The following is a 62,309-nucleotide window of genomic DNA, read 5'->3' on the forward strand; positions in this document are numbered from 1 at the left end:
TGTGGCCTCTCAAATAGCGTTTGTCACCTATGGATGAATAACTGAATCATGTGCGCATTTTCTGAAAAGAGAGTTCTTGTGATACTTAAAACACTGAATCTCACAGCTGGAAAATACCAATCCTAACAGCAAATGAACCCGTAAGATTTTTTTTTTTAAGAAAAGTTATTCAATGCTTATTTTTTATTCTTTTAAACCAGTGCACTGAGCATATAAGGACTGCTTGATGATTTCTGAATATATATAATGCTGAGCAAATCGGAAAGGTGGGAAAGACACATAGTTGTATGCTGAAAATAAGCTGAAGGAAGTCTTGCTGGCAGAGGCAAGTTTTGATCAGATCAGCTATTCTGCATCTCATAACTAATAGAAAGACACAGCATTTCAGTTACTGCTTTTTTCCTTTAACACACTAGTTTTTGGTACACGTAAACAGCATACAGTAAAAAGACATAAATTTATGTCTATCTAATAAAATCTATAGGTAAAATGCTGGCAAAATGATTTACTCATGTGGTAAGAACAAGCAAGAGAAACTGTAAATGCAAAGTAAAATTCCATAATCTAATATCTGCTGTTTTCTCTCTGGAAGAGAAAAAGGTTTACTGACAGATAGTTTCACAGGGAGACTCAAGGTTAAAAAGAGAGGACTTCTTGAAGATAATGGAGTGCTACAATTTCTGATAGTATTTTGCTTTTGCAAAGAGGGAACTGTTGGATATGTAGTTTATCCTGAACTGGTTCATGGACAGCCTTGTTAATTTTAATTTATCCTAATATTTTAATTTGTTTAGTAGAGACAGTGAGTTTAGAGTTATATAAAACATGCACAAGTTTCTTGCTCAAAGCATCTTTATGCCCTGAGTACATAAATAACTGAAAGTAATTTCTCACTAAGTAAACTTAAGTAAACAAAAAATACTAACTGTGAAGAAACAGAAATGTGTATGTATTTATATTTAAAGAGTTATTCTATGAAAGTACTTTAATATGCAGCAAAGTGAATCTTTAAAAAGCAGGCACAGGCACTAAGCTAAGATGAAGTCTTATGGGGCACTTGAAATAATAGTACATTTATATGGGACTTATATCAGACAAATGAGAGATTTGTATGAATTCGTAGGGTTTGGTTGTCAGTGTACATTGGCAGGATTTTTCTTCCACAGTGTAAAACAACAGTTTCCTGTTACTGCTTTCTCATGTACTTGGGTAACCCTTGGGCTATGGTAACCTTGTAATGTCACAAAGGAATTACTACAATCCAGATCATGAGTTTGACCAAGCTTCATCATTCCACTCTCATGACGCAAAGTTACAGTGAATGTGTCCTAACAAATCACCTAATACATGTTTAAATCTGCTTCATGTGTCCAAAATGAAAGAATTGGAAAATATTATTAAATAAGCAAAATAACTGCAAACCATGATTGAGTTAGACCTCAAATTATTTCAGTCTGCTATTATATTGTGTTGTATTACACTACATCGTATAAAAAAAAAGCCTCAGCTATTCAGCACACATTCACCAGGTGCTTTTCAAAAATCCCAACAGGCGCTTGCCTGTATGCTTCTGGCACCTGAATTCCCATCGACATGTGAGTTCTACTATATTTAGAAGTGGAGGCTTCAGCAGTTTGACCAAGTTAATGATCAGTTCTTTAGATTTCTTTTCTGCAGTGTCTCAGATAGTGTCTGCAATTTTGAAAATTCACAGAATCACAGAACGTCAGGAGTTGGAAGGGACCTCAAAAGATCATCTAGTCCAAACCCTCTGCCAGAGCAGGATCACCTACAGTAGGTAAATCACCTAGAGTAGGTAATTCATGGCCAGTTAACTTCTTTATTGGCCACTGTCATGTGTTCAGCCCAAACTTCTGCAGCACACACATTTACGACCAATTTGAGGTATATTATACTTTTAACTTCAGTTTCATCTCTTTAAACCTGTTTTATTTGTATTTCTATATATAGATTCTCACAGTAACACAGGAATCTCATAAACAATTAATTCAGCAGTATCTGTTGCTTTAAAAAATTTGTTCATAAAAGGACTTTTTCTTCAAAAATGCATTGTATCAGTGAAAAAGAAACAGGCTGAAGTGTTTGGTGGGTTGGTTGGTTTGTTTTTAATTAAAAGAAGAATGCCATTTTAGTGAAAAAGCTGTTCTTTTTTTAAAAGCTGGTTCTTGGAAATAAAGAATCGGAACAGATACACTGCGAATCTTCTACATTATTTGTAGGATTAGTGCACCTTTCAGGTGCAAATTTGAAGCCTCTTTAAACAACCCTACTTTATGGCATGATGTGCCATGTGTCTCCGTAAGCCATAGAATTTGTTTGTGAACCCTTGGTGCTCTTTCGGTGAAGCCCGGATAAGGTAAGTGAAGCATTACTTGCTCCAATATATTATCATAAATGCTCCAGTATATTATCGTAAACACCAACATTTGAGGTAGCCAACTATGAAATAAAGAATCTATACTCGATGTATGCTATTTGTTTCCAGTGGTACACTGTGACAATTGCATCTCTAGGGTACACAGTAACAGAGGTATACGCATCATCTATAATCTGCAGCTGCAATTTTAATTTCTTGTGTACTGTGCATGTTACACTCAGCCTCTAATGTAATTTCAGCATATATATTCAAAGTGGTTGCAGCGGATAATAAGTGCACTTGGTAGCTGTTCAGTGATACTATTTCTCAGTACTTAATTATCTGTAATTATCTGGGATACTTAAAATACCAGCTTGATTTGTCAAAACATTTTTCGCTAAATAGCTGCATTAACGACAAGACTTCTAAAAGTTGAAAATACGTCTTAGGTAAAATAAAAAGGAAACCAGAAAAAATAGCTTCTATCCTGAGAAAGCTTTGCTTAGCCATGTTTTGAATCTGATACACTGAATGCAAATGTTTTTCCATCATTTCCCTGTCTGATTTTCAGCTTATATATATATAAATATTAATCGCAGTGCAAACTGGGGCCTTTCCCTAGTACTTCCCTAATATTCCTTTATAATAATATCATGTTTTGTTAAAATCTTACTGATATTGGTCTTTGATTACAGGCAGTTTGCACCGTGCATCCAGTGTTCCAGAGCGTGTCTATAACATGGGGATTACTGAAAATGATTTTACATCAAGAACTCCCTATGCTTTCTCATATTACCAGTCAAATCAGGTGAGGAAAAAAAGACAACCAACAGAAATAAATACACCCTAATAATAAATACCTAATTTATTAGTTTTGTTACCACAAATAACAGCGTATAGATGGAGTATCAACGTTTCCTTGCTTGATTGTTTGCTTTTTAAAGCGGGATTTGTAGAAAATGAGCTTTTTTCAACTGAGATCTGTTAACATTTTTCACCCTTCCCAGTGGCTAAATTCAGCTCAGTCATACAGACAGGCCTTTTGCAATCCTCTTGGTTTTGTGCGAGTTGACATCTGGGTAGAAAATGAAAAACCATATTAACCTTAACCGAGGCAAAGGCTCTGAGTAGTCAGATCTTTATCCATCCCACCAGGCAGCAGGTCAGTCAGCACACTGGTAGCTCAGAGCGGCCAGAGCCCATCCTGCCACTCACCCACCTGAAGAGCTGGAGGTTGCTAGAGAAAGTCCAGCCACCCCACAGGGTAACAAATAACATAGGCAGGAGCTGGGATGGTATTTCTAAACTGTGTAGTCTTAAATTCACTTGTTACTTTGACCAACATTTTGTGGGTTGGTGGCCAGAAGGCTAAGGTAATTAGTTTCCTGCAGAGTTTGTGACACGGCTCATAACTGCTATGAACTTATCTGACTTAGAAATCAGCATGTAACATTAGTAAATTGAAAGAACATAAATACTTATTTAAATTGAGAACATAAATACTTATTTAATAAGTAACTGCATATGGAGGGAACAATTCTTTCTTACCTTTAGATTGCTCAAAAATGGCCTATTGTCATTAAACGAAATAGCCCACCTTCTAGTCAGTTAGCGATGCTGCTCTGGTTCTGTATGAAGGAGAGTCAGAACCATTTACTTAAATACGCTTTCTTCTCTGTCCTTTTGTCCTCTGTTCTCATCTATCATCTAGTCCATAATATTTTATGTGAATCCTTTCTTTCTAGAAGAGAGCAACAAGAGGAAAACTGGAAATGGCATAGGAAACACAAGCAAATGCTAGTTTTCCTGGCAGGCCAGGGGAGGGAGAAAGAGAGAGACAGTTCTGTGTCACAAAGCCAGAAAAAGCCACAAGTCTAGTATTTCACAGAAGCATTAATTTCCTTATCCTCAAACAAAAGATAAAGATATCTTTGCATAGCTTCTCTAGAATAAACAGCTGTGCTTGCCTCAGCCTCCTAGTTTCAGCACCCTTTACTCTTCTGAGTCAATTACCACCCTCAGTAGCTCCTCAACAGTGAAATTAGGAGATTTCACTCTGGCAACTATCTGCTAAGTACTGTCTCTTCAATTAATAGGTTGTATAAGCTTCTCAGTTGGCCTTAAAAAATACCTATAATATTGCAAAACTTTAATACAACATGGAAATGGAATATATGGGGCTTTGATTTATGGCTGGATGCCACTACGCCTATTGATTTTAAAAACAATTGTATTGTGACTCCTGTTTCAAGGCCAGGTACTCTCCCAAGTTGATTTAGTTCTGGAAGGTCTTGAATAGAGTGTGATGTCCAATTTTTGAGCATAAGAAAGAGGTTGAAAATTTGAAAAGGCCCTAAATGGCACCTAAACAAGTGCCATTGAAGAACTTTGAAGACACATTGTAGAAAGAAAGGTTGAAGAAGTGGGTTTGTTGAGTTTAGAAAAGAGAAAATTGTAAAGCAATGTGATGATCCATTACTGTCTATGCCCATTAGGGACAGGAAAAGAAAAATCTTGAATTGCATCTGTAGAATTAGGTAAGCCGTTGAGATGGTGAAATGATTATTTTGGTTTCCTTGGAATATTATATAATCTCCTTCATTTTTAAAGGTTTAGACAACTAGGGAAGAGACTCTCTTTTTACTAGATTCTGCCACAAAGTGAACAGAAGGGCTAAATAACCTTATATTAATGAGGTTAATAGCAATATACAGACACTTGAGTATAATATTTTAATATCTGTCTGATTAATTTTCTTCTGTGTGTTGGACTGCCTTGAATTTAATTTTAGTAGTTAATCCCCAAGGAGTTTCAAACTGAAACTAAAATCTCCATTAATAAGGAGACTGTTCACTGCCAGGCATAAATGACTTACCTATTTTGAGTTAATGATGGAAGACTAGATGCTTAGACTTTTTCTCCTAATGGTTAGACCATGCTTCTTCCTGTCTTCATTAGGCACATACAAAGAAGCGTTGCAGAATCCCATTGGATGCACAATTTTCTCATTCTGGTAGCAGACCTTTGAATTTTTACCTTTACTTTTTTTGTTTGGTTTCTTTGCTATTATTTCTAAATGCTGTGATCTCACCATGACTCCTGTTCTTTTATGCACCCTCGAACAGGTGGCCTCACCATCCTCTTATACAAATGGCTGGGGGACAAGAATTGCTTACAGGACAATGGAGGAAAGAGCTCAAAGGCAGCCTCTGAGGAGACTAGAGGTTTCACCCCAGCAAAGTCCTGAGAGACTGGCATATGTGCCCAATGATTTTCACTATGACAGAGGGACTTCAGCTGGATTCCCCATGAGGCATGCAGATAGTAGGAGATCCAATGGGACCATCCCACCAAGATATGCTCGGTCTGAGATTGTTGGTTACACTCTTCGGGATTCAGTGAGCAGGGGACGCTCCTTTAAGAGACATTCCCACATGGGGGCAGTTAACGATACCGTCCCTGATGGTGTCTACCCCAGCCCCGCTGCACCTCAGTACCATCAAACAGGCAACAGCCGCAGCATGACCAACCTTTTGGAGAAGGAGAACTACCTGACCGCGGGCAGTGCAATGGGACAAGTCAGATCACCAATTGCTTCCCCTTTGGGGTCTCAGAACAGGCAATCTTTAAGGTCCACCTGGTACCAAACTACTTTCAGAAGCACACAGGCCAAGAGGGAAGCTTCCCAGCCAGCTTCAGTAACCAGTGTCACTGCAGAAACAGATGGGAAGAGGATGCCGTTGACAGCTGCTGTGGCAGCCGCAGGGAGAAATGGTTTCCTGCAGAGTGAACAAGTCACCATCAATGGATCTCAGCTAGGGTAAGCACAATGCAGGACCTGCTTTGGTTCTGGGATGTCACAGCTGAAGTTTAAAAAGAGAAAGTAAACTGAGAGCTTAGGGTTCAGAAGCCAACACACTGTACAAAATATGAGCGCAGAGAATGCAGAAATTAGTTTTGCTTTTAAAAATCCACTGCCAGTGCAACAGAGAAAAGGGAGAAAAAAGGTATGTGCATGTACATACTGCAGGATCCACACCTCCTGTTCTGGTTTGGGATCCCCTTTTGCCAAGAGTTAATCAATTTTATAAGGAGACATGAAGTTGCCACTGAGTAATTTCCAACCTAAGTTGCAATGCACAGTAATGTGTTGGCAAATTTTGTACTCCTAAGAGACCGGATGATTTCAGCACTGGTTCTCACAAGAATAGGTCAGAAATCTACCAGTGAAGCAGTTTTTGGCAGACTGACAGTTTCCAGTTTAAAATCTTTCACAGTTTCAAGGAAACCTTTTGATTTTTTTCATTTAAAACAGGCAGACATTTCTCTTAGCTCTGCTGCACCATCCATCTCTAGAACAAATATAAACTGTTGTGAATCTTAGGACTCCAGAGCTTCTCACTACCTCATGGTTCCTGTATGCTCTGAGGACGCTATCATAATTTGAAACACTGTTAGCTCCTAGGCAGAAGTTCCTAAAGCTGCCCCTAGAATTGTTTAAAATCTTAACAGCACTCTTTTTTTTTTTTCAAAATTACTCTTCCCCCTCCCCTCCCTTCCCCTCCTCGAAATTCTCTTCTGGAGAAAGTTTCCAAATGTCTAAAATCAGTTCCATTTTCAAAAGAGAAAATTTATCAGTTCTGAAATTCTCCTCAGGAATGATTATTATTTTCATTTTAGAATAATTTGGAATGTTTCCAGAGCACTTTAGGTTCAGTGAACAGAAAGAACCACTTGGTAAACAAGAGATGGTTACTTGCAGTTTACTGTCAGTTTTGTTGTTGTTTCATAATCCAAATAGGAGCCCAAGGTTTCTTATGTAAATTAATCATGGTGTAATTTAAACAGTGTTATTAAGAAATGTCTCTTTTTCCATAACTGTGTATCTGTTAAGTTCATTTTTCTGAAGGCCACTTTTTTTCTTTTTCTAAATTTGCTACTATGTGAACAGAGGCACCATCTGATATCACTGCTACATACAGGTCAGGTATTTTCTGTTGTCAACTACATGTTGTATGTTATGACTAGATTTATAAACATGTGTAATCTTGTGCCCACATTTGATCTCAGTTGAAATTTCCACCTCTGGGTGATGCAGGAGTTAACTGATATGGTATTAATAATGTGATCCTTAGGCATTCAGTCTTTACAGTAATTAAGTCCAGAAAAAACAGCTGAGAGCTCACAACAGCTAAAGATTTGGAAGTAATAATGTTGAAAACAGGTATCTGGGAGAACTTTTGTTTCTCAGTAAGGCAATTTACAAACAGGCATATATTCTATTGACTTAATAATTTATTTAACTTTAAGCACGTTCGTGAGTGCATTTCTGAGCCACAACCAGCAATTTTAATATTTAATTTAGTGTAGGAGCAATTTTGGTTCTTCTCTTGCAGGTGCAGACACTGAAGTCTAAAATTTCCTCTGAAATTACAGAGGAAAACAACTGAAAGTGCTGTGAAGTCCTCTGAAGTTCCTTTTGCAAATGTTTATGGATTTCACTTATCTCAGTACTTCTATTTAATTTGTTTGTGCAAATTTTGTTTAAGTTTTCAAATATCCTGGATTCTACTTTAGTTTCGTAGCTATGGCTTTGGGAGAGTGAGAGGCTCTTTGTTCTACCCAAAGTTTAAAAAACTCTCTAAAATGTAATAGCTCATATTAGGAAAGATGCTGGTAAAAAGCAGCATATAAGATACAATCCCACAAGGGATCTGCACCACTAGATTCTTAAATGATGAGGAAGAAACTGTAGCCATTTCTGTTGAGTGAAGTCACTATTCGTTACACTTGCTTATGTAATAATGTATGTATGATATTCGCGTACATTATTACCATTTTCAGACATCTAAGATACACATTTAATAACTCCCTTTGTAATTCTCGCCACTGGAAGAGCTTGATGCAGAAGTCCTCTTTTGGTTGTAGTATGTGCCAATTCTTCCATGTCTAGCTACTGCACAGTTTAATTTAGAATTAAGTATTTAAAACAATGTTTTGCTTTGGGATATACACTGCTGTCAAATCAGAAATCATTCACTTAAGTCCATCATTCCACCAGTACTTCAATAATTTCTTCTGACAAAACTTCTCAGTTGAAGAAGTTAGTAGAGACTTTCACATTTCTTGTAATTTCCCATCCTCTTTGATTTTAAGGTTGCATTATCTGATATATTGCTCCCTTAATAATGGAAAGGGGGAAAAGATAAGTCTGTTTTCGGAGTAATTTGATTTTTCTAGAAATTTATGCTTTTTTAATGCAAATCGCAATTTAGATCTTTCCATGCTTAATTAAGACAGTGTAAAATAGTTGTGTAAGTTTAACGAGAACTAGCTGTGCATAGTATTTGAAATGTGTGTAGTAGCATTTTCAAACTTTCCGTGAAAGAATTAGCTCATGCCATGAAATCAAAGTAGAAAAATCAGAGTATAGAGATGCTATCTCTGTATCATCTGGCAAAATGAAGCAGTTAAAAGCATTCTCATATCAAGGGCTTAGGAAAGAAAGATGTTCAACCTGAAGCCATCTGAGAAACAGCTGCTTACAGAATCTGACCCCTAAACCTCTAGATATGCTGACAGATGTCACAAAATGGTTAGGAAACACGGTGTGAATATCTCAAAAATGTTGCATTCCGGCAACTAAGGTGAAGTCAGAACATGTCAGATCATTGTTCTGTTTGACAACCATTGCCTCAATGTCCATTTGTTTGATGTCATAACACACGATAATCAGCCATGTGCCTATTAAGTTTGCCTGTAAATATTTTGGGAGGTAGGATAGAAATGTTGCATCAGATTCTGTTTTGACAACAGTTAGGGTGCTGCAACTTTATAAATACCACAGAGGGTCAAAGATTATACAACATCCTTTATTACTTTCAGATAAAATGTTAATGAATGTTATTTTTATCCAGTGAAGAGCAATCCTAGTATGGCAGTGCATGACAGGCTACTGCATGAAGGACTACCAGCCATGAAGTGATAATTCTGGTGAATGGTAAACTGATCTCAGTCTCAGTGCAGATCTACACACCCAGCACTTAGAAAGTTGGTCTCTGGCTGTACGTCTGTTTATCTCAGCCTGACAGTGACTGTTGATGGATGTTTGCTCCTCTGGGACATCCTTGGCATTCTGGGGCTGAGTTCCAGCGTAGGTTCTCTGACATCCTGTGAGAGATCAGCTCATGCAGCAATCTTGACCTTGGAAAGTGCATGGATGGAGTCCTTCTCTGCTCTTAGTCACTGAAATACTCACAATTTAATAGATCAGAGATATCTGCCGCTCTATAGAAGGTGGCTCAGTTTGGTCAAAGAGCTCCAAAGTTACTGCAGTGACTAACAGGCTGATAGGCATGCTCACATGTGCACATGTATAGCATAGTCACAAAACTCTTGTTGATTTAGGAAACCTGACTAAAATTCAAGCTTGAAAAGCCTGCTTTTGTGTTCCACTTAGAAGAGAGGAAGAGGAAGAAAAATGATCTGTTTTTTTTTCCATTACTCATTGTTCAAGATCTTTCAGTAGGTTTCTGATCAGTACATCTGACTTGCAACTTAGACAAACTTAAATCTGGAAGCTGTAAACATTGCTGGACCAGAGACCAGGGCACTAGAGATACTAACTGTTAATTCTATCTAATTTCACTTTGATTTAATCTCTCCATTGACCTCCTCAACATGCTCTCCCCTTCAATTCGTCTTTGGCTTGCGCGTGCCTCAGCACCTGTAGATGCAGCATATTTGCTCAAAGCGCTAACTCAGAGGAAGGGAGAAGACAAGAAACATGATTTATACCAAAGGGAAACATAAAGGCAGGTGGAAACCTCGAGATGTGGGAATATAATTTCATTTGCAACAGGTGCATCAAAATTTTTCTTCATTTTTTTTCTGTTCTTGCAGCCATACTGATTGTCATTGGCCTTAGCAAAAGCAAGCAGCAGATGATGATTTACAGTGTAGCTGGCAGGAAAAATTCCACCAAAATCCCTTTTTGTCTCACTCATGAGTTCATAAATATTTTGGAGAAAAGAGTTAAATTTCAGTGCATTTGTAGCAAGATTCCCTGTAAGAAATCTGCTTCATTTCTGCCTGATTTGTCTACCTTGCTCCTCTGCAGCCTATTCTGGACAAGCCTGGCCTTCCAGGCTCTTTCTTTCCTGCCAGTCCATTATTGACACAGTCTCAGAGCTGAAGGACTAAGTGACTTCTGGTGCAGTCCATAGACACTTGCTTTAGAAATGTTTCTTTTCTCAGTATCAAAACCTTTTGTATTTTACATCTCTGAACATTGTTTATTATTTAATATTTCTGCTTAGATACAAGAAAAAAAATAAAAATTTCCATTTAACCCAATTTATTTCCCAAGCACCTCTTTTAAGATGAAAGGTAGTTGTGTCAAAATTTCTCATTTTAGATGCACTTACTGAGATAATTTTCAAGTAAACCATTCTGATTCTAGTAGCTCTGAACTAGGGAGTTATTGCCAATGACTGCTTGTTTCACTGAGGTTCACAGACTACCCTCTTTTCCTTGTCTGGGCAACCTGGTTCTACAGAACCGGTTCTAGAAAACTGTTTAGTTTAAAAAAAAAAAGAAGGAAAGATTTTGTTCACTTCCTTCCCCTCCTCTTCTTCCCCCCTGACCCCCTGCATTTTTTTCTCTAGTTGCAGAGTATTTGAAACAAAAAGTAAATAAAAAGGCTGGGGAACATAACCACCTGTTCCAGAGTTAATGTGCCTGATTGTGCAATGAATTGTTTTATGTTCTGTTTACTGAGGGAAAAAATAAATCTGGTGACCTCTCTTTCCAATTTTTATATGGTTGTCTAGCACACTTATCATTCAAGCAAGCATGCTTCAAGTTGAAAGGAAAATATACATGCACATTTTTAATCCTGTCACAGACGATGTGCGTAGTCTATTTAATGAGTGATGTTTTTGTTTTGCCCCCCCTGAAAAAAAAGTCTTTGCCCATCTATTTCAAACTAGAGCAACTTCTGTCATCTTGAAGAAAGCAGGTGCTGAGCTCTGCGTGTATGTAGTCTGGGAACTGAGAAACTGAAGAAAGGCAAGGAAAGAAATATCAAAAACTAATCATCACATACTGAGAAAAACATCAAGGTTTCTTCATTATCAGTAACAGCCACTCTAATTTGGTGATGGCCTTGTTTGAATCTTAGTCCTTCATCCACTGATGTTTCCATTTGGTTTTTATAATGTGAAGCATGACTTGCTTTGTCTAGATTCTCTCATTATTTCAGAGCTTCCATTTATGATGATCTCTTTCCTCAGAATATCAGTATCTCTTAAAGCTTTTATAGTATTTTCTGCTACTGGAAAGGGAATAATTTTCAAAGAAAAGCTGAAGTTATTTGAAAAATGTTAAAATCCTGCTGTTACAAGAAATTTCATGAGCTAAATGAATTTTTCTTTCTGCGGTGTTAGTTTACTGTATTTCCTCTGTCTATACTTTTAAGGAGCCCAGAAGTAGAGATGACTCTGGAGCGTGCAGTAAGCATACTGAAGAGTGAAAACACACAGGCCACACCTAGGATTCTTGCTGCAGTGACATTCATACAGCATGAGTGCTTCCAGAAGGCAGAGGCCCGAAGAAAAGTAAGTAATTATTTTTATGCCAGTTACAAACAGGTAGAGCAAATAATTTTCTATACTGTATGGCACCATGTGCCAATATGAGAAAAAAAAAAAGCACTCCAGGAAACCTTGTAGGATACTCATGTTGAATGTTTTCCCTAAAATATGCTGATTCTATTTGCTGCAGATTCTTTTAAACTTGCAGTGATCTATCCTAGCAAAAACTTGGTCTTTAGCATTTTGTGATGAGAAACATAGAAAAGTAGGGTAAGAATTTACTCAAAGCAACTGTAATTACAGGTGTTTATGATCAACTTTTAAAAAATCCACTTGATTAGGATCCCACAAGTTCCTGCAGGCAGGCAAAGAGCTTTACTACCCTTACCAGTAATTCCTAAATTATAACTTAAACCTCCTTTGTGCGAACTGAGTTCATTAGTTTCTATTCTAACTTGACAGATGTGGAGAAAAATGTCTATTTTTCTGCCCACTTGATAGAGGTTTTTCATATATGTTAAAGCTGCTAAGTGTATACCCACTTTATTTGCTCTTTTTCAGATCAAATAAAAGTTCGTAGTTCAACCGTTATAGAGTCTGAACTTTTAATCAATATAATTATGCTTGTCTCTCATTTTTGACTGGCACGCTTACACTGCTGGTACAGAAATAACCCAGAAAAGGAAACTGGGAGTACAGTGCAAATTTTCCAAGGTTCAGGGTTTGCTAGGACTACTGAATGTATTACTATAGTGTATAGATTAGCCAAACTGTAAGGGCTTGCTGGGACTTACAAATGTATTAATACACTGTTTGGATTAACCAAATTTGTTAAATCTCTTACAAGTTTTTTGAAAGAGCATATGAAAAGTATTCTCGTCGTCCTTTCCTTTAAATTTCACTATTGAACACAATTATGGCTCTCTTGCTGAGCAGTTCTGTACATTACTGTGTAAACTGGATGTTTATTTCAATCATTTAAAGAAATTCCTTACACTTATTTTGTTTTGTAGTATGCTCAGTATTATTCATATGTCATCTCAGTCTTAACTCTATATTCATGTATATGCAGTCCAGTTCAGTGACAGCTAAATATCGCTCAGTCCTTTAGTAGTTTTAACTTACCTCACAGTAGACCAAAGTCTGTTTTGGAAAAAAATACCAGTACAGAAGCAGCCTTATCTTCAGGCTGAGAACAGAGCTTCAGAACTGATTGTTTGAAGGGGAATTATTATTCAAGCTTCCCTCAGGCAGCTTCCTGGAAAAACAAATAGATGAGTGTAATGGTTCAAATTGGAGCAGTCAGCCTGAAGCTGTCGTGTATTTTCCTGTCTATCCCACATATCCTAGCTGTTTATTCTGTCTAGTGCCCATCAGACTTGTTTACATTGACATTGACTTGTTTACACTTTTTAGCCTCTCAGCCTTTAGCACTCTTTAGCCTCTTTGTCTCCTGATGCTTTGTTCCCCGATACTTGATAGTCTGTGGGTCTAGGGGCTTTTCTTTTTCTCATGAATTTATGGTCTTACAGTATTTTGGTGAATTTTGTCTACCAATGAAAATTTAGAAAGACTGATCAATAGCTTTTCTAAGTTCTCCTCTGCACATTAGGTCAAAATAGCATCACTTCTTTGACAAGAGCTATAAATCCCTTAAAATTACCAGCAGAAAGTCTGCATAAATGTTTAAAAAATCAACCAGCTATGGTGTCAGTGTCAAAAGGGCATATCAGCTATAATAAAATAGGTCAATGTGCCTTCAGCATGCTCTGTGCTCCACTTCAGATATGTATTTCTGTATTTTGTTCTGCTAGCACCTAGGTGATTGCTGAATGAATGCAGGAAGAATCAGGTCAGTAGTGCAGTAGCAAGAAACTGTGCCTTTTGTACAACCAAATCAGAGGAAAGGCAGGCAGGCAGTGTAGTTTGCCAGGGCATGAAGGGCAAAAGACTTTCTTACATTTCATTTCTTCATGTTGCCAACACCTGTCAGTTGTATTGAATTCTTTTTATCATTAGACTCTCGACTACTCAAAACCAGTTGTATCAGATTTCTGTCTTTCATACGCTGTTGAAAGTACACAAGGATGAGTTTGTCCACAAAACCATATGACATTTGGAGATGCTGGAGGAAACTGTCCTCAATTGTCCATAAAAGTTAGGTATTTTCCATAGAAAACTCATTCCTAAATGAGCCAAGGCTTGCTTGCTCATGTGAGATTCATCATTTGCCACAACATATAGAACTTGGAAACTATTTGTTTCCGTACAGCTGCTGTGCAACAACATATTTTTAATTCTTCATTCATTTGAGGCTAAAACACCTTTTTCTAAAGAATTAGACCCTGAAGAGCAAGCAGTCTTTGTGAAGTGTGGCCTGTTCAATATTTAATTAGCTTACAATGTTTAATGGTCTACATTTTGAAGTTTACTGTTATTTTTTTCTCAGTATGGCACAGATAAGAAGTACTAACTATAATATATTCTTATTTAATGCACTTTCAATACATGCACAGAAGGTGAAAGAGAAAAATTTTGTCTTTCCATCAGGCTGGCTGCTGAGAAAAAAAACCACAAACTTGGCACGCCAGGAACACTTTACATCCAGAAATCTCGAACCAGTTTATATATGTTGCAGAGTTAAATCTCAAATATCCATTTCACATGGAAACTAAAATATAGAGCAATTAAATATCTTGTCATAGAGTACAAATCTGCAGCAAAACTGCAAGAGATTTAGTTTAATTCTTTTACATTAACTGTTAAAATATGATGACTGCCTTAGTTATGGATTTTAACTATGACTTATATCAAAACCCAGAACTTAACGGCCATGTCCCAGTGATTAATGATCTGTGCTTCAAGTCTTTCAAATAGTAGCAAATGAAAAAAGTCCCTATGATTATTTAAGGCCTTGCTGGGAAGGGGTAAGATGGACTGTGTCATTTACAGTATCTAACTACTCTCTGCTGTGTTTTGTTTTCCTCACAGGTTTTCTCACTTGGTGGTATCCCAAAACTTTTACAGCTTCTTGACATTCAGAATGAGGACATTCAGCGGGCAGCATGTGGTGCTCTGAGAAACTTGGTGTTTGAGGACAATGACAACAAACTGGAAGTGTCAGAGCAGAAAGGGATCCCACTCTTGCTCCACCTACTTCGACACACCAGGGATGTTGAGACTAAAAAGCAAATAACAGGTAGTGTTTGTTTTCTGTGCAGTCGAGCATGAAGTGTGTTAAGTACTGCACAAGCTTTCCTTGATTGTTTGCTTAGGCCAGTGTTTAGCAACTAAATATAAGAACACTGTCACGTATTCTAAGCTCTTCCCTTAGGGTGAAATTTCAAGATCTTTATGCAAGACCAGTCTTTAAGACAGTAAGAAGAGGCTAGGAACTGCAAATTTCCCTCTTAAAGCTTCTTCAGAAATGGCATGAGTCTATTTGTTTGCAGGAAGCTTAAACTCCTATATATTCCAGAAGAGCATATGAGCCTCCCAGTAGCAAATTCTGTAGAACTTTTGTGGTGAGCAGTGATCGGAGTAGTCCCAGAAGTTCCTGGGACCATAATTAATGCCCCAAATTTCTACTCTCAGCTCTGTCACTCTTGGCTGTCTACTACACCTGAGCCTATCTTCTCAGATCTGTTACAAGCAGCAAACTTTGCCATAACAACAGTGTACTTGCTTTCTGTGTGCAGGGGAACGAATTCCTGCAGCACATCTGTTTGGCTGTAAAGATCATATGTTGAGTGACCTGCATTCTGGATTTAGTCATTGTTCATTCTAGATATAGCCTTCGTTGTTCCAGCTTATGTTCCCATCCTTTTATTTCCACTATCCTTGAGGAAAAACTGTTAAAAATGAGTAGGGCCCATTGCAATTTTGAAGGAAGAGCCCTTTGTGTCCGAAACTCCATTTTACATCTCTTGTACATCAATGAGCAGAGGAATGGTGGAAGGAAATGTCCACCGTTACCCGCAAAGAAACCTGTGGTTACTGTCCTGCTGGCTTTGCAGCAGCCAGTTCAGAAGTGCCCACAGCTTCATCCCTGCACTCCTGTTTGACCATAGGGTATCTCTAGGAGGTCAACTCCTTGTGACTCACAATTCATTTTAGTTAGCATGCAAAGGAAGAGCAGGCTCGTATTTTATAAATGGAAGAAAACGTTATGAATACGTGAGTGAGGATTCAAGTGATCTTTAAAGATACCAGGAACACAAGCTATTAAAATAACACTGCTTGAAAAGATACAGGTAGTGTCAAGCAGCCCTGCCTTGAAGCAAAGGCATGTTGAGACCTTCAGTAATTCTGCATTCTTTTAAGTATTTGAAATACTGCGCTCCCTAAGCCAGAGGACAAAGCTTTGTATTGTTGGATCTTTTGGCTTAGTTCTACAGCTCTGCAACATTAAAATGTTTTAAAGTTTTTCATATTCATCAAATGCAGAATTGGGTCACTTAGTAACTTATTGTATAGTGTATTCTCTCTCAGTGGTATTACATGCTACTGAGGGAAGCAGTGAAAATGGTGGTACAGAAAGCTAATGTTCTTTTCTTGCTGGCAATTTCACCATTTCTGACAAAAGCTTTGACTGTTTCTGCAGGATAAATCGTACAGATAGTGTGACAGATAGTACTGCAGTCTTTCCCTTCACCAGTGTGAAAATGGATGAAGGGACATCTTCTTTCTCCAATTACTGCTGTCATTGAACATGAATATTTACTTAAAAAACATTTACTTACAAAACAAGACACCAACAAAATCTTTAAGCAGTATTGAGCAGTATGTTGTAGTTTGTGCAAAGCAAAATAATCTGATATACTTTCATGCGTATGAGTTGCAAGGGACAGCTTTAAAAATAAAAGTATATGAAAGTATTTCTCTCTTTGTTCAAGACCAAATGTGTGGTCAGGAGGAAGTACACTTGGTCACTTGGTGAAAATGGCATTAGGACAGACTTTTTGCCTTCACTTGAGCAATTCTTCCAGTTCCCTAGCAAGCAGCAAGGGGCCTACACGGCAAAAGGCAGCCTGGTTTAATAAATTTCTATGGGAATATTAACTTTACTTCTAGTGACTTTCTTTCCAAGCCCACACTTCAAAGGCAGGCAAGGAGTGGGCAGCAGACAGGAGGTAGACAGTCACTGTTAAGCGAACACTTACTAGGGTTGGTGCTTCCAGGTGATCTTGGCAAGAACTAGAGAATACCGGAATTACCATCCTGTACAGATTGACTGTGTAGCTTGAGAAGGGCTGAAACATAAGACTTTTCTAAGCACAATGTAAACCTGTGACTGCCTTCCTGCCAAAATGGTTAAACTCTCCTGAGCAACAGTTGCATTGCCGGACCAATGGCTCACCTGCCAGTTTTGTGTCTCCTCTTGCATTGCCTTTGGCTTCCTGCAAGACTAGTGCAGCTATGCATGCAATCACACTGCAGTGGTATGACAGTTCCAGGAAAACGTTCATGCAGAACCTTTGGGCTTCCACCTGGTCAGCATGAGAAGCCCGTCTGATTTTCCACATCATACTTACTACTTGCCTATTTTGACTGTAAAATGATCTTGGCACCTGATAATACCACACTGAACTCTGATGGAAGACTTCTGGCAAAGGTTTGAAAGCATGACATACCCATTAGTAAAGATGTCTACGCTCAGCAAGGAAAGCTTTTTGTTTCTACCACTGTGTAGGAAACATGGTACCAATGCATTCTACCTGGCAAAAATACAGGAAGATAAGGAAGTTGTTGGAGAGAAGAAAGTTAAAACTCCAAGACACAGTTTTCTCATACTGTAATTCATTACTTCTCTGAAAGTATCTAATACCTGTGCACATAAGTGCAGCTCAGCCTTAGAAGCTTATCTTTAAGGTCACTGGCTTATTACTACCAGCAGTTTTAATACAGATGAATGCTTGCCTAGTATTATCCAAAAAATATCATATATTCTCAAAGAGTATTTTGGTGGCCTCTATCTTCTACCAGACCTAGGCTGAGGAATACAGTCTAAGCACAGTCATGCAGTGTGCCTTGTGTCATCCTTTGAAAAGACTGAAAGCAATGAAAGTGTGTGGAGATAAATGGTGTTTATACCAAGTGCTGTGTACTGCCTCGCAGTCTGTGCATCCCAGGAGAACACAGAAAGCGCCAAACCAGTACCCCCACCAAAGTGCCTTTGTACTTATGGCGATGGTTTGAAAGCTACTGTGGGACAGTTTACTCTAATGCCGCTCTGCAGGAAAAAAAAGCTGCCTGCAATTTGTGTCCTTACATTTCTTACCAGGAATGAGACCTCCTCAAAATCACATTGAATGAATTTGCTAGCTTTGCAAAATGGTACAAATAAAGTAAAGAAACCATAGGCTCTTAACCTTTGTTTACAAACTTCTTGCAAATCTCTTAGGAAAGGAAAGAGTTTACTTCTGGATAGTAGGAGAGGATGTCACTTTGAGACAATACAGAAGTGGAGACAGGAATATAATTTTGTAGTGTTTGGAGAGCACACTGAGGAACAGAAAGTAAAATGGCAATTTCATGAAAAAACCTAAAGTTTTGAAGGTAAGCCAGATGAGTCTCCAGGGAATATCTAACCTCTTAATCTTGTTATCATGCAGCATAAATCTAAGAAATGAAAGAAAAAAATTCCTGCAGGGAAGATTACAGCACAAACAGAACTGTAAATAAGAACAGAACATAAATTTAAAAGGAGACCCCACCCATTTTCCCAAATAACCATCTGAGGGAATATTATGCCCTTATACATTATAGCATAGCTGCAAGTTAAGAGCCCACTCTTAAAGACATTTTCTGATGTGAGCAAATTCATCCACACCCAGAATGCCACCGAGACACTCCTTCTGAGCCCAGTGAGACAGTGCCTGTGGGTAAAGGTAGAATTTTATTGGCAAATTTGCAGTGTGAGCAACATCTCAAATTCTGTTCTGACAGTTCTATTCTAGATATGTGTCTGCTTGTTCCTTTTAATAAGATATTCTGTCTCTGTGCTCTTGCATTTGTGCCATTCTGTCTTAACCTGCTTCCCTTACCAGTGCCCTTTGGACTGCATGTCTGATTTCCCATAAGTCTTTTTTATCCTTCAGGAAAGTACATTTTTCCTTTTATCCCCTAATTCAGAGGTTGAAGAGCTGATCCCAGAAGAAGGAATGGGGCTGCTTCTGGCTGGCTTTTGTTTTTATTTTACTATTGCTCACAATAGCTGAAATTAAATCAAAGTGTAAGGAGATACAAAAGAAACATTTTTTTGTTGTGAACTGATGAAAGAAACATTCACTAATACTCTGCCAGTGTTTGGAGAAGGAGCTTTGTGAAACTTTGAGCAAAAAGCCGGGGAAACAATGAATGCCTTTGTACTGAAAAGCAGAAATACACGTTTTCTTGCTGGGGAAAAGTACTTTAAAAAGAATTGTCTTCTGTTGGAATAGAACATAAGCAAAGTTAATAAATTATAGAGGATTATATTTGAGGTTTATTTTGTTCTTTGGAGATTGTGAGTAGACAAGGTGCGTAGTGTTATTTAATGATTTATTTAGTGACAAATGTCTGGACGGTAACGGCCAACCAGTATTTAGTAGCTTTCCCTCCTATGAGGAATTTTGCTATTAAGTATTAGAGAAACTTGATAATGGACATCTCAGGTCTTCCAGCAGATTTCCAAAGACCTGTAAACTCACAGTCTGTGCCTCCCATTTATGCCCTGTGCATGCAAGTTTATTCTCCTGCTTGTTGGTCTTTTCTTGGCACTTGGAAGTGCAACTAGTCCTGTTAGGCATCCAGAAGGGATGAATTCCTCCCTGGAAGTGTGAAGAGTGATCACTGGCCTCAGTGCTGTTAGTTCTGGTTAGGTTGTGTTACTCTGGCAATAGAGAAGATGATTCCTGCGAATGAGCAATTCACATGCAGAGCCACGGAAAACTGCTGTTCTTTGTCAGGCTTTAGACTGACTGTATAGAGTTCTGACTTTAATTGCGTGGATAATTGTGCCCCTTTTTTGGCCTCATTTTCATGTCCTCACATCAGGGCTGGTGGACTACCATCTCCCCTATCTGCTCCTTTTCAGGATAGCAAGTGCAAAGCAAGTTCCTTCACTCATTAACTTCAAGGAGGTTGAGATTAGGTCTTTCAAACTGCAAGAGAGTCCTTCTGGTACTATGATTTTATTTTGGATATTGCAGGTTTGTTGTGGAATTTGTCCTCTAATGACCAACTGAAGCACCTGTTGATTAGAGAAGCCCTGCAGACACTCACTGAAGTTGTTCTCATCCCTTACTCGGGCTGGCCGGATCGAGATTATCCTAAGTCAAGTGTTTTACCTGACCCTGATATCTTCTACAATGCCACAGGATGCTTGAGGTGAGCACTAGTCTAGAGTACCCTTTACAATAAGGATAATAAAAAAGCCCTGCACACTTTTTTTTTTGTTTGTTTGAACTTGGATGGCTCCAGGAGAAGAGTTTGCATACAGATCGTATTTTGAAATGCCTTGTGTGTATCAGACCAGAAGAATTACTGCTCAATACAATGAAAACAGTTTTCTTTATAAGGCTCCTATATATTCATTTGGTGTGTACTCCAAAGACTAAATATATCCATAACAGGAGATAGTAATCAGGGGCCTGGTTGCAGTGCATAGTTGCACTGAAGTCAAAGAGGTCCTTCACTGAATAACAGTTGTTGGTATGATATATAGTATTAGATATATAGTAGTGAAAACAAAGGTTTTTTAAATGGCTGCAGGAGTGGTATTATATATTAGCACTGCAGAAAAGCTGACAGTAACTTAAAAGAAACTTTAAACCTGCCTGAGCCTTTTAAAGTTATTTTAAGATTCCAGCACGGTGGTCTCCAAACTTAATCTAAAAGAACTTTAATTAGGAAAAAGCCCTGTCCAAGTTTTACACAAGTTTAAGTAAACTGAGGCCAGGCTGCAGCCGTGGGGTGGTTGAATAGATACATAGTTGTGTACTTACTGCTTCAGTCAGGTGATAACCTCAGAACACAATAGCAGCTACTACAGAGAAACACCAAAGGCCTCAGTAAACGCCTAAATGATTGAAGTATAAAAATCACATCGTTAATTAAAAAAAAAATTAAAAATAACAGTTCATAAAACTCCTTCTAAGTCATTGCACATTAAGTAAATTCAAGTATCAGAGATGCATGTCTTTTGTTTACACATTCAAAAATGCATGAAAGGACATAGTTTGAAATAATTAATGAGTAAAGTATGAGTGCAAAGGCAAGTCCTTAGTTTTAGACTCTTCCTAGTAAAGTACAATGAATTAAGATTGAAATTTAGAGGCTGGGAAGCTGCCCAGTTTCACCTTACACATACCTGCTTTGCTAGCATGTCCTATAGCAAAATAATTGTATCTATATTGCAGGAATTTTCACTGTATAAACAGCTCTGTATCTGACTCATGTGGTTTCAGAAGACAAATGAGTTGTGAGACATACAAAATACTCAAGAATAAAGCCCCTTTTTCTGCAGGAACTCCTAGTTAACTCTTTTAACTAGTAATTCACCTCTAAGTAATAATTAACATTTATTTACTCAGATGGCTTAAAAGCAAATACAGAGAAACATTAACTAGCCATAGTAAGATCTCCCTTGCTAGTGGTGTTGTCTATGAAATGAAGCAGGTTGTCTTTTTTTGTATGTTAATTAGCCCAAGATGCATTTGTACAGAAACCAGTCTGGATGTTAAGTGTTGCTACTCTGTGTTGCCACGACTTGCTCTTCTTCCAGCGTTTGGACTCTGGAATCGTCTCTTCCCTATGAGCCAGCCAATAGGGGCATGGATCATTCTCAATTTTAGCGTGGTATTACTCTTTCTGAGGATGTTGCAGCAACTTGACACGACTCGGTATTTGATAAGGCATAACAGTAGCCATGTTGGTTTAGATTAGATTCCGAACGTAGCTTACTCCATGCAGAAAATCACTGAGTGGAGCTGCTCCAGAGCTACATTTAGCTCTGTAGCCCTAATGAAAAGCCTCTCAAACTGCCCTAATCTAGATGCTCAAGGACACACTACCTATTTTAAAAATATAATGTCCATGTTCTAGTCCATGTAATTTTTAAGAGCTTGAACACTGAAAATTACAATTAGAACAAGAAAGGCTTGAAAATTCACAGGTAAAGTTGATCTGCAGGATTGCCAACACACTTTCTAGTAAATAGGCAACACACTTTCTAGTAGATAATAGTTTTTGAAGTGGCTTGTCATATTTGTAAAGACCAAATAGCTGAGATTTTTAAGATTAATTAGTTTTTGTCTCTTTATTGGAAAATAACACACTTGTCAAATTAGGTGACTAGAAATATTCGTTCCTTATGTATTAATTCTTAAAAAAACACAAACTCCACACAAAGAAATGCTGAAAAACAGAAGATCACACCACAAAGTAAAAACACTGTGCACTGAGGGAATGATGTTGTTGAGGAAGATGTTTAAAGAGTGTATATATTTGCCAGAATATAAATCTGTAATTAGTCTTCCCTTTTGTAATTCTAACATGTTTATTGTGTATGTTGATAAAGTCTACAGCCTGCAGCTTTATTGCAGGGTTAAAATAGTCCTTTGAAGTGCAATACATTATGCATAGTACAGTACTTAGTTATAAGAGAATGCCAAAACTTCTTAAAAAAGATTTTCATATACCTATTGACTGAAAGGGCCACCCACAGTCCAAATCTAACAATGTCATCTGATTTGGACATATGTGCTGTGCCACACAGTTACCAAATAATAAATTAAAGCTTTCTTCATCCACTTTGAGAGAATTTCAGGAGAAGTGAAACCATATCTAGCAGATAATACTGCAGATACTAACACTGGATTGAGTGAATGACCAGAACACTCCTCATTCTGCTGATTAAACTAGTTATTACCAGAAGTACTGTGGAGTTCTGAATCTTGTCTGCTTCTGTCAGTGTATGCAGTCACTGGTAAGGAAGTCTGACGTTAGAAGAATTTGTTAATCCCATTCTCTAAGTCTGTAATTTATCTTAAAGCTTTGCCTCTGACATGGTTTTATAGAAATCACAGGTCGCAAAACTTAACAAAATAAAAAGCGCTGTGTATTCCACACAATTCTGCATTATCAGTTAGAATAAGTAATGGTATTGTTCAATCCTGAAATATGATAAAAAGCTCTGTGCCCTGAACTGGCAGAGTGAGCCAAATAAGAAGACTTCACTGGTTGCCTGACACAAGCTGAAAAAGTAAAATTGGTGAATTAAACTGTCTAGAGGAGTAGTGCAGACTTCTCCAGACAAGTCTTGTTGGAATGTAAAGATAAAGCAATTTTTTCTTGGCCTGAATTCCTACACATAATAGTTCGGTTTCCAGTTCCAATGCAATTGAGTAAAAAACTTCAAGATATTTAGCTTCTTCCTCCATACTCCTTCTCTGAGTCTGAAAAGGTAAGATGCCAACAATATGCAGAATATATGGGATTTAATATTATTATATACATAAGTGAATTTCTGGCATGACTCTTCCTCTGATTAAAAGGAAGGCTTAGTAAGAAGGCTGTCTGTATTGTACTGTGGAAGCTGATTATAATCTTGTTCTATTTTTACCTTGAAATATCAGTTCCCAAAAGTTCTACAATGCTTAACTTTCGAAAACTTACATTAGTTGTCACATTTCCTCCTGCAAAACATTTCATTTAAGGGTTAGAGCTAGCAATCACAACTGCTGTGTTTCATTACAGAGTCCTCTTTTTTAATTGCTCTGAAACTGAAGCATCCTGTGGCCCTATGTATCCTAACTCTTCAGAACTTTCTAGATAACTATCTCCAGAAAAGTCAGATAACCACTCTGCTCCCGGTTCCCTAGTTAGTAAAATAGAAGCAACACTTCTTTTTTTATTTTTCACGCTTTGTCTCAGCTCCCTTTTAAGCTCTTTGTGAGTTACACAGTGACTCACAATGGTGGTGGAAAGCTCTACTTGGAGGAAGTAGTATCACTGCACTTTAGGCCGGGAGGCTGCATAAACATCCATTTGCTCTGGAGAGAAGTGAAGCCAAAGCTCTCCCTGTGTGTTGAAAAGTGTAATGACAGCTCAATTTCATAATTGAAGCTTCTAAGAGAGAATGTAAAACAAAAGGCTGATGATAACAAGTCTTTGAACCAAGGGCTCTTGCATAGCATTGCCATTCCTTAAAGGTTATTTCGATCCATTCTTATCTTCTCTTGCCTCCTCTTCAGTTTATCTCCTCCCCCCAATTCCTGAAAGGAATTTTGTTATTTCCAGCAAGCAGCTTGCAGCCTGGCGCCTGTAGTTGCCAAGTAGCTCCCTGGATGCCTTTCCGTCCCTGTTACAGTTTTGAACCGTGTAAGTCATGAAGGAAATAGAATTTCCTGAACTACTTCAGAAAATTGTTATCATGTAATTGAGCTAAATTCAAATTACTAGTTTTAGCAGAATGAGTTCCAGGAGCAAAAACCCTCTTCTTATTAGTTGTATGGATCATTCACAGCAGCATAAAAATGTTTTCCAACATGGCTGGCCGGTGCATGACTCCGCACTGGCTTAAAGGGAGTATCCCCTTCATTTGGTGCCACTTGTAATCTAATTGAACATGTATTATCATTCTGTTTCTTTCAAAAGCACACTTGATTTTACTAAGTTACACTTTTTTTTGCATTTACTTCACACCTCTAGATCTGAAGAATATTTCCTAATAGGGAATTACCTGATCCTCCACAGGCACTTGTGCAAACAGCTATTTTGTTGACAGATGTAGTTACACTGTGCATGTGTGCAAAAGAGAACAGAAGCAGCGAATATGGGATGAAATAAATGAGGCATGTAGATAGATACCATACACCTACATTAGTTTGTGGTACAGCGTGGGCATGTCACCAGTATTACCATATTTAAGTGTGCCAGAAGTCAGAGATTTTTAATAGAGGATGCCAAAATACTAAGTTCTGAGTTGTTCAAAGAAGAGCATCTCTACAAGCAGCAATCTCCCTAAGGCTGCGTTCTCCCCATGCTGCAGCCTCCCAAACATTGAATGCTAATGCAAGGTAGAAGTATCAAAAATTGGGTAGCAGAAGACTTTTTCTGTGAGAAGTCAACTCAACTCAACTCAACTTCTGTGAGAAGACATCTCAACTCCAGATGATCATTTCTTCCATGTCTTTTTTTCCAGTGTACTTCTGATGAAATGCAAGTAAAACAAACATGCACTGCAGACTTGAAGGTTTCTAGGTAGCCCTGAAGCTTCACCATGGGGGTTGCCATGGGCCACAATACTGGGCCAGCCCAACCATGGCAATTGCCCAAGCACTGAGTATTTCCAGGCCTCCAGGAGCTCTGCTATAAGAGAGACCATCTCTGGAGCTCAGAGGGAGGTATCCCAGTTTCAGGAACCTCAAATTTTGGGAAGCCAAGATGAAGTCAGTTTTGTAATTTTCCTCAGCAAAATGTTTCCATTGTTTCAAAATTATTTTTTTATGTTTATGTCACACTTCTCAGAAACATTTTTTTTTCACAATCTAATAATATAATTAAAATATTATTTCCTGGGATTTCTCAAGCTTCAATCAGCAAACAAATTAAAACTATCTGCTGAGGTTTTGCCTGAAATGCTCTTCTCTGCCTTCAAACCAGCTCTGACGCTATTCAGAGTAAAGTGGTCACAACACTAATTGGGCAAGTGGAAGAGTGGGAGCTCTTCCCTTCCCAATCCACGTCATGGTGATAAAGAAACAGGGAAAGGTGGAGAATGGAGGGATTGTATGTGTACAGATGTGCACACAGACACACACACTGATATCTTTGACTGGATGAAGCAGTTGAGCATCAGCTTCTTAATGAAACATATTTCAGCAATTAAATTCCTTTGCAGAACAGGAAAGTGCCTTTCATTCAGGTTCTTCCCTGCCTCCTGAGCTATAAAGCTGTGTGCCCCACCGTATTTATGCTAGACAGCAGGGCCGGGTGGTGGCTTCTCCTCACACAGCCATTCAGCATGATCATAGTTGTCAGAAGTTGAGGGATATTTAGAGTAACATACTATGGCAAACAAAATACTGCATCAGCTGAAGTGTCTTTGGTGAGGGAAATTCCACACTTATCTTTTAATAGTATTTTTAGTCTGTGTGCCTCAGAAACTATTTTTATTATGCGCTACAAGGACTGTAACGTGCATTTCTGTCAGCGTAATCATAAATATAGGAAAGGGTGACATGCTGCAAATACACAGGTAAAATTAAATTCCAAAGTGATGTCTATAGTAGGCCATACTGAGGAATCTGAATATCGATTCCGTGATACATAGTTTCATAAGAGAATAAAAAGGGATATTGTTAACAATGTGACCGAAAGTAAAACTATAGTAGTAGTTTAGTGCATTAGTATTAAATCTGAATATGTATTTCCTGGGGGGAAAAAAACAGAAGAACCGCATTGACAGTATATAAAATGCTACATTCATTTTACAATCATAAACCACAGGACAATTTAGAGCTATATCTTACTGGCTTTGTCATTAATAAAATTTTAAACCATTTTAATTTCCAATTGGTAAAGTAAGCATGCAAAATAAACAGCCTTAAACTATGTGAAGGAACATGTGTCTCACTCTGTTTGTGATGGATACTAAGATTGGGTTATATTTAATGTTATTTCAAGCAAAGAAGCTGGAATGTGATACTGTGTGCAGTATTTTGGCCAGCAGAGCTGCAGGAGTCCAAAATAATGAGGCCTAGGTTTATAATTGCAGCATTCCATAATTCAGAGTTTGTTCAGTTGTAAAAATAATTATACCCCAAAACTGTAAGTGCTACTACTTCCCCGGCAATCAGTAGCTTATTTAGAGCCAAACTTCGCGCAGCAAGTGTGTGTTTGGCTTTTCAAGAGTTTTGAAATCACTTTCATAATTCACGTTCAAGACATTATTTGGGTTACCGCAAAACACAGAAAAGCCAAGCAAACTTGGGTCTGGAGGAAGCAGAAAGCAAGCGGAACGGTGTCTGAGCCCCTGCGGTAGAACAGCAGCCGTCATCTGCAGGCAACATCTGGCATTCCCCGCTCTTGACCAAGCAGCTTCTAGGGGCTTCAGCTTTTTTCTGCTCAGGCACTAGCTTCTCTGGAAAGCTGGGAATCAGCTGAGCACGGTGCCGTTTTTCCTCTTTCTTGTCCCTCACTCTTGGCCTGGCAGTGAGGGCAGTGGTAGCTGTGGCAGAATTCATCACCCCTTTGAGCATTTAGCACAAGCACATGAGTTGCCCTGTGACTTTGTGCCCCTAGTTGAAATCGCTAATCTTCACAAGTTAACTACAAATGTTGCTGAAACTCTGAGAACATGTGTCTGTTGATGGGTCGTCTTAGATCAAGAACTGGTTTGATGTAGAACATTTATGTGAATGGAAATTTTTGCAGGTATCCTTCCTTTGATATTTTGATATAGCTACTGCTTTAAATACTGAAAATACAACTAAAAATGGAATAATGGGAAGAAGTCAAGGTTGTTTGACTACTTAAAAAGGATTAATTCAACTCTGAGATTAAGATTTGAGTCAGGTCTTTCCTTATCCGTCCAAACATAATGATTTGTTTTCATGGAGTATTTTTTTTTGTCTGGGAGATCACTCAAGTGAAAGTTTTTCTTAGCAGAGGCTCAGATTATTTTATAGCTCTGAAGAAAGGAAGCAGTCAACCTTAACTTCAGTATCTTTAAGATTTAGCAGCAAAAGTTTGTCACAGGGGCACAAGGAAATATCTTTGGCTAAATCTCTTCTCACCAACATATTCCTTCCTGCACAGAAACATGAGCTCTGCCGGCCCAGAAGGGAGGAAAAAGATGAGAGAATGTGACGGCTTCATTGATTCTCTTGTGTATTATATTCAAGGAGCTATTGCAGACCACGAGCCTAATGACAAGGTATTCTTTGAGATAAAAGGTCTTTTCCTAGGGGAAACTGCTAAGAGAACTTTTTTTAGTTGTTTAGAAACTAATGTTCAGAAACAGTTGTGATGTAACTGCCAAACTTATACTTATTTCCAGGTCTTTTAGAACTGCCACCAACGATGAAAGTCCAGTAAAATACATGTGAAGTATTTTTATCCTACAATCTAAATAACAGCATACCTTGGTGCTGGGAAAATGTTTTCAGAATCGCCAGAGCTGGGAACTTCAGTCTTTTTTTTATGAAGAGACATAAAATTAAAGCTTTCAGTGATACTGAAACACCTTAAGAGCCAGATACTACTGTCTCAGGGAGCTAGCTAACTGGAAGCTTAAAAAATTAATCGAGTTATTCTCCTGTATATTTCTTGCTATGTACCCCTTAGGAAATGAATAACGTAAATCCCTTTGGGTGGCAGTGCAATTAAGAAGCTTGCATCATTTAGAATGGGATTCATTTTCCTAAGACTTTTAGAAGTTCTGCCTGCTGCCTCAGCCAGTAACTACAAGGACATGGGCACCTCCAGAAGCCAGTTTCCCTCATTCTCTTCAGCCCACCATTGACTGAAGATGAACCCTGAGCATTGCTTAGACTAGATGCTTGTGATTTAGCTGGGTTATGTTGGGTGAGAAGATCATCTGTCACTTATGAGTTTAGCCACAGCCCATGAGGCACTTCTAGCATGCCTGCTGTAACTTGTGCTGTGTAGTGGTAATTACTGTACATTTATAGCTCTATTCTAGGATTAGTTACTTGAGCTTCTCCATCTCCCTGTATTCAGTGCCATTAGCTTCAGGCAGAATCCAGCACATTACACTTGTGCCAATAGCTCTCTGCTGCATTTTGTCTTAAAACCACTCACTTCTTCTTGACTTGCAAAAAAGGAGGAGCTGGTAATAAAGCTATTTGCCACTAGACTACCCACTCAGAAATTTTAGACTTGAGCTTAGCCATGCCTAGAAGGGGACATCTAATTTTAAAAAGCATTCTACCGCAGAAAAGTACTTCTTCCTTAGGAAAGATACAAAGCTCTCCTCTTGCTGACACTATGGCGAGGTGTGTACAAGATCATCTTTACTTGTAAGCTCTTAAACCTTCCTTGGCACTCTTCTGGTCTGTGCCAAATAGCACTCGCCCAAACAATTCCCAGGCACAATTCAGGAATTAAAACGTCCCGGGACCATTTTCAACAGGCATGCACCCCGCTCTGAATGCAAGCACTGTGTGCCAGTTGGCCTCAGTGTTCAGGAATATCCCAGGGCATGTTTAATTTATCACTGTAAATGCAGTCTTGTGGATCACTGGCACAAAGACTAGCTCTTCTGTAAGCCATTAGAAGCTCTGCAGTTAGTTATTGAAGATCCCAAAATGCAAGCTGTTCCCATGTCTATACATGTCCCTTCAATGCATGCCAAAGCTTTCAAGGTTTGTATTCTTCTGTTATTTTAGGCCACAGAGAACTGTGTGTGCATTCTTCACAATCTTTCCTACCAGCTAGAGATAGAGCTCCCTGAGAGCTATGCCCAGAGCATATATATGCAAAGAAGAAATATTTCTAGCAACGATAAAACACCGGGCTGTTTTGGAACACGGAGCAGAAAAGTAAAAGAGGTAAAGCACATGTTCAGTTACATCTCATTTTTTAATCAATTGTAGTAACTTCTGGAGAATAAGTCTGTAATCTGCTTAACAATCTGTTATCTCTAAAAATGCAAATTTGTGAATAGCCTTTCCTAACACTCGTTATCTTGTTCAGCTGCTGATGATGAAAATGACATACCAATTGACTGTTTCATTAATTGAGGGATACTACCACTCAGTTTCATCCCCTCTGATGGCTCTGAGTAGTATCTGTACCATGCATGGCGATTGCACAAGTGCCCTTAGCAGTGAGTGGATGTTGTGGTGGTTTCAGCAATGAAACCAGCACAACGTGACGTGCCACTTCTGTGACCTGCTCGCTTTTGGACTATCTCAGGACTTTTGATTTTGAGGCCATGTGGTACAGATCACAAATATTCTGGCAACTGGGAGCTCTTGGAGGGAAAACAGATGTTAGGGGAGGGCAAAAGTAAAAGGTTTGTGACCCTTCGCCTGTACTGGTTTGGCTGGAGTATAGTCTGCCTTCTCCTGTTCCATTCACAATACAACTCTAGCTGTCCATTTCTGTTTCTCCTTGGCCTCAGCCCCTAGTGTCAACAGCTTCCCCCATACCTGTCTCCTCGGATGGAGTGGCAAGTATAACTAAATATTGAAATCTTACATGTTGACACTTGAGTTCACAAGAACGTGCAAATAATCTGGTCATGGAGAGTTGCAAAATGGCTAGTTTAGCTTGTGATGGGTTAAGTCATATAAGGTCACTGTTTCTAAAGGTTTGATCTGTTCACATGTTCAGAAACAGCAGGACACCCCGCTACCCGAGGAAAAGAGCAATCCCAGAGGTGTTGAAGCACTCTGGCATTCCACGCTGATTAGGATATATCTCTCCTTGATAGCAAAAAGTACCAGAAACTATACGCAGGAAGCATCCCTGGGAGCTCTTCAGAACCTCACAGCTGGCACTGGACCAGTAAGTCAGCTTTTTTCTTTTTCATGTTGTTTAATTCTTCATGTGAATGCATAGAGTAGGGCTTTAGTGCAATGCAACCAAACCACCAAGCTCAAATAACCACTGACAAGTCACTGGCTCACAGACATGATCAAAGAAATCAAAGAACATTGAAGAGAAAGTCATGGAAGCAGTACAGCTATTCCTTGCTTGGCAAATACGGCGACCGCTGCTTCTCACTCTATGTACACCTCCACATGTGGAATTTGCTAATTCATTGCACAATGAAGGATAAGTAGATGTTAAAAGCACCAAAAAAAGTAGTTTTGCAGAACATAATGAGTCCTGTGGGGAGACAAAAGCTCTGACAGAACTGCAGATTGCTTTTGTGGTGAAGAAACTAATGAGCTCTATCTGAGGAACTGACCGAAGAGCACACGGGGCTCAAAACTTCTTTTGTGTCACCTTCCTTTTGTTGCAGCTCCGGATATAAACTATTTTAAACGTGCTTAAATTGATGTAGACAACCCACTGTGGTTTTTTATGAGGCTGTACATTCATGGTAATGACACCCTATTGCCACATGCCTTATAACAGATGCCATTTTCGGTGGCCCGGACTGTTGTTCAGAAGGCAAATGGCCTTCCAAGTATTCGAACTATGCTGCACGTGAGCCACCCGACAGTAAAGAAGACAGCAGTCTCACTGCTCAGGAACCTGTCTCGCAACACCTCTCTGCAAAGTGATATAGGTGAGCAAAGACTAACGTTGTCTCTTGGGCTTGCTTTCTCTTTCTTTACCTTAAAGTTCCCTCCTTTAAAAAAAGAAATGAGCAAAAAATACATGTGATTTTAGTAGATTTTTAGGTCAGGTTCTTGCAGTCATTTCGTGGTGTTGAAAACAAAGAGTTTTGCCTAAGATTCTAATCTCAGGTTTTCCCTAAATTTTGTATTCCTCATCAGATACTTCCATTGATATTACTTTCAAAAAAGACATGATGGAAGTAAAATCTGCACAGATTTGAAGAGTTTTTCTTCTGCTTAAAATAGGGTAAAGGAAGGTGAGTGTCAAGTTTAGCGCAGTCACAGATATGTAATCCCATAGAACATCTCTAACTCTTCTAGCAAAGATCATATTTTCTTCTTCTAGACACAAATCTGTGGAAGCTTGCAACTCATGCTGGTTTTCTGTATAATTTTTTTGGCAAATGGGAGCTAGAAGATGTGCTGGAGAAAATAGTCCAGTCTTTTTAGAGGATCTTATTTCTAAAATGTTTCAACTATTTTCACGTCAGAAGCCATCCTATCCTACTGATAGGATAAAATTAGTTCACATAATTTGTTGCCCTTTTCTGTGTTTCCACTAAGGGGGCAGGGGAAATTACAGACATATAGCTGGGTTTTGGGGCAGATTATCCTCTAGAATTCTGCAGAACAATCTCCTGGGCACTTTTAATGCTTAGAGAACATTCCCTATTAATGGAAATCTTATAATATGTTGTCAGGCTGATTTCAAAGGGATAATCCGTATGGCGTTAAAAATTACAAAGGGTGAATCCCCTAGAAAGAGTAGGAATTAAACTGAAGAGAAATTGAGATTTCATCAGGAAAAACAATTTATGAAAGTATGTGGGGAAGACAGAACAGTGTGATGTTTTGGAGATGGGTGCTTCATCTTGCACATTCACAGTCATTTTGTTGCTTTACCCATGGCAGAGAGAAATGGAGGAATTTCTGGTGAGTCTTTTCTCCATGGAAAGCTGTTCTTTTTGATTGACTGAAAATGTGAATTCAGGTCAAATTCTCCAAATAATTTTGGCCAAAGGAAAACATTTGGAAGGACATACTGTTTCAATATTTATTAACCAAAATGAACCTCTGATATCAAATTGAGATAAATTTAATATAAAACATTTTTAAAAGTAAAATGATTAAGAACCAGCAGTTAATTTCCGGATTTACTTGAAAAAAAAATTTATTCTGAGCTGGCATTTTCAAGATACTCCAAATGTACTGTCTGAAAATCACCTTCCTTGATTTACCAATGGAAGAAATAATGGACTATCACATCTGATATAATTGCTTTGACCAACACTTAGCATAGGAGGTGGCTCATTCACCTTTAAAGGTCCATTTCCAAATTGCGTGTAGTTTAATCTCAATATACATGAACCTTGCCACATACTCATCCAGAGGCACAAACAGAACTCACAGAGAGCAAAACACTCTGTCCAAGTGGAATGCTGGGTAGGGAGGGGAGAATGGCCCCAAAATGCCCCAAACTGTTGCCTGGTGCTATTTCTTACAGTGGGATCATCTGGCTATGAGCTCTTGCTGACTGTAGTTTTCTCTGTCAGCTCAGGTCCACAGATCTCACAGTGTGCAGTAGGACTCAGCTGCTGTGCAGAGCTGTTGTTTGCTGTTTGGTTTGCTGATAGGGTTGCATCCAGTGTGGTCAAAGTGATTAGGTGTTTCCTGAGTAGGGATGGACTTCAGAATATGATGCTCTTCTTAAAATAAACAGCTTACATACTGGCTCAGAAGGTTGAGCTTGTTCATCCCCTTATAGCTGACCACCAATAAGTGCAGCACCAACATTGCGCAGCAATCACTGTTTCTCAGTTTGTTGTATATCATTATACTTGTGATTACCTATAGGACTCACAGGGTTCCTCGGGAAGTAGCAGCCTTCTGCTAGCTCATGCTTTGTTATGATTACCTCATGAGGATACACAAGGTATTAATGTGTTGTATATGAGGCAAAATACAGACTGTCCAATACAGGGTGGATGCAGCTTAACCTAAATTGTGGGGATGCAATGCAGATTTGAAACTATGACTGCTGTGGGAGCACACAGCACCCTGATAGGTGATAACGGGAGGAATAAGGTCTTGTAGGACCCGTAGATAAATCTGCACCTGTTAGCAATAAAATTGCCTGTCTCTCTTCTAACTTGTAGCTAGAGAAGTTCTGCCTGATTTGGTCTCGATACTTCCGGAGTCTGTCCCGGGGTCTGATATTGTCTGTGAAACCACAGCGTCCGTCTGCTACACCCTGTACAATTTGACGCAGAGCAGTTCACACAATGCACGACTTCTCCTGAGTGCTGATGGCCTACCAAAGATTATTACCATCAGCATGAATGACAGGTAAGACAGTTAAGAAGCCTTCCTCTCTCCCTTCTCCTTTCCCTAGGGGAAAAAATTCTCCCACCTCTTCCACACTGCATATGAAGATACAGGTCAGCTTCAACAGGTGATTGTGATGTGAATAGAATTGCACTTACTAGGAAATACAGAAGAATCTCCTCTGACAACTATTCCACCCACAACTAGATTTGCCATGTTCCAGCATTTTAAAAAACTCCTTAGAAGATAACTGCACATTATTCATATTATGATTTAATCACTGACCATCAGATCTTATCTATCCCCCCAAATTTTCCATCTTTCCTGTTCCTTTTAACATATCCCTGACAATCTTTAGCAGTAGAGATTCATTTTATAGAATATATAGAACAGTACTTAAAAATTTTATGTAAAGTGGCATTTTAGATAACAGATTTGCAAATCCTTTAATCATTCTTTAATATGTAGTCACATGCAAACAATATTTTCTCAAAAGAGCATTAATGGTTTATGAATATGAAAAATTACTCTGTTTGCCTTCCTCTTTTACAAAATGAAAGAGGAAATTCATCTCAGTAAAGGAGGCCTCATGCAGACCTGAATAGTTTAAACCCTTTCTAACCAGAGATTTTATCTGCTGGAGAGATCCTTCCAAGTGCTTGTTAATGCTAAGATGTATTTTCCTCAACTGAAAGTGCATAGTATGATAGCTGCTGTAAGATGAAGGCTATAATGTACTTAATTTCTCCCTAATTCTGAAAAATGAGTGAAGCAGAGAGGCATGTTGCAGTTGTTTCAGTAGTCAGGACAGCATGAAACATACTGCAATACTGAAAGAGCAGTAAACCAGCATTTAGAAGGAAAGAGAGACAGAAGAAATGCTTACAACGTGAAAAGAAAAAGGTTACCTTTGCTGAAGTCTGCACATGCACTGTGGTTTTGAAGTGGAAATTTAAACATATTTTATCATTCCTTTTTTGCAAAATTGCAGTAACATGTTCAGCAAAGCTAGTAGGGCCGCTTCAGTCCTCCTCTACTCCCTGTGGTCACACACCGATCTGCACAGCGCATACAAAAAGGTAAGATCTGAGTTACAGCAATGACAAATCATTTGTCCTTTCAAATCCAGAACCCTCACGTTTGTCCTCTAGGGCCCTTAGCACTTCTGCACTTTTAAAGAACAACCTACAATAGGATTTCAAGTGGACTCTGAATTTATTATTCCTATTACTCGTACGTAACCCTGCACAAATAATGCATACCCTTAATTTTAGGTCATCTGTATTTACATTCTCTCCCTCTGTGATTTTATATCCATTGGCAAAGTTTATGAAAAATGTTGTTGCTGCCTTACAGAAGTCTCAGATGGTGAGAAGTGATACGCAGTAGGTGTCTGTCCACCACCAGCTGAACCAACCTGACACCGAGGGCCTAAGGTGCCAGCAAAAGCAAAAACAGGGCGAGGCAGCTCTCTACTTTAAAACCATAGCAGCATTGTTCTCCTTGTTGTTTGCGTGTTCTGGGAGCCCAGGTGTTAGTTATATTCAGACAAAAAGCTAGGGCCTGGGAAAGGTGTTAGCAAACATTTAGTGCCACAGTCGAAAATCAAACAAAAAATGACCGGCATGAATCATCTGACAAACCAGTTAACTTCTTTCCTTTTGAAGGTTTTTCCACATGCAGCTCAGCTGACTTCAGCTCTCCTACCTTCAAATTGCATTTCAAACCATTTTCATTCCTTACTTTCTTGCACAATTTCTGTCACCTAAAATTCCCTATAACCTAAAACTATTTCATTTTTCAAGCTCTAGTATTTAGCATTTGTCAATCAGCTTGTTTCTTCTTGTAGTTTGGTTTTTTTTGTTGAAATTTGATCAGAAAAGGTGACTTAGTGTATTACCCTTTAACAGTCTTGCATCACACTCAGCAGCATACTGCCCTGCAAACCAGAAATCTGCATTCCAGTGTAAGAGTGCTGTACCCATTTAAACCTTTAACGGGATTTTGTTGTCTCTCTCTTTTTGCAACTATATTCCTGACTTTACTGTACAGCAATGCCCCTGATAGCATGAATTTTTCTGACGTCACTGGTACTTTGAGTGTGCATATAAGACACGTTTGACGGATATGAGTTTCAAAAAATGCTATTTACTTGCTGCTTCTGTGCAAATTGGGTTCCCTAGAGATAGCAGGTATGGCTAGGGTAACAGGAGGAGAAAAATTCCTAAGCACCTAGTGCTGAGTCATTTTGGTATTGCCCTGCAGTGTTTGTCCAGATAGGGTTAATCTCATCTGACATTAGTCACCTAAGAGGTAGGAGTCTGTAGAGCTGACCTAGAAGAATAGGCTCCTGGTACAGTCAGTGGAGAAAGTTAAGCAACTCCAGTGATTCATCTTGCCTATCTTTGAGCAGCGTCCCTCCTGGGAGATGCCTGTTCTGTCTCTGTTAACTGCAGAGGACTCTGACTAGACTCTGACCATGTCTAGCTTTTAGACAGCTGAACTCACCCTTCCCTTGCAGAATCTGTTCTGAATGTAACAAATTATTCTGTTTCTTTCATTCCAAAGGCTGACTTTAAGAAGGCAGATTTCATCAATACCCGGACGACAAAAGCCTATAACTCACTAAAAGACTGAAGCAGAGAATAACACCACTGAAGATAAATATCATACTTCAGTTAACGTAACTATCTTCGCACGATTGGCATTGCTGTCACAAACTAGGAAGTATCTCAGAAAACAGAGGCTGATTTTATATATAAGGCTTGAGTGACTAGAGGGTAGCTGTTTTGTGGTTTTAATACTAATCACCTTGTTGTCACTGTATATATCAATATAACCAAAGATGGGTTCTTCAGGATGTCTGAGGTCAAGCTTCATCCAGGTTTACCACTAGTGAGAGCTTCAGATGACTGCCTTCAGTCTAACAGATATTTATACAGAGAGGTTTGAAATGCCGATTGGCAGCAAATTATTTTCAGACTGTTTTATACAGATAGTTTTCTACAGAGGATAAGCATCAAGCGCACTGCTCAGGACATAGTAGTTTGTTACCCTGTTGTTTCTTTCCCACCTACTAAACAAGAATCTCCAGATTCTTTAAGTACACACAAGAAGCTGCTTCTCTACCTGCGTTGTAAAAGCACCAATGAAGTTAAAATGATTATTTTTTTATTGCTCATATTCATGTGCTCACTGATTCTTAAGCCTCTTTCCTTTGAGATTTCATCAGCAATAGCATCAAAACTGATTTTACATTAGTCTTATCTTCCCTCTCATCCTCCCTCACATGGCGGTTGGAATTTTTAACTGTGTCCAGAACATGTTTTAACTAGAACCACTGTTTCAGACACTTTGGGCTGAACTTAGATCCATCATTCTAGCTGGTGGAAGAGTTATTCACTGGTAATTTGGTGATTATTTTAAGAAAATTTCCTTTTGAAAACAGTTATAATCTATATATAGTAAAGGAAGTGGAGTCTTGCCTTTATCTTTGAAGTAATAGATACACACACACAAGAGGTTAGGCTCCATAGTGGAGCCTAATTCCGTAAGGAATTCATCTGATCCTGCTTCATATTCTCTTACTTGAAATTATCATCCTCCCTACAGCAATTACATGCAATATGATAACTGAAGCACTATGTCTGCTCATGTGGGAATAGGTAAGAGGAGGAGAAAAATTCCTAAGCACCTAAAGGCTGTTCCCATGATATTGAACCTCAGAGAGGGGGAAAAAAGCACTAAAGAAAACTCATTTGATACCTTAGTAATCAGGGTTTATCTTAACAAATCAGTAGTTACATTGTCCATTAAACCAATAGGAAATTCATATATAAATATATAAAAGTCTGTGGATTGGATTATCAGCTGAAATGATCTGACATTACTTTCCCTGAAATCGGGGGAGCTAAGCTACATGTATGGCAACCAAGACTTTAGCATATATATTTACAAGCTTTCCTGCACGAATGAAGCCTGTCCTGTACCCCCATACTGAACTGTTGGCTGTTACAGCTGTTCTTACCCAGAAGGGGATACATAATCCTTCAAGTAGGGACCTCACAGAGGAGATCATCAAGCTCCTTCATTTCAGCACTCCTGGCCAAAAGTCTAGCTCCTACCAGAAACTTAGAACCAGCAGATTGTGACATTGCACCATGTCCAAACTTATTTCTGGATATCGAGAATCTAAATTCCACTGGTAGATGCACATAATTCCCGTAGAGTTCCTAGGATGTCCCACACGTGCGTGCAGAACAGAACATGTCCTGGGGAGGTAAGCAAACAACCCTGCTTTCCCACCAAAGATCATTTTCATTGGTCTGTTAGTGCTCCACATTTGCTTTGAATAACTCAGATCAAATGCATTCCAGTAAGAGGTTTTAAAAATACTATTTTTTTTAAAAGAGGTCATTTTCAAAATACTCCAGGTCCAAAAACAACACAGAGGAAGGGAACTGAAAAGCACTTCATATTGAGGAAAATGTTTTTATATTTTTTAAAAATATGATAAAAACCAGACAATTAAGATCTAACTTTTTCTGCTAACTTGTTAACCCAAGTAACACTGTGTATGCCGTAAACTAATAAACACCAGGAAACCTGGATAAGTCTACTTTCACTGTCCAAAAATAATAGTAGGCAAAATTATTATGCAAAGATTAAACCTGAGTACAGAGTAGCATGGAAATGAAGAACTGTAGTCTAAAGATCAGCAAGCAGGTGTTTAGAAGCACTCAAGTACTGGTTTAGTTCTGTGAAATCCACATGCTATTTAAAAAAAAAAACAAACCACAAACTAAACATGTAAACAAAAATATCCAGTTCTGACTATTTTTAAATACTCTTACTTAGTATGCACATCTCCCAGTAAGGTATCCTTAAGAAGTGGATGCAAACTCCTTGGGTTGTTTCTCTTAATTCAGTGGCCTTAAAGGTCTTTTCCAACCTAAATGATTCTATGATTCTATGATAGTGTCCCTTTAAAATCAAAGCAGTGTTTAAAAGTCATGAAGTATATCAGACCTGGCAACAACTGAAAGCTATAAACAGGGAAGTGAAACAATGCCACACCTTATTACAACTGAACTCCTACTTGTATGCAATCAAAAACATTTCAGCAAAAACCAAAGAAAGCAAAGAATGTTAGTCAGAGAAATAATAAAGTGTTCTTTCTAATGCAAAAAATCTGTCTTTGGTCTTTGTTGTTATTATTTCTGGGATGCAACACATGTATTTTCAAGCCTTAGCCCCTTCCTTTAAAAGGGCAAAATAGTTTTTAAATTAAATCTAGGTATGGAGACTTAGACTTCTCTGTAACAGGAGATTGTTACTGAAGGCAAGCTGTGTAATCCTCCTGTTGGTATCAGGGTACTCCTGCAAATAATTTGTTTGTACTTACAAGATCTTTTACAGCTTCCTTTGTCCAGTATTGCTGACCTATCAAAGCACCTGTCATCCTCTAACTTCTTTAACTCATCTTTGCCTGTAAACTTTACAATGGGCCATATCACCACTGGACATCTCAAACCTAATTAGAATCATCCTCACTATAGTCTTGAACTTGGGAAATGTAACCTCTCCACTTGCTGTTCTACTGAGAGGAGATTTGAAAACTTGACTTTAAACGTACTGGGTAGTGTCCAAAAAGTCTCTGGCTGAACAAGGAACTGACCACAGGTCCTTGTATCTTGAGATAGTGTCTTAGCTACAACCCAGTGCAACCATCTTTCACTGAATTGTTTTAGTAGAAGCTCTTTGATTAGTATGGCTAATGTTGTAGCAGATACTACAGAATACAAAAGTTAATTCACTACTAAAGAATTACTCATTTCTTTCATTGCTTCATCCTCCTCCTTTTTTCTGCTGTCATTGCTCTTAAATGTTAGTGCTTTTTCTTCTCCCTCCTTTGCTAAATAGAATTAAACTATTTAAAATACTACATTTTATTGTGCATAGACATGAGTTTTAGGTTACTTGGCTTTTTCTGTGGGATTTTTCTTTTGAGTAGGAACGTGCTATCTATTGAGGCCCTTCTGGGCCCATACAAAACTGCAGGTGAGATGAAATGACACCATGATGAGCCATGACACAAAATTCCCAGCCTTTCCACGGGTTACTGCTTAGCCTGGCAGTACGTCCTCAAAAGACAACCTGTTAAAAGCTGAGGGTATCTCAAGCTGCCTGTTGGGTTGTTAACATGTTTAGCCCTCAGGCTCCAGCTTGCAGAAGCATTACCTTTTCCTGCCTTTAGGATTCAGGACTGAAAAGCCCAATGGTACCACTTCACCTCTTGGGGGGGATGATTTCTGAGATAGTCTAATGGGTAGAGTCACAGTGTGAATCACACACAAGCTATGTGAAATGATGAGACCGATGTTTCCAAAGTTATTTCAACTCCAGCATCTGCTCTTCTGTTCTTTTAATTGCTGCTGATTAATCCTTCAGTTTACATTCCTGGCTCAAGCTCGACCCAGCTCATGGGGAAGACTACATGACTTTAAGACATCATCTGATACGAGACGGAGATCTGGAAGTAGAAATCAGATTGGAGAAAATGCACATTTGAGCTCAATATCACAATGCATCAAGGACAAGGCTTGAAGAATCAGGTGTTAATAAAATTATGTGAGTTTACACCCAGCGTATTGTTTTAGATGTTGCACAGCATCTGCTGACTAAAAACCTGGAAGGGAGATCTGTTCAAATATACCAAAGACAGAAAGAGATTTATTGCAGAAGATAATATACATAGACCATGATTTTGTCGTTCTCTGCAGTTGTACCTTGGATATTTCAATAGATTTGCATACGGTGAGGAAATAAACCCATTTAATCTTATTTCACATGTTCAGAGCAAAAAAACACACATTTTATTATACACAGTAGAGGTATTGTCAGCTTAGGATCAGAAATTAGAGTTTGTTTGCATCTCTTCTTGAAATGTATCTTCCAGCGTCCAGTGTGACTTTAAATAATTTTAGGAACAAACTTTTCTATTATTCAAGCTAAGCTCTCATTCCCTTATTTGTGTCCTATTGGTCTTAATCATCTCTCAGACCAGCCTAAATATCCACAGATATAAAATATGGGAAGCAAGCATTTGCTTTGCATGCCCTTAGCAGCTGGAGTTCAGAGCCAGTACTGCAAATCCCCCCAAGGCATCAGGACCTTCAGAACATGGGCTTGGTCACAGAGGAGGTGGCACCATGGCCATGAAAGGGAACAGGGACACCAGTTGCAAACACAGCAGGCTCTTTTTTTTCCCCAAGGACTACATATTCCTTCCAAAATTACACAAAGTCCTTTCTAACCTATGTCTGCGTTGTGCAGTCTCTAAGCTATAATCAGCAACAGGACTACAAGCCAAGCTGCCATCACTTGCTCCTTGAAAGATGTTGCCCTCAAAAATCCCCAGTCTGCACTTGCTTTCTGGGGCTCAGAAGGACACCACTGCTGCCTCGAATGTATTTAGGTGTCTGCGAGCCCCTGTAACTTCAATAAGAGATTTCAGATTTCCCCCAGTTCTGGAGAGATTTAAAAGCATTGTTTGACCCTCAAAAATATGCCTCACAGTGTCCCCATCGGGAATTGAAATAGCCAGGCCTTAGACCCTATATGAACACAGAAAAATGATGAAGAGTGAAAGGGTCATTTTTAGCTGCTGCCTAAGAGGGTAATATCTTTCAGAAAGTTCAAAAACTTTCCAAAGCCCATGAAGGTCGTAAGATAATGGGCCCCAGCCAAAATAGCTGTGTTTGGCTTGGAATAACAACAAAATAAATCAGTAATGTTGTACTTTCAGTGTTGAACTCTCCCTGGAAAGCACACTGCGCCTCAGGGTGTGTGAGCACACTTGAATTTAACTCAAAACACTGGACATGGGACATAGCCCCATCAAAAATCGCATGAGTTTAAACCCCACACAACTTTTTTAAGGCTGGAGAACCTTGGGTACAGAATACAGGATGAATTATCTGACTTGGTAGGAAAAAAAAAAAGCTGTTAACTAAAAGTGAGGAAATAGGGTAAAGAAGAAATATACTTCTTCACCATAAAAAAGTTCCCACTGTAATGAAAATGTTGCTCGGCAGCAACAAGCTGGGACAGGATGCGTGAGGCATTTGTTGTGCTGTGATTTACCTTTGCATTTGCATCGCAGTTACAGCACGGTCAGGGGCAGGATGCAGCAGAGAGAACAATGGAGGCTTTCAAAGACAGCCTTTGTCCTGGAGGAAGGACAGGGTGGCCACCTGAGCTCTGCTCTGTTTGCTAGCACGTTGGATTAGGTGTGTTAACCAGCTCCTGCTCCATGCTTAAAATGAAAGCTGAAATTAGAGGGATTTTAGTCTATCTTTTTGAAAATTAAAACAAGGGTCTTTAAGAAGTCTCTTCTTGCTTGATGCTAGGAAAAAAGGTGCTCTAAACATGTAATGCATACAGCCTTGGAGTAATATTTTATTAATAATATCATATTTATTTTTTTAAAAATATATAGACAAAGATTTATAATAAAGAGAGGCTGTGATGAGAAACCCAGGCTTGATGATAGACATGTTGACGAAAAGGAGAATCTACAAAGTAATATTTTCAACCAGCACTGCTGTAGTATTTTTTTAATTATTTTTTTTTTATGATACTGCTAGTCAACCTGAAAATATTTAAAAGCTGGAAATCAAGAACCGACGCTTTGGAAAACAGAAATGTTCCTGCAGGTGTTAGTGAAAAAGCTTTGGCATGGCTTAAATGACACAGAGAGTTGGAGGAAAAGTTGTCTTCTGGTGTGAAAGACTGGAGTAGCAGTTTGGAAGAGGTGTGAGTACCAGAGCAGTTCGTTGAGGAAGGGGCAGGAAAGGCAGAATGTGGGGAGCAGGGAAGGGAGCTGGCTTCTTGCTGGCAAGGAGTAAGGGATGCCAAACCTCCAGTGAGAAGTGTTACCGGACAAGGTCAGCAGCAAATGCTACCCTGGTAAAAATAGTAAGAGGTGGATAAACTGTGAGAAAGGCCAAGCAAGCGGGAGGGAAAAGAAAGGAGAGATTTCAGAAGCTCTGAAATTCACTTGGCAAAAAGCAAAACCATCTGGATGCTGGGTCAGAGGCACTTCCAGCGCCTCCAGCAAGGAGGACTTACCTGTGAGAGACCTTCACTGCAAACCCTGACAGGCTGCACACAACTCGCTTCTGAGTTTTTTACGTGGAGCAAACGAGAAGCTGCAGTGGATGTTGCCAAGGTTTAAGGGCTGGGCCTTGCTAAGAGGCTTTGTTTTGCATTTTTCTGTGCACACTGAGCTCTCAGCACTGAGCGGGCACTTGGCTCTTGTAGAGCCACGTTTGCAGGACAGCAGCCTGACCAGTGCTGTGACTTCTGAAAACACAGCACGATTTACCTGTCCACCAAGGACTTTTTTTCTGTTATTCTACCGTTATGAAGAAAGGCTGACAGATTCACCATTACCTGGGCTTAGGGCTGGAGTTAAGTTATTGTGTGGGTAATTACGGTTAGTAAATAGGGCACAATGAATTCTGTACTCTATAAAATGTTCACCTATAAAAGAAAAGGTATTTAGTACACCTGATAGACATGGACCTGTGTTTTACCTGCAGCCTCATGTTCTTCACATCTACTACTGTGGCCACAGATGTAGATTTGTTAAATTAGCATTAAAAAAAAAGAGAAAAAGCATTAGAACCCAAGGTGGCCTGATGTAAGAAGGTATCTATACCTGGATTCAAAAGTTGGGCCTCACTCTTGCCATTGTATGTTTTTCAATGGAAAAGTGTTTTCAAATCCTACTATTTTGTCTCAGAGAAATCCTTCATGTTCATTGTCCTGTGGCTTTTAAATGCTTGGCCTTAAACACAACCAGTTTTAGGAGCTCAGGAGCTTTTCCATGCTGTTCTTTCATTGGAGTCCCACAGACAGGCATATTTGAGTACAGCATCTATCCCTGTTGTCACATACCTGATTCATTATGCATGTGTCATTACAGGTGGTCAGTTCTTCCATGTACACCAAATCAGCTTGTCACTGGCCAGAACAAACCTTCCGTTTCTTTTAACATGTATTCCTGTTGGTCTCTGCAGAACACAGATTAGGTTCATAGGGATAGAAAGAGAAATTCTTTGAGCTGACTTTAGTTGGAGACTAGGAAGTATTTTCCAGCTGAGGACAGTATCATAGACTAGTTGGAGAGTCAAACTCCATGTGGCCCTGCCTAGCTACAAGAAGCAGACCACAGCAACATTTGTCCAAATATTAACTTGATTTGGCCAATGGCACTAGAGTAAGATGTTTTGACCTTCTAATAGCATTAAAAAAACTTTCTTACTCCTGAGCAGAAAGCTCAGCTTCACAGAAAAGCAAAGTTTTTTGCACTTTTTGAATGCTTCTACACTTCTGTTTTGTCATTCTAATCAAGCCAACAGTTCTGCTTCCATGCCATTTCATAAAACCCTACTGAAAGGAAAAAGCAACAACGCTAAATTACAGACTTTCCTGAAGTGATTCTTAAAATCACCACTACAAAAGAGCTTCCTCATATCTATTTTCAGAATCTACTGTACTTTTGCTTTAGCTTTGATTTTTCACTATGCTGACAGCTTCCTTTACCGTACTTTTATCCTTTGGTCCTCTCCTTTCAGTATAATTCTCACATTACAGCTATAATAGTCACCATCAGTCAGGCCAGGCCAGCTTTGGAAATTCCTTTAATCAACTCACTAATCAGGAGCTTATATATGAGCCCCACATCAAGGAGCCGTCTGATCTCTTAAAGGAGTTTAAATCTTGCCTAGCTGATGAATGAGCAGCACAGTCAATTGTGAAAAAGGTCTCAGATATGGAGGAAACCTAACCTTGTTGGTTAGCTGATATCACCAGCTGTAAGCATTCAAATTTTGGGCCCTCAGTGCAAATGTTTACATAAAGTGGCATTTGGTTTTCTCACTACTGTTACCATGTTAATGTTAATTACCATGTTTAGAAGGTAAAAATATTAGGGATTATCATTAGTTAAAGTGCTAGGACTTGGATATGTATATTCATTTTGGTGTATGGGCCTTCCTTATTTTCATAATTTTTAAATTTATTTTTTTTTAGAGATTAAAAACTTGGACAAAAGGAGAGCAGGATAATAATATACTTTAGAAGTCTTCTTTATTTGCAACTTTGGAGCTTCTTTTACAATTAATATGACAACTTCAAGATCAGTTTTATTCTACTTCATTTTTTTCAAGAGCTGTGAGTTAGATGCTAGCTCACCTGGGAGACTAGGTATAAAAAAGTGATGGGTTAGAGCAGTGCCCATGAAGATTAAGCCTGCATTCTTTAACATATTTAGAAACCTAGTTCCTACTTAGGTAAGGGGAATGGGAAGAGACCTGGGTCTGTGGGTAGCAGTTAAAAGATGAGTAACATTTGTACTGCATCTGTCCCTTAGTAAATGCTGAACAAAGAGAAAGGAAGGAACAGGTATCGTAGCTCAGGAGGGAACAGCCCAAAATTGTATGAAAGACCTTCATACTGAAATAATTTGCTTGCTGTTCCTTATAGGCAGAATGCTATAGTAATCTACTATTTTGAGAACAGTAATGAAGTTGGAGGTAGTTTGTACACAAGAAAAATCCTGTGTTTATTTCTTAGTTGATGTAAATTTTGAGGATTATCTGCTAAAAGCCCCATGTCTCAGCAATTATGCTGGACTGACCAGCCTCAGTTATAGCTCTGTGAAAATATATGAGCTAGCCAGCAGTAAGAACTAGCAGAGGAGTTAGGCCTGTCCTTACACATTCGAAGTGCGTGGTATCCTGCACAGCCCAAGCCGAGTCTGGATACAAAGTAGTTGAGTAAGTGGAGTTAAGTGGTTTAGGAATCATCAAAGACCTCATCAAATAGGGCAACTTTACCCTGGAGTCTTCCTCTCAAGATGTTTGAGGCCTTAAGAAACCTAGCTGCCTTCTCTAACAACCTGAACGCTGTACTCAAACATCATTCTCTCTATAAATGTTGTGGTTCAGAATGTACTACAGGAAAAGACCAGCAAGTTTTACCTGTTCTCTGGGCGGATTACTGCAGCCAAAGGTAATCTATTTATTGTTACTCACCTGTCAGATCAGTGAAAGCCTCTTGGCGTCAGTAAAATCTGTTATGAACTAGGTGCCCTTTGGCATCATGTCTAGGAAAGCAGTGAATGAATTAACTCACCTTTGCCATCTCAGACACACAGGGGCATAGCTCCATTCTACCCTAAAATATCCACCTCAGATTACTTTCCAGTGACAATCCAGGCCACTTCCTCAGCAAAGTACTGGCAGCTTGTTGTTGTTGATGTTGCTTTTTAATGCTTTCAAAAAGCTTATAGAAAGGACAATTGTTGCACCAGGTAGAATTTTCTCAGTGTCTTCTAGGAGCTCATATGTATGTGAAATGAATGTACAGAGCTGTATGCCAAAAATAAAAGTGTCAAAAATACTACCAAAGCTGTTCTTTAAGGCAATGGGAATATCCATAGCAACTCAGAGCAGTGTAACAGTTTAGAAACAAAACAATCACCATTCCTGGTGATACTCACTTATCCCTGTGGAGCTGGAGGCAGTAATAATGGTATCAATCAAATCTCTTCATTAAAAAGTGCACAGTTATATGACCGTATACTGACTTGAAAATCTACTGCTTTTTTTTTTTTTTTTTCCTAGTCCTCTCTGGTTTCTATAAATACATCTCTTTGGAAGGGAGCCGCTCTCTACTGATGGACACTGTGGAGCCCTCCTGAGCATAAAGCACATGTGGCTGTAAGGCCATACATCATCTCCCGTCCTTGCTGAAAGAAACACAAAAGGGAAAGTCTGTGTAATTTACAGAATGGGGAGGCATTAGCTAAGACAGAAATTTATTGAGTTAGTACTTTTTTCATAATATATGGTTTGTTCTTACTATTAAAGCAATAAATCATGCATTTTTTCCAAATGTTTAAGTAATCCATCCATATTACAGCTCAGCATGCCTGAACTCAACTGTATAAAATCCAGCTTGATGCAGACGGTCCTGCGGCCCAGACTCAGCCTCAGACTAAGGTTAGGAAAACTAGACAGTTTTGCATCTAAGCCATTTGACCAAAGACAATGAGAAATTTTTCAAGGCCACAAGGATATGGATAAATCTGTCATTTAACACCACTTTTTTACAGTTCAGATGTACTGTAATCTTGGTGATTTCTACTTCCTTAATCTGTTTTTGGCCACTGAATATCTGAAGACATTTGTAAGAGGGTGAAGCTTAGAAGAACTGCGCTGCTAGTCCAGTTTATTTTCTGGAAACATTCATTATATGTATATATTGACACGAATTGAAAGTACCTACTTCAGATAAAGTGCTTCCTTTTGTTCTTTCCTGATAAATTACTTTTGATAGCTACTGAACAAACTTGATATCAAAGAGCATCAATGCTCCCAGCAGCAGTACTTGCATTTGTGAGCATTCAGACTCCTATAAGCAGGTTCAGGAGTTGGTTGGGTGTTACTCCACCCTCAAGGTCAAATAACAATCAATTTTTTCTTCTTTTTATTTTTTTGAGATTTATTATTTCTGACAGACAAATGTGGACCAAATATATTCAGCTACTCCCACACATATTTGTTGAAGGAACTTCCTCATGCAATCTGCTAGCTCAAGGGCACCCTTTTGTTGAGAGAGCTTTCATATCACCTAGGTTTTTTCTAGAAAACTGTGAAATCTATTCAGGCACACTGAATTCCAATGTGTCTCTATATACATGTGTGTGATTGTGTGTGTCTATAAAAATTTATGTACATTTGTTATAAGAAGAATATCCCCAGGAATGAGGGAAAAAGTCAAGTATTGAAAGTTAGGAAGGAGTTGCAGTAAAATTACATTTTTTAGTCTGTCTTTTCATGCTTCCAGCACATGTTCTGCATTTGTGCAGAGAGGAAAGGTTTAATCTTGAAATTAAATTACAATCTTAATGACAGTTTAATGTCTGTGTCTACAAGAATTCACAGTACTTTGCAAGTAACTCGGCCTGTGTTGGCAACAGCAATTTTTGACCCTGCCTTACTGCTCACAAACACTTCAACTGGTTGAAAAGCTTTGATGCCAACCATGTATTGGCAGCAGGCTGTGGTTCTAAAAATTAGTGCACTTTCTTTTTCTCAGCAGTATTAAAAACCACACAGGATAATTACGGCAGTTCTGCAGCTCAGGCAGGACGCTGAACCTGCCTGAGCCATTCTCCCACTTGAACATAACATACCGATGGCAAGTTTCATTTGGCTTGGAGGCTTTAATTTATTACATTTCAACATTATGCTGAACTTGTAACTTCATTTCACACTGCACAGGCCTGTCCCGTGCCAAGAGAGGGCCAGATGAGCAGATAAATGCTGAAGAGAACTTTGGCAATCCAGCCCCACAATCCTGGAAGGAGGCGTTTAGGTGCCAAGTTCAGGTACAAGCTTCTGCCGCTTTTCAAATGTCGCCGTTAAAACGTGTCTGCAGTGCATTTACAACCACAAAGTGAAGCCCCAAGACAAAAGCTAACTGTAGAAAACTGGCGTGTTTACAATGTTACTTTTAAATGCACTCTGCATGGACAGGAACAGCAGTGACCTATCTACCTACCAACTCTGCAAGTTCACCTGGCCCCTACAAAAATACAAACATGGAAGATCAAAAAGTCCCTGTTTCTTGCTCACATTTTAAAGGCTAATTATAAAGGTAAGCAGCTCGGGTAAACTAGAACAGCTGTTTTTTTCTAGCCCCGTTTGGGCAAGGAATCCCTTGTTAGAAAAAAAAACCTTTACATTTCAGAATATCCTTCTCGTAGTGATAATAATCATCATCATATGTGAAAGCATAGCCTTCCAAAACATATTTCTGCCAGAACCAGAAAAAACATACAAGGAAATGGATTCTTTTAATGTGAAATGTTGACAAAGCTGCTGCTCACCTAGGCCTCTTTTGAACATTTCCAGAGGGGAAAAAGATTTTACATTGGCTGCAACGAAGATGCGTCAGAGCAACTCTCCAGCTCTCCAGACAGCTGACAACGGCTTTCCCACAACCTGTATGCGGGTGTATGTGTGTGCCCACATGCATGTCTATGTGTGTGTGTGTCTGGTCGCCTAAAAGCATCACTGCCTTTCTAAGCAGGCTCAGTTCAGAAATATTTTCCCCCCCGGGGGCTGTCACTAAAATCCTGGAGTGGCATCTCACCACCTGCAAGGGTGAGAACTTGCCAGTGCTGCCCCCGTGCTGCTCTGCCATGGGAACATGGGGTTGGGCAGGTCTACCTGCCAGCCAGGGCAGGATCTGACTGCTTTTTTAAAGGACTGTCTGGAGATCTTGACTGTTAACTGCTCCCTGCTCGTGCTCAGAGAATTTAAGGCTTTGCACAAATGCAGCTCCCTTAATGACAATAGGGAAAACATCTTCTAAGCATTCAAGAAAACTGCATTTGTAGCTTGGCCAGAATGGAAGAAGACAGCTTGATTAAAATGACCAGATTTTCATCAAAACATAACGTTTTGTATTTCATCTCCTTAGTTTTACAGCTCTACAGATACTATTTTGCAGACGCTGACATCTGCTCAGATTTCTTCTTAGGATAATGTGTTTCCTTTCACAGGAAATGCTCACCTTGGTGTTTATACCAGTAAAATTGCTCTTCTTACTTTGCTCATCTTATTTCACCTATACTGTTTATTCTCTTCCAGTTATAAACTAAAGAGGCAAATGAAGAAAATTGTTCGACCAACGCCTGTAGCATGTCCAGCTATGTAGTTATCTAAGAAGTCTGAACCGTATTAATTTCAGAATTGCTTTCTTGTTAGTCTCAGTACAGTATCAGAATTGGCCAAGTCAAATGCCTAAGCTCATTTTCAACTTTTCACATAGATCAGGCAGTGCTCTGAGAGGACCCTTGAGCTGCACACAAAATCTTGCTAAGATAAAGTAGATAGATGAAAAAAGACAGACTGGATGGAAAACAAGTCAATAACTAATCTAATAAAACATTTATTGCAGTTGTTAGAGTCTAGTAAAATGCATACTAGAATACCTAAAAGAAAATAATCTCTGGAGATAGCCCATTATCACCAGCACAAGTGGTGAGGTTCCAAAGGACCGCAGGATGGTAAGCATAATGTTTATCGTTAGGGAGGGTAAAAGGCAGGCCAGGAATTTACAGACCAGTCAAACCAATCTAATCTCTGGTATGATATACAAAGCTCCATTCTGACAATAAATTAGAACAGAGACTGGGAGAGCCTAATACAATGCCTGCAAAGGTAATCTCACGCCAGCTTCTGTCACCCAAATTTGAAAAATGCTTCTCCCACTGAAATGAAGCTGGAGCAACACTAGGCGAGTAGACTCTCTGATGTGCCATCAGCACTGTATCTTCACACAAGCTCACCAGAAGAAGACTGGCATCAAGTAAAAAGATGTCTTGTGATTTGAGGTGAGATTTAACTGATTTTGAATTGAACTGAAAGAGAAAAAAACAGTCAGATGAAACCAAAGAGTGATTTACCTCAAGGTATTAGTAACCATTAGTAGCTCTTTGCAAAGAACGCCTCTCCAGTCTGATCCGGTTGCTGACTAGTTTTCAACTAGCTGCAGATGGCAAGTATTTGCAACACTTCCTTGAGGTTATTCAGCACACAGTCATTCAGCAGTTTTACAGAGCACTTATAAGCCCAAAGCTTGCATTGAAGGATGTTTACCTTGGGCAACAAAGTAAAGAGGGGGAGCCACAACAGGGTCACAGGAGATAGGGATCTGTGTTTCACTCTGGATGTCGCTGCTGGCTCAGAGTGTGGGTTTGCAATAGTTTAAACCAACTTAAATGGTTGCTTTTCCTCATGGCTATACTTTGCCTCTGCCTTCTCTTGTACCAGTTTCAGCATTTACCTGACACCTCCTTCTCTATTTTTCACCTTCTTTGCTGTGACTCCTTTGAGCCTGTGTAGCTCTCCAGACAGCTTGCCTGGGTGTCAGGCATGCCTGGCATTAGGCCAGGGCAGGGGCACATGGCCAGGGACTGGGGCACATGGCCAGGGACAGGCTGAGGCTCTGCCTGCAGATGCCCCAGCACATTTTGATCTGGCATGTACCAACCTTGGCTATGGCTCTGATATGCATAACCTGACGGGTACCTTACTCATCAGAGGAGGAAGACTCTTGCTGCAGTGTTCAAGAGAAATTGAGACCACAATGACAGTAACTGGATCACTTAACTCCCCTCTTTCTTGCTATTATTTCATGCAGTTAATTTACATGTGCCTTTCAGTGATGTTCCCGAGTCCTGTCACACATCTCCAGCTCATCTCACCATTGGCAAGTTTGTGGTGCCACATCTGCAGGTCAAGGTTTTCAAGGAATGACAGAGTGAGCCAGGTCCTGTGAAACTCAGTGTTATCTAGTGTAGAAGAGAAACACTCCAGGGAAAGAACATCCCAGTGTTTGCGTGCATGCCTATCATACCATGCCATCATGCTCTGTTCATGCAGTGAGCCCGGAAAGTGGGTCATAACCTTATATGTTAGAGTCTGGAAAGAGCTTCTCCCTTCTTGTTTCCTTCAGAGGACAAGAGGAGTCATCCTTTTCAAGTCTTCTCTTGCCTGAAGCTGTTTGATTCAGGTCCCAGAACCATACTTCCTCCCTAGGAAGATGAGAAAAACCAGAAGCCTTGTTGCTTGCGTTGTCTCATGATCATGCATGATGTTAATTGCCCCAAAAGTAATTAATTTCAGGAAGCACTGTCATTGCCCACTGAGTCAGGAACACAACCACTAAACAAGCCATAAAGATACATATCCTAGCCCGTTATTTCACTAATCTTGAAAGAGCTGCAGTAGCACATATTACATGCAACTCACAAACTTAGACTGTTTGAGTATTGCCTGGCAATTTAAAGCTTTGATTCCGAACCGCTGGCCAAAGCAAGCTCCTCCTCTGGATTAGCTGATGACTTGCATAGTAGAAGGTTGAAGCATCAGACCTCCACAGGTGGGCCATGCACTGGTAGCCCCTCGTCAGAGTGGTCATCCCACAAGAGCAAACAGGATTTAGAGAAGAAGATAGCCAAGTATTCTAAGGCTTGAGGAAAGTGGAGGTGTCCAAGTCAAAAGCTACTGCCAGGACTCACTAGGACAATTTATGTGGAGAAACAGGGACCAATGTTCGGGTCTTTATTAAAAGAAAGGGTTGTGTATCAGGTTCTGTGTTTTCCCCTCACTGGCCAGGAGAAAAGCTGCAATCCTGGTACCCTAAATACCATTACCTAGTGCTACCACACTTCCCTAGTGCCCCCTCAGTCTTTTTGAACAAGCCTTAGGAGAAGAAAACAGCAAAAGCACCCAGCTGTGCAAGTTTCACCATTCCAGGTATGGGATGGGAACAGGTGGTGCAAGTCTCGAAGTGCCACTGATCAGCAAGATGCTCTTCTTGTTCCCCAGATACCTGAGTGCAAAAGAGTTAAAAGTTTGGTCTAGGGTCATATTTACACATTAGCACTGTGCCCTACACCAGAGTAAGGAATTGAATGACACAGTTTAACTCCCCAGAGTCTTTTGTCTCTAGCTGGGATTTGGCATTGTGAACCACAGTGTATCTATGCTTGACGAGTGATATCTGATTACTTGTAGCAATAAAAAGCTGTTGGAGCTATTTCATTTACAGCTGCCCAACGAATTCTAGACAGGAAAGCCACACCCATCCTCAGTCTCGTTTTAAATGGAATTGCTCTGAAGGTCTCTCGTGAGCTTTACTGTAACCACAGCTTATGTATGAGAAATCCACGCATCCCGATGAATTCTCAGCCATAAAGAAAATCCCAGGAAAGAGCATTGTCTCCCTTCCGCCAGCCCCAGCCCCTGCCCAGGAAAGAGCATTGTCTCCTTTCCACCAGCCCCAGCCCCTGCCCTCCACAGCCCTTCATTGCAGCTGGGACCAACCCACTGGTTTTGCTGGAAGGCAGCCCAGCAGATCCGGGAGGAGAAATGCAACTGGTGAGGATGCAGTGACTCACCTGGCACCATCCCCACTGCCACACTGGGCAGGCTGAGGTCTTAACGGAAGGGGCGATAATTTTCTATAGAGCCACTGATGAAAGGACTAAGCCTTTTCACTGGGACCTTGTGCCTGTTGCCGCCTTACTGCACCATGGCCACAGTGACAACAACAACAACAACAGCATGGCTGCAGCAAAGCCAGCTGCACAAACTAGGGGTGGAGAAGAGGAAAAAAGACCTCACCAAGGCCTCTGATGCCCCCAAGAATCTCCCCAGGAGCCAGGATGCAGAGGAGGCAGAGCTCTGAGGGATGCCCAGCTCTCCTGGGGCACAGGATGGCCAACAGACCGACACTGCACATGACGGGCGCTCAAGGGACAGTGACCAAAAAGGCACCCCCAGCCAGGCTAGGCTGCAGCACCAGCATGTCAGATGGACTGGGAAGAGCAGTGTCTTTCTACTCCTGTTCGCTGGTTTTAGCAAAAGCAGTTCCATACTCCTGACTCCACTCAACCCCGTGTAATTTTCCCTACTTGCTGGGCATGCACACCCACACTGCCACTGCAGAGCAGATCTCCAATAATATGGACCTGTTTGCCCTGGAAGGGAAAATGCAGTCGTTTCTCTTACAAAGCAAGTCCAATAACGTCAGGTAAGAAACCAGCATTTCAGAAACTCTGATAAAGGTTTCAATTAAGATTTACAAGAAAAGAAAAAACTATCTTATGTGGCAGGGGAAAAAAAAGTTATATTTCAGATTGAACAAAACATTTCCCTACTCCTAGCTTTTTTTTTTTTTTTGTATTACTAAAACCAAAGGGAAGTGGAGGACAAACAAAAAAGGAACCAGAGATGCATAGAAGCCTCCAGTGATAGGGGTGATACACCTCAGGGGTGTGAGAGCCCCAGTTACACCTCTGTCACTCATGTACCCTCGAAGCCCACAGAGTACGTACCACTGTGTCCCTCCACGATGCAGTGGGATGGAACCAGACAACCTCTCTTTCACAGATGGTGCTACAAATATTTAGGCTCTAGATACCAAAGTAAAACAGGACTAAATGCTTCCAGAGCACTGGAAGGAGGGATCAGGAAGTCCAGGTCCTGTTTCAGTGAGCGTTTCTCGGGAAGGTGTAACTTAACACTGCCAGGAGCAATTTGCCTGGAGCAACTCATCAGAATTCTTGTGTTGCTGAACAGAAAGTTTACAGAGGCAAGAGCTTGCTTCCCACAAAATCCTTTGGTTAACAAATTACCACTGACCTGGCCCTTCCTTGAACAAGTCCTAGTTTCTTCAGTAGGGTGGACTTGTGTGCTTTCCTAATCACCAGCTTATTCGTCACTCTTCCAGGAATTTTGCAAGAGGACATGTAGGCACATAAGGCAGTTTTAGTGAGTATGAACTAGACCCAAGAGCATTTTGACATCAAGTTTAGTAGCCTTCACATAACAGAATCAAACTATTAAAGGCATTTAGGGCGTGGATGTGGCTTGAAACATACTTAGGAAATAAAATCTGACAGGCTGCCACATAACAAAGCAAGAGTATTGGTTATGGATCTCACAGGGCTTCTGATTCTGATAAGAAGGCATCCAAGTAAAATAAAAGGAATTATGCCAATAAAATCAATGCTTACTCATCAAAAGTTAAGAACCATTGTCAGCAGTTTCATGTGCAAGTGCTCCCATTCCAACTGTGAAAACTGTTAGTAAAAAAATAGAACAAGGACAAGACTAATTCAGCCTAATGAGGTAAACATGCTTTTAACTGCATATTCTTATTCCCTTTTGTTATACACCACCTTTGATAGGTGAATCTCCTCTCTGACAGTTTGTCAATCCTTTCAGGATCGAGCAGTTGAGACTTTGTGGAGAATGAGAAAAAGTTGTTGGGGCCAGAGCTGCTGCTGTTGGAACGTGCTCCTGTTTCCTATAAAATAAGCACATACAAATGAGAAGAGGAAGGAATTAAGCCAGAAAAAGACACTTTTGACCCTGGCACTCTATTCATCTTGCAAGATTACTGCTGAAGAAATAAAAGCAGTTTAGCTACAAACTCCCTCCCGCATACCAACAACTAGACCTTTTGAACACATGATTTCAGTGTCTTTTAGCAGTTCTGTAAGAATCAGTCTGGCCAGGGAAGCCAATATGGGGTAAAAAAAGAACAAGTGGGCCAAGAGAGAGTGGAAAACAGAATTAGGATGACGACAAGCAATATGGGACCAGGAAGATGGCAATTCCAGGTTCTTATACTGTAAGTGAGTTAGCTGAAGCCAATGGACCTCTTTGCTGGAGAGTGCCTTTTAGCTCAAGTGAAGACAACCTGGCTGTGCTGTGGGAGTCCGAAGATGCAGAAGACACCAGTCTGGTAGCCCTGGACTCCTCAGTGATTCATCAGGTGAAAAGTCGCTTATGGCCACACACAGCCTATGGAGGTGCTCCCTCCACAGCACTGCAGTGGTATGAACCCTATGGACATCTCTTTGTTTTGCTTTTTAATGTTGTTTTGTGGGGGGAGCATGGCTTGGTTCTGGTTTTGTTTTCTGGGTTTTTTTAAAATTTTCTCTTATGCCAGGTGGCTGGAATACACCTTCACATCATAATTTTAAATTCAGCAAACTGGTTCAAGCCTGTTGTTAACTCCATTTTCCATATATTTTTCGTGAATGACTGTATGTGACCAGGCTAAGCTGGACTTCATTGCATATTCCATTGTAAATTCAGGCTGCTGGTACCAGGCCAGGTGCCAACCATCCTAGAACACTAGAAATTGACTTCTGAAGCCTTTTGATGAACTCTAGAAAGATAACAACTCTTTAGGGCAAGACTCCCTTCCTCACGACTTCTTATTTAGTTACAAGTTAACAAATCAATGGCACAGGCCACCTTTCCTTTCAGTTACACAGAATTTGGGAATGCTTTGGTCAATATCACAGTATCACAGAATCACAGAATCACAGAATGTTAGGGTTTGGAAAGGACCTCAAAAGATCATCTAGTCCAGCTCCCCTGCCAGAGCAGGATCACCTACAGTAGGTCAGACAAGAACGCGTCCAGGAGGGTTTTGAATGTCTCCAAAGAAGGAGACTCCACAACTTCTCTGGGCAGCCTGTGCCAGCGCTCTGTCACCCTCACAGCGAAAAAGTTTTTCCTTATGTTTTTGTGGAACCTCCTATGCTCCAGTTTGCATCCGTTGGCCCTTGTTCTATCACTGGACATCACTGGGAAGATGTAAACTTTGATTCTGAGTGGAGTCAAATGCCAGCCAAAGGAAAGAAATAACTACAACCAACACGACTTGGGCAGAAGGCCTCTTAGCCAGATAGACCATGACTGAGCACCCCATGTTGAGTTTATAGAGGAGGATTCCCATTTCTTATGGGGGAGAGCTTGGAGGAGAAGGGAGAGAAGAGGATGGAGGCCAAGGAAGTGGGCTTTCCTCTTTCCCAAGCTGAGGCAAGTTCTCTTGGGCTCAAACCATGGAAATGAGTGGCCAAACAGAGAGTTACTAGGAAGGGCATCAATACCCAGCACAAGTGCTGTAATGTCTTCAGCTGGATAGAGACAAAAGACAAATAAATCACATTTAAGATGTCAAGAATGCTGAAAAAATAAAAAAAAAGGCAAGTAAGCCGCAAACAATGGCAAGCTACTGAGCAGCTGCCTTATTAGCATTTCTCAGTCATGAGAGCTTGAGGCTGGGGCCTTCACCAGCATACCTGAGGGGAATGCATTTATTGTGCTCGGAGAATATTACTCATGAAGGTCACCCGGACAGATGACCTGGGAAGAAGTGAAGTGATAAGATGAAAACCTCACATTCCATTAAGATATCTGCCTCTGCAGTCATTTTCTCTGTGCCTCAGTCTGAACTGCCTTTCTGTATATATGCCAAGTAGCTTTTCCTGTATCATATATCTTTGAGTTTAGCCTGACAAGGGGGAAGTAATAAATTTGAGCATATAAAACAAGGGAATAAAATGCAGAAGTTTTATATTGCTGTCCCATCAGACTGAGAAAACGTATGAGATCTTGGCTCAGGTAACAATCAAGAAACACATTGAGCAGCATTTATTCTTCTCAGGTGCTTTCTTGAGAAACAGCTTCTCTTATCATAGCCCCAAAGTTACCTCTTGTCCTTGCAAATTCCTACCTTAATCTTAGCAGAGGGATGGCTTCGCTTTCAGTGGTGAAAAATTATTTGCAGAGATAACAAACCTATTGTAACAGAAATGACAGATGGAACTGCTAACCTCAAAGGGAGGAAATTCACAGAACTCAAAAATTCCCATTTTAGTAATTATTGTGCATCTCTCACTCCAGTAATTCATCCCACATTAGCGACAACAGTAGGGTCACAACAAGTTCGAGGCATGCTGGCACAAATACCTGGACAAGGTTTTTTGTGCTGTAAAATCTATTTCCTCTCTGGATTGCAGGATCAAACACAAGGATCTGCATGATCACTGTTTCTAAAATTGTTGGGAGATTAAGACTGTTTTTATATGTAGCCCAACAACAGATTTATCTAGCTTTAAAATATTTTAATTTTTTTTTTTTCCCACTAAGGGCTAGCCTCTGCTTCTTTTGGTTGAAAGACCTGAGTTACAACCCCCTGCAAGGAAGTCAGTGAGTTAGACCATAGCCAAAATGTTAGTCAGATAGACACAAGCAGGTGTGGAGTGAGTATCACAGATGTGATTTGCATCAGGTGAGTGTTACCATCACTGTGCTGGAGTCAACTTGATAGAAGTCGGCGTGCTGCCCTGGCGATACTAAATATCAAATACTAAATGAGAGAGAGATTGCTGCTGGGCCATACTAACAGCACATTTCAGCTTTTTATGGCCCAGCACAGGTGGTTTGAAAGACCCAAAAAAAGCAGGATGAGGCCTTTCACAATTCAGTATGCACATATAACCCCTCTCCACAAAAAAATGAGCAAGCCCTACTTGCCCTGGGGCAGCCTATTGGCTCTGCCTGTTTCCTTCAGTAAGAACTTGTTCCCAAAGCTGGTCTCCATTTGTTGCAAGGAAGAGGCTTGCAAGTCAAGGCTTTCAGTGTTGATTCTGCCATCCTGTTAAAATTACATTCCTATGCAGCTCATCCAAGGAGATCTATAGTTTTAATACAGAAAAGCTACAGTTCCAATTTGCACTCTCCTAAGGTCTGTGTTAAACAAAGCATGCAGTAAAATGACTGTGTGTTTCATGGGGCACGGTACACATTTGAAAGCTAACTTTATCTTCAATATTTAAAATTGATATATATTTAATTTGCCATTTTTGCTGTAGTTGAGAAACAGTAATGAGACCTCCCCAGGCTAATTTAATATAGTTTTGTGAAAAAAACATCTGCTTCACATCTCCAAGCAAATGAGTTTAAAGTCTTTTACAGAGTGGATTACATTAACCTTTCTAATTATTTTTCTCCTGAGAAAGCACTTCCAGATTTCTCCTGACAAAACGTATTTCACTCCTGCAGCGTATTTACCACCGATAATTAAAACCAAAATGGAGCAAACACACACACGCTCTTGTCAAATAGGCAGCCCAACAGCAGAATTGCGAAAGCCAAAGAGCCTCACAGCTCCTATGGCCTTGGAGCTGCCTGTAACTGCGGCTGATAACAAATTCCACCCGGCACAATATGTGTGCTAGCTACAGTTTAACCAAAATAACCAAAGCCCTTGAAGTTAAGGTCTGACACCAAGAATGTGTTTAGTCCTCTAATTTAAAAAGGCCTGTGTTTGCGTTAAAAGTAGATTTACTCCAGCGGATCACCATCTGCGCATTCCAGCATGAGGGAGGATTGGTATTTATCACCAAAACAACCCCAGAAACATCCACAGAGTCTTTAAATGACTGAAAACAGAGCACATTTCCTCCCTTCCCCCACCTACCCCAAACTGCGTAGGACTCTGTGTTATGTCACTCCACAGAGCAGCTAAGACACTGGAGTGATGTCTTCTTATGATAAATTCCGGCACACTTGCTGAGAACTGGGCATGTTCACAAACGTGAAATGAACTGAAGCGACAGTGCAGTGAGTTACCATGTGGCTGCTCCTTTTGAAGGGATATGGAAGTAGGAGACGGCAAACTGGAAAGGTTCACCTTTCCTCTGCTTCTGTCAATGCCATTCACATACCATTTGAATTTTTAGCTCAAACCTACCAAGGAAAATATTCCTTCATGATGGCCACATTGAACTGATAAACAATGGAAAACTGCTGATTTCATTCTGCTATAAAACACACAGACTTATTCTGAACCGGGCACAATAGTACTAAATTTGGTTTCAACATGGTATAATTATAACCAGTCATTCATTCACTGACCTTACATCAAAGAGCAATTTATTTTGAGTAATAGCACATAATTCACTCTAATGTATATAATTAGAAATGAAACGCAACATGTGCCCAGGCTTTCTGTCAAGGGAGAGCGGGAAGTGCAGACTTTTGAATTCATACTTTGTGGGAACTGCTCAATAACACAACTGGTAAAGATTATTCATCCATCACAGTGCAACAGATCAGGTAATACTAAACAACCAAACAAAAATCATGCTGCTCAGCACAAAAGAAACTCGTTATAAACACAGTGGAAATTATACGTGCCAAAACTAAATTAATTCCTAGTATAAGTCCACTATTAAGGGGGGGGGGGGGGGAAGAAAAAAAGAAGAAGAAAAAAAGACAAAAAACAATGAAAGATGACCCTGGGTTTGTGTTTCTGCAGCGTGTGACATTTCCAAGGAGAGAATGAAGTTCTGCATTGGCCACTGATGGCCACCCAGCCTCCCAGAATGCAGCCTTGGAGTTGCACGCCTCCTACTCCCCATCTGCACCTCTGGGATGGCAGGAGCGAGAGGGCAGATGGGCATCAAGGGCAGGTTGGAGTCCACCACCCACCCCCTCGGCAGAACCACGGGGCACACCACAGTGGGAAGGATTAGGGTGGCCACAACCCAGCACCGCCGAGAACCTGCCCAGCTTCAAGAGCCGCCAGCAAGCCCTGAGGTGTCTCAGCTGAACCAGAAGCGACTTCTTGGGCTATAGTCACCCCCTGAGTGTCCGTCAGCAGCGTGAGGGTTCTCCAAAGGTCCTGGATCTGTACTGCTGCTGCATTTTCTCTAGTAAAACCCTCCACACCCAAAGTCTTTTTCCACCCCAAAGTATGCTGACTGGCAAGTCAGCTTCCCACACACACGTGTTTGCACATAGTTGTCATGACCCTCTCGGAAAGTGTTGAAGGATACAATGACTATGGTACTGTATACAAGCAGCAAACAAAAATAGTAAATAATCTAGAAGGAAGATGCTGATGTGGAAACTTCTTTGCAAACCAGAGGGTTAGACTAGGATGATCTTTCGAGGCCCTTCCAACCCCTAACATTCTGTGATTCTGTGATTCTCTGAATACAAATCAGCAAAAAGCGAAAAGGCTTTCAACTGTTAAAGTGCAGTCATGAAAAAAAATGCTGCCTGCGAGATACGGTGGCTTAGCTGCTTCAAATAAAATAAATGAAGTAGAAATGTCACTATGATAAAATGTCTGTTTCATGTAGCACACAGGAAGAGGCACAATTTGTGGCTAACAACTGCCTGCCTCTCTAAGTATGTATTTTTCCCCAGTAGCTGCTTCATGGTATCTTGCATGTGTCACTGGTGTGTCACTGGAGCTTCTGTAACTAGTTTATAGTCTAATAATTCTTATTGTCTTTAATGAACTTCCCACTTAGCTTTGAATGGCTGCATTTAAATCTTTTTTATCCTGATCATTTATCAATTTATTCTTTTGTTCTGCTTTGCTACCTGTCCTTCAGATCAAAACTGAAATTTGGCTTCAAGAAGAAAGCAGGAGGATTCTTTATCTACGTGGAGACACTAATGTGAACTTGCCTAGGCAGCCAGTCAATGGACTATAGGGAATAAAAATATTTTCAATGTTGGTTCCCAGGACTTGTCATCTGTTTAAGCAATGCTTTATGGTAGGCAAAGAGAGGTCTGTTCTCGGGCTTTTGTGACTGGAGGTACGGTAGGTGGAAAGCTCCGAAGAACCAAAAGTAACTAGTCACAGTAAGTGAAAAGGTGGACTTGCAACATTTATCAGTCCCTAGTAAATATCTCAAATATTTTGGAGTTAACTAGCTGTTGCTCTGGAATGCTTAGCTTTCTGTAGCACTTGAAGGATCACCAAAGGAGCTGCCAAAGCTGTCTGTGTTGAGTGCAGACATCATGCTTTTTTTTTTTTGGTCTTTTTAAAAGTTGGCTTCTGAAGTGTTCTTCCTCTTTATTCAAATGCATTTGTCCAAGCAAATGTCAGCAGGCCATAATCCAATTCTTTGGAAGACAGATAGCAAAGAGACAGCTGCATTGGTTTTAGCCAGCTGGGAAAATTTCCAACAGTGGAGTTAATCTCCCTGTGCTTTGCTGTTCCTTCCTCACGTGAGCTTCAGTATATGTTAAAAAAGGCTACAGGGTTGTATTTATGTATATGTATGTGTATGTTTATGTTTTTATGTTTATATGTATGTTAATGTTTTTATACACTTAAAAAAACCCATCACTTTCATATATATGTATACAGATGAAACCTAAAATATTATATAAACCTAAAAGGTTATATTAGTAATCATGGTTAGAGTTAATAAATGTTAAAAATGATCCACTGGTTGTGCATAACCACAATATCAAAGCCACACATGCAAGAGGCACCTTTACCAACCACTGTTAATGAAATTGTTATTTATACAAAATACGTTTGTTTGTGTGCTTGTGATAAAGACTGAATAATGAATTTGTAAGGGTTATTTGAGGTTCACACATGAAGAAAAAAAGTGCTTACACAGCTGTACCTGGATGTCTTCCCTTCTGCTTGGCAGTCAGTAGTTATCCTGGGCTCTGAAATAGCTTGTCTTGCTTAACATTGAAGTTAAGCGGTGTGAATGCCTAACAGTGCCCTTGGTAGTCCATAATGCTAAGATATACATCATACTGAGAGATTGTCACTCTCCTTACTTGCTAGGATAATTAAGAAATTCCAGACACGGATATAGAGGGCCATTGCTTGCCTGTTTTTCATGCCTTGAAGTCCCACAGAAATAAGGATTGTCCATTGCCAGACCTGTTTCAACAGGTTAAAGTAATCTTTAAGTCTCTGTTACCCAAATCGTCACAGAGCAGCTTCAGTTGCCATGGACGTCTCCCAGCCTGCATCCACTGGGTAGTGCTTAATTGGCAAAGGGAAGGCAATAATGGACCAAACCCCACCACTTTACAGTTCTGGGGATGTGTGGGACCATGGCCATATTTTCAGCTGATAATAAGAGCAAACCTTAGTCTGATCTAATACTCTCTAGCAGCCATCACCTCTAGGAGCTCACTCTTTGCATCGATGGGAGGCATTATGGCTTGGATTGACTCACCATGGAGAAGCTGGTACTTCTGACGGCTGGCTTGGTCTGGCCAGCGTCATAATTTCACATCTGAAACAAGGTTTCTGGGCCGATAGACGCTTCATGCACACGCTCACTACAGCTCACACTCAGCAAAAACCACTGCTTCTTGAAAATGCCATGGTTCTGGGCTATCAGTTTTTCCCAGTATCACACAAAAGTGCTGACATGTCATAGGATCACAGAATCATAGAACCACAGAATCATAGAACAATTCA

The 62,309-nt window shown here is 39.8% G+C and overlaps 1 protein-coding gene across 1 annotated transcript; it reads left to right on the forward strand.

The window, feature by feature from the left end:
* Positions 1–3,065: 3,065 nt before the first annotated feature.
* PKP2 (plakophilin 2) lies at positions 3,066–36,233 on the forward strand. Its single transcript, XM_009871927.1, has 12 exons — positions 3,066–3,185; positions 5,503–6,197; positions 11,856–11,994; positions 14,962–15,169; positions 20,163–20,340; positions 27,775–27,892; positions 29,367–29,528; positions 30,316–30,489; positions 31,066–31,219; positions 33,428–33,617; positions 34,588–34,675; positions 36,165–36,233. Exons 1-12 carry the CDS (start codon positions 3,117–3,119, stop codon positions 36,231–36,233), a joined length of 2,244 nt encoding a protein of 747 aa, XP_009870229.1. The 5' UTR covers positions 3,066–3,116.
* The last annotated feature ends 26,076 nt before the right edge of the window (positions 36,234–62,309 follow it).

This window comes from Apaloderma vittatum, unplaced genomic scaffold (genome assembly GCF_000703405.1).
Source record: "Apaloderma vittatum isolate BGI_N311 unplaced genomic scaffold, ASM70340v1 scaffold38126, whole genome shotgun sequence".
Taxonomy (NCBI): domain Eukaryota; kingdom Metazoa; phylum Chordata; class Aves; order Trogoniformes; family Trogonidae; genus Apaloderma; species Apaloderma vittatum.

What these genes read in the sequence shown, in the direction of transcription:
- PKP2 (XM_009871927.1), top strand. Translation starts at nt 3,117, where the DNA reads ATGGGGATTACTGAAAATGATTTTACATCAAGAACTCCCTATGCTTTC. An exon ending in ACCATCAGCATGAATGACAG is followed by an intron (nt 33,618 to 34,587) that starts GTAAGACAGTTA and finishes GCAAAATTGCAG; the next exon opens with TAACATGTTCAGCAAAGCTA. An exon ending in TGCACAGCGCATACAAAAAG is followed by an intron (nt 34,676 to 36,164) that starts GTAAGATCTGAG and finishes TTCATTCCAAAG; the next exon opens with GCTGACTTTAAGAAGGCAGA.